At 37.5% G+C, this 72,089-nt stretch overlaps 1 protein-coding gene across 6 annotated transcripts; it reads left to right on the forward strand.

Moving 5' to 3' along the window:
• The first annotated feature begins 12,810 nt into the window (after positions 1-12,810).
• On the forward strand, positions 12,811-37,956 carry Cxxc4 (CXXC finger protein 4). 6 transcript variants are annotated; one of them, XR_013110132.1, is made up of 5 exons: positions 12,811-13,040; positions 13,166-13,241; positions 15,726-17,063; positions 18,342-18,653; positions 33,726-37,950. XR_013110132.1 is itself a non-coding variant. In XM_076933274.1 (4 exons), exons 3-4 carry the CDS (start codon positions 16,014-16,016, stop codon positions 33,768-33,770), a joined length of 1,095 nt encoding a protein of 364 aa, XP_076789389.1. In that variant the 5' UTR covers positions 12,813-13,040; positions 13,166-13,241; positions 15,726-16,013; the 3' UTR covers positions 33,771-37,943. The 6 variants fall into 6 exon arrangements, 1 of the variants encoding a protein (XP_076789389.1); XR_013110128.1 differs by having other exon boundaries at positions 15,726-18,653; positions 33,726-37,956; XR_013110129.1 differs by having other exon boundaries at positions 15,754-18,653; positions 33,726-37,956.
• Positions 37,957-72,089: the final 34,133 nt, after the last annotated feature.

Here is a 72,089-nt window from a genome sequence, read left to right on the forward strand (position 1 = left end):
AGCAAATTTTACTGGAAATATTAATAAATTCTATGGGGAAAAATAGATCAATTATGTGGGGAAGATCACAGTGGCTGGAATTAGGTGTGACAAGGAGGGGTCAATTCAGTGTTGGTGGGTTATCAAAGCAGTAGATAAAGAACTCCCTTGTTCCACAGTCAAGATACAGGGTGATGAGATGAGCAGTAGGAGCAGTACTCTTTTTTTTTCTTTTCCTTTTTTTATTGGATATTTTATTTATTTACAATACAGATATCATCCCCTTTCCTCATTTCCCCTCCCTAAAATCCCCTATCCCAACCCCCGTCCTCCTTTATGCTTTTATACCATTTTGATTGCATGCATGTATTAAGGTCAGTTCTAGGTTGAGAGTCTAGCAATACAACAGATGCAACTAGTCAAGGAACAACCAATATAATAAAAACAAATAGTCACAGGAAAAGCAAGTCATCAAACCCAATTACATGAACACTCCCTTGATTACTGTTTCTAAGGGCTTAACAGGATGCCCAAAGTATCTGAGCCTACTTCCCTGTCCTAGCCCAAGGTCATTTTCATGTCTGAAGCCTACTTCCTTGTTCTAGCCTAAAATTTAGATTCCTGTCTGAAATTACTTCTTTGTTCTAACCTAATATTTAGGTTCCTGCCTGAGATTACTTCTTTGTTTTAGCCTAAGATTTAGATTTCTACCTGAAAGTACTTTGTTCTAGCCTAATGTCAGATGACTGTGTTATGTGTATTGTGGGATCTAAGAGGTAATATGAACAACTAAGTTAGAAAAACAAAAACAAAAACGAATATGGATTCCTAACCCAGAGTTGTCAAGCAAAGTGGAGTCGTCTGGGAAACTGCTTCCAATAAAACCATTATATTTTGTGAAGAAAAAAAGAACTCCCTTAATATGTTTTAGAAGAGAAAAAATGAGATTTGCAGATTAATTTTATAGAGAGAATAAAGGATTGTATAAGTCAGGATTCTGTGTGAAAATAGAACTGAAAGGAGAAACATATTATAGGCAATCAGCTCACATAGTTTTGGAGGCTAAGGAGTCCTATAATATACTGTGTTCAAGCTGAAGGCTCACAAAACCTGGAGAGCCAAAGTGTAAGTCACAGCCTGAGTCCAAAGTGCCAGGACTGCAGTGATTTATGATAGCAAGTGCTAATTGTTCAAACTGTTATAGAGTTTTACTGCTGTGAACAGACACCATGACCAAGGCAACTCTTATAAGGATAACATTTAATTGGGGCTGGCTTACAGGTTCAGAGGTTCAGTCCAGTATAATCAAGGCAGGAACATGGCAACATCCAGGTACGCATGGTGCAGGAGAAGCTGAGAGTTTTACATCTTCATTTGAAAGCTGCTAGCAGAATACTGACTTCCAGGCAGCTAGGATGAGGGTCTCAAGCCGTGCCCACAATGATGCACCTACTCTAATAAGGCCACAACTCCTAATAGTACCACTCCCTAGCCCAAGCATATACAAACCATCACACAGACCAAGGAGAAAGAAGTATTTTCCCTTTCCCACACTTTCCTTCTCTTCATGTTACATGATGTCCACCAGCACTGATAGGAAAGATCTCTGCATATTCAAATGTTGGGCTTTCCCTTGCAATTACACCAGTCTCATGATATAACTGTTTTGCCTGATAGCTGGATACCCCTTTGTTCAGTTGAGTAGTCATAGAAAATGAACCATCATAGACATAAAAGGGAATGGAGGATGACTCCAAGATTTCTGATCCAAAAAGATGCAATTGTATCCATTAATTAAGCATTCAGTTTGGGGGAGTGTTGAGGGGGAGAAGTGCCTAATATTAGATCCTTAGTGCAGAATTTTAATAAGGTAAATATAGAAGTCCAGAATGGAGAAGAGCTTTCTGGCGGCCACAGCATATGGATGAAATTTAAAGTCACTAGATTGGATAAAATGAGGAAATGGGTGAATAGAGAGACAGCTAAGAAGAAACATATCTAAGTCTAACCCTGAACCAGTTCACCATAAAGAAAAGAATCCCAAGAGAAGTTTTTTCAAAAAGCCTTGGTAAGAAAATGTCAGAAGCCACTTATGGGCAAGAGAAGAAGCAGACTGAAGTTATATTTGAATCCAGCAAAGGACAGGCATTGGAAATCTTCACCTGAGACTAGCTGAAACTGACTCAATGCACAAAGCTGAAAAGAACACATCACTTTTCATAGTTCTTTGGGAAAATCTTACTGCCAAATGAGTGCATTGAGACACAGTGGAGGGAACAAAGAGTTAACTGGAAAGACAAAGCAAATGTGTTTGTGTGGTGATGGTAATGAAATAATTATTTAGAATAATTTGTGATGGGAAGTGGGCCTTAACAGTGAAGTTCTTAATAAAATCTAGAGCTGACTTGGCATACTGAAAATGTGATGGGTTCAAAGATTAACCAGAAACATCCAAATGTTTCTTCTAATAAGAGGAAAAAAGAATGTTGACCACAGATAATAAATGGAGAGTATAATGTGATGCATGAAGCTTGTGCAATTTTTCTTCCTGTGGTTTTTATGAATTAACTCAGTGATGTAGAACCTAGAATAAAGTGCAGGGAGGTGGTTTTATAGGTTTGTAGAGAGAAAAATAAAACAGAAAGGGTGCAAGTATTGTAATGCTGTACCATTAAAAAGGCCTACCTGGATAACTAACAAAGATTCAAGTGAGATGGATATTCATACAGTATGTGTTTTCCAGTTGTAGATATAGGAGTGAAGAAGACCACTGAGCTCTGTGCAATCAGGGTAAAGGATTTTCTCTAACTAGGTTAGCTAGGAGGGAGTCAAGGCATAAAAAGTCAAGTCTATAAAAATAGAGTGTTCAAACTGATTAATAATGAAAAATTGAGCATGCTTACAAGAGGTGTTTTTTTTTTTTTTTTTTTTTTTTTTTTTTTTTTTTTTTTTTTTATAATGGATACATGAGGAAACAAACTTGTGAAATGATGACTAGAAGGGGGATGGTCAATGACTTTTACATTCTATGGTGGAGATTATGGAATAGCTGAAAAACAGAGATGTAGGGAAATGACCTAGAAAGGCAACCTAGAAATGACTGAGTATGGCCACAGAACTTTAAAAGAATGGAAGATGACGGTTGCGTAGGAAGAACTACACACTCAAGAACTGAAAACCCTCAGAACCTAACAAAGAATTGTGGCAGAGCAAGCCAAGAGCTGAAGGTGAGTGTCTGAAAGGTTGAAGAGGAGCTCAGAGTTCTCTAGATGACCTAAGCAATGTAAAGATGATGGTAGTGTGTCATAAAGGCATCATACTAAAGCAAGGGAGGAAAAAGATTACAGAGAATAGGATATTCTGATGTGATGATGAGGAACAAGGGCACAGCTTTTCCATTGACCCCTTAAGAGAGCAATGGAGCATGTAATGTCCAAAAATGAAAAGCACCCCAGTCAGTACAAGAAGGTAAAGAGGACCTCCATCGACCCTGAGGAGAAAAGAACTGATTTTGATAATAGTGGCTATCCATTCTCAGGAGCTAGAGGCACATGGGAGACAGCCATCGGGTGGCATGTATATAAACCCACATGAAAACTAGAATGTGAAAATAAACGAGGTCCTGAGAATTCAGAGTTTCTGGTTGTCATTTAGAAGAATGGCCAAACAGTGTGGTCAATGATACACCAGCGATCCTGGTCATTAGGACAGGAGGTACGTGTGGCAGTTAATATGCAAATGTTAGATTTTGTGGCCTGTTCTTGACATCTTGACTACTAGAGAACAGAAGACAGATGTTATTGATTATAGAACCCTGCATGGAACTACAATTACTTTGAAACTCTTCTTATGGGGGCAAAAGTCTTCAATTATTGGTTTCTAGATGGGTAAGTTGAAATATGAGGCGAGTCTTTAGTTTATAATTTTCATATAAAATAGATAATTTCCTATAAAATAACTTATGAATCAATCATATTTTGGGTATTTAACGAGAAGACATAGATTATGGAGTCACACTCAGAGTAGTAAGAGTGATGGGAATTTACCAAAGTGAACCTGCTGACTTCAAGGCAAGGGTTGAACCCACAGCAGCTTCTATGAGAAAGTGATATCACTATTTCTTCGAGCCACTTATCAATGCAGGAGTATCTTTTTTTGGAGCATTTTCTGATTCCATCTCCCTTTCTAATGACTTTTCTGAATTACCTTCCTCGCACCAAGAAGCCCCTGCGTCCCTGAAATCAACTACAGACATTCACTGTGTTGTCTCTACAGTCTCCTTTGTCTTTCAGAGAATCTAAAATGTCCTTAAGGAACAGGATGTCCCCTCTCTCCAAATGATCTTCTCCAAATTCAATCAGCAGGATTCTTCCAGAGCAAACCAAGCATGGCTGACTGCAGAGATCCTGAACATCTTTAAACACCCCTTTCTCATTTAACTTTAAGGTTATATGCAATGGAATTCTGTTCTTCTGGTATCTCATTCATTGTCACTATTTTGCTTCTTGAAGGCTCTCATCCCTGTAGCCATAGCCAACACTACAAACTTTGTATGCTTGTGTTCGCTCATCTTTTGATTACAGTTTCCTTTGCAGGATACTTCTTTCCCCCTCCACTTCTGTTTCCCCTCCACTTCCTTCTACTTCAAGAAGAGGTTCATCAGGTCATCCTCAGAAAGTTATGGTTGGATGTTTCTAGCGTGTTTTCTTGTCATATTTGAATCATATAAATACTTCCAACTCTTTCCTTTACAAAATAAGAGAGATAATTGTTGTTATTGTTGTTGTTGTTGTTGGTGGTGGTGGTGGTGGTGGTGTGTGTGTGTGTGTGTGTGTTTGTGTGTGTGTGTGTATGTATGTATGTTGCTGGGTACCCTCTATTAAGCTAAGAGCAACTTCTCAGCACTTGACATTATTTCATGTACCTAGCAAATGTTCAAGAAATATTTATTCGATAAAAATGTGCTAAAAAATAATCCTGGATGGAGAGGAAAAGAAAATGATTATTAGCTGAGTAAAGAGACAACATTAAATTAAAAATTCCACTGACATAGGGTTTTTAACTTATTACATCTTTCCAGTATATGGTAAAATTTTATTGAATAAAAAAGATTGAAGTAGAATAATTACACTTACATTTAACACTCAATCTCAGGAGACATACAGGTGTTATACATGTGGTGAGATTTCTTACAATTCCAATCCAAGTGCACTTTTGGAAAAATAACAACAGTAAAAACAATGGCTATTTTCTCACAGTTGAGCTTTAAAAAATCTGAATAGACAAATGTTTTCCAAAGTACAATATTATCCAAAAGCCATTTTCCTCTATCCTCTTATTGAACTACTTAATTTTAAAAATCCTCATGTTGCTGAACTCTATTCAGCTTTTAAAAATCAATCACTTTCATGCTGACTATTTTTAAGTGAATCTGACACTTTGCAGGATCCCATAAATAAACAAAACGTGCACAGCTTTGTTTATGTCGGGAACCTTCTGTTAAGTGTTGCTTCTATTTATTTACTTTTAAATTATGCCAGATTTTTGCAAATTTGAGTCAGTTTGGGGATCAACTTGAACATTTAAAACTGGCTATTTACTTTGCTTATGATATTTTGCAATTACGTCAGGGCACGAGACTTGAGGGCTGGCAGAAGGCATTATGGGAAAATGTTCAAAATGGACTAAAACATTGAACTAGATAGCTATGCTGTGCTGCTAAGATTTCATGATTTCTCTTAACCTAATTTCATTTAATTTTTCTATTTGTTTTGCTTTTTCTTCACACTCAGAGAACTTTAGCTCATACCCCTTATATTTCAGACACTCAGCTAGTTAATCCATGATTTGTATTGCACAGTATAAAAGGTCTTGTGATCATGAACGTGAGATAGGACTCAATAAAAGTTAGTAGAGGGTTAGTAGAGAAATCAAAACTTCTCAGAAAGCCATGAAGTTCAAAAATAAGCCTTATTTATAATAATTAATAAGTGATATTTTCTCAAGATGACTAATTTTCTCAAATAAAGAACTGACTCCTAATATTAATACAAAATAACTTCCTCTTATACAAAATTTGACATGATTACTGAGGCTCAGGTCTGGGTAACTTCCTAAGTTAGTAGAAATCAAGTGATAATTGAGCTACACAAGGCAGAAAACAATGATGTTTGTCTAACCAGTAATAATGTGTCTCCTACGGTCTCCTTTGACCTTCATAGAAATACAAGTTCTATCCTCCACACTGCCCTGTCCTTCTTTGGGGATCTCATCTTTAGTACCCAAAATGACATGTGTTTAGAAGACAATGTTATTCTCTTGACTTTGAGAGTGGTTGGCTTGCTTATGTGTGCCCATGTGATCTAATTTTAACAAAGAAGAATCAGCAGTAATGGTGCTGGGCAAGTTTTTCACACTATTTAGACACATTGCAAAGCCTTTCTCTTTTCCTGAATATGATGCCTGAACCTAGTACCAGTGGTGACTGTGAGAAAGACATTCTGTTAGAGAAGCCAAGGTTATGGGGTGACTCAGTAAGACACAGGACGAATCATATCATTCATGACTTTGGAAAGCCATGGCTATTCCTTGCCTGAATCCAGTTCTACTCGGAACTCATAATTTCACCCAGTTAGAGTAACTGTCTTTGCCATGAATTCAGCATCATTTTGATAGTCTTCTGTCTGAAGTTGAAGAATAAATTTACTAAAATACTTTCTCCAAGAAGCATAATGGACAGTAAGACATATAGATATAGTTCTTGTTGGGCACTATCCAACTTTTGGACTCTTGAAACTTGATATAACAAATGGTGGGTAAATCAATCTTTGCTGACACAGGAGACCAGAGTTTCTTGCTTTTTCTTAACATAGCATAGGAATTCTTTAAAAACAGAAACATTCCAAAAGGAAAGCCATCTTTCATCAAGAAACTCAAATGAGGCAAGTTATAAACAGGCACAAACAACTCTACCCCAAGCAAAGACACCATTACAAAACTTTAGCAAGAGACTGGGCTGTGACCAGTGGGTTCTTTTTCAAAAAATAATCATTCCAGTGCAAAACTATATTGCTACAACCACTCAATCTCTGTTCCTGTTTTATATATTATTTTTCATGCTTCAAATTACAGATAGACCCTACCTTAGCAGCAATGAATTAATACATTGAGGAAATTTTGTTTTCTACATTGAGAATTTTATACCATTTACCTTCTATTTGAAATTGGAATTCACAGTGGAAAGTGTTTTAGGCAAAATGGGCAAAGATTTACTAGTGTGTAATTTTAATCTTACCATAGATATATTATTACAGGATGTAATTCCAAAGATGAGATGCTATTTTTTAATACCAGTAAGTGTGTGTATGATTGCTTTTACACTCATAAGTTACTTAGGATACTAGCCAAGTCATTTTCAGTCTCTACCAGTGTTCTGTGGAAATTAGACCCTCAAGAACATGGCAAGTCTAGCAGAACAAGGAAGGATCTGGATGTCAGCCACCAATGCTCTACCCGGTCAGGCATTGCTATGCAGTGAACAGGCAGTACAAATGGACACAGACCTTGAGTTACAGATTCTAGTGCTTATATGGACAGGTATTGGATAGTACAGCATCCCCAAAATACTGGTAAACCTGAGGCTCCATCACCAGAAGTGGCACCAGCTCCACCACCAGAATGAAGTAAACAAATCTCCTGACGTTTGAAAGAAAACTAATATTTCACTCATTTTATTTAACTCCTTGGACCCAAATAAAAGATGTATTAGGAACTACATTCAAATTGTCAACTGGCAATTTAAGATTCTGATTAGATGAATGTTATGTCTCCTTGCCAGATAGGACTCTGATTTCCAAGACTTTCTGATTGAGGAATGTTTTCATCCAGGGTAAATTCCAAGAAGAAAAGGCCACAATATGGAAGGGAAAGCTTTAAAAGAGAGCAAATGCGATGTTCATTCTGAAGAAACAAAGAAAAGCAGTGTAAATTTAACAACTCCGAGAGGCGGGAGGTTGTATTTTCAGGTAGTCTGCTTCTATAGTACTGTTCCACTAAATAGCTTTAACACTTTGCTAACATTAATTAAACCTCACAAACCCTGTGAGATAGGTAATTACTATAATTAAAGTGATATTTCAGACCGGTAAAATGAGACTTAAAATACCCAAGGTCAGAATAAGAGTGTAAGGCCTAGTTTCGCAGCTCAGTTATACATTCTTATGTCAGATAACTATCCTAGAAAGGGACTTGTTTGTTTTATGTCATTTTCTCTCTGCATGCTTAGATTAAGATATAATGATGAGTAAATTTGACTATTGAGACATTAAACTGCAAGTTGTTTAAAGAAACTTGAAGATGAAATGAAACTATCTGATAGAATGATCCATATTTCATAATACTATATATACAATTTCAAATTCACTCCAATTAATTGCATTTATTTTTAAAAACCTGCATGAAAACTCTGGTTTAGCTAAATGCAAGAATAAATGAAGAGATCAGTGCACACAAACCACTCTCCATACTACACAACAACATATAAGGGCGCCATTACTTTAGAAAGAGAACTGAGCAGACAGAAAAAAGTTTTCTTGTTGTTATAACTACAGAATAGCAAAGGTCAGCACAGGTGGGGGTGGGGATCCTATCTGGATTGAATTTTAACAATTCCGTGATATTATCTAGAATTCTTCCCCTCGAAGAAGGAAAATGGAAGTGTGCTTTTTTTAAGATGGTTAATTGAAAACAAACACTGGAACATTCGTTTTTAGAAAAGCATAGAGGATGGATTTATTAGAAATAAAGTATTAATACTAAAATATATACAAACTTGAATTTTTGCAATAATTTTTATGAAAAGTTATTGGATTTAAGCAATAATTTTCAGCCTTGACTGTGGTTATCTAAACCGTAGAAGAATCTACCTAGTCATTAGAAAAGCATGGTAAGACAATGAAGAGGCAGCTTATAACTCAAGACTCCTGTGTTAGCAGCAAAAATGTACCCGTTTAGAATATGAAGTTCAATGTGGTGCCGCTGCTGCCTCCATATTAATTGGAAGTGAAAGACAATGACAAGTATGTAGACTTTTGATTCTTAAGATCTAGTTTAATCAGATCACAAGTGTGGATTCATAGCAGCAAGTAAACTTTGAAAGGTTTCCTTAACACGAACTATTAAGGAATGCAAAATGTTATTTCCCTCTTGTATGATCACTAGAGGCACAGGTCTCTAGGATAAGGAGCAGGATTTGGATCATAGTTGTTAATTTTTCTGTCTGATAATGGCAAGTTGAACTATGCTGTATCTGAGGAAGTGTGTTTGCATGGAGCTCCTGGAGGGATAAATAGAAGCTGGCCTCAACTTAAAATTTATCTCTAAGCCATTTTAATTCGGGGTTATGACATTTCCTTCAACTGCTTTCTTTGTTGTTTAGTAAACCTTTATTTGAACAACTTAGCTCTGTCTAACTCGTCCTTAGACATTTAAGGAAGCATCAATTGTTCCTAGATGCTAAAGTTCTCGTTAAGTCACTAAGAAACTGTCTTACAGAGGTAATTCCAAAGGGTAGTAATTAGTAAAATAGCCCTCAGGAGAAAAAGGAACCTCGAGGTGAGATTCAGAGCTATGTAGGATGCACTGCGCGGTGTCTGGCAGGTTATTCTTTAACTGTTACTGTGGGTGGAGGCTTCTAGATGTTCATCATGTGTTTGTCTCTTCTTAGTAATAGACTTGCAATCAGTAGGTGACCACCGGAAATCTTTGCAGCCATTTGTGGCAAGTTCTTGCCAAGTACACGGTGGCTGGGTTACTGTGTTTGACTTGAAGACCAATCAATCTTGCTTCCTCTGTGCTCTTCTCCCAGTTGAACACTGCAGAAATAGTTGATCCTGAAGTCCCAGGTGAGAAGGAAATAGGATCCGTGAATCCCTCAGAGCTGAGCAAGCCTCTGACCTGGAATGAGCATCCTTAGGATGACCAATGTATTTCTATGGTCCCCACTGTAGGAATACTGGGATAATGACAGTGATATTGATAACACAGAAGCATGCTAAAGCTACAAACTTGCAGCTATTTTGAAGTTGTGGCAAGCATCTTGAAGAGCAATCCTTAAGTTTTAGTATTTCACAGAATTATGGATCTTGAGAATTAACTTGAAAATTAACAATGGCAAACAGTTTTCAAAAACTCTGGCATTCTATCTTAGAAACAACAATATAGGGCAAAGACCAGGCTGGAAATGGACAAGAAAAGAAAATTTTCTTTATTGCATTTGTAGAAAGCTACAGTTAATTCTATAGTGGAGAGAAGATGGATGCCATATTTAAGAAGTAAGGAAGACAGTGTACAATTTGCCCTGTATGTTCAGTTGGTGTCACATTAGCCGAGGGTCCACAATCATAATTAAATCTAAGATTTTAATGTCTAGAGAGCATCTACCAATCAATTAACTATTGATCAAAAAACTCAGACCGAAGTTATAATCATAAGGCACTGGAGAGGCACTGGATTTTGTAAAATCTGCTAAATTGGTAATATTGACTAAAATTTCTTGACTTTCTCTAGAATTCCTTTTCCTTCAAAAAAAAAAAAAGAAAGAAAGAAAGAAAGAAAAAAAGAAAGAAAGAAAGAGAAATATGAGAATAAAATAAGATACTGTGAACTAAGAACACAGTGCCTGGTACAGATAGTTCATCAATAGTAGTTATCAATAGTAACTTCGAACATTAAATCAATGTTATAAATATTTGTAAACTTGGAAGCCAGGTGTGATGGCACACACTTATAATCTTAATATTCATCAGGCAAAGTTAAGTTCAAGGCTACTCTGAAATACATAGCAAGACCCTGTTTCAACAAAACAAACACTATTTTTATATCCATATACTTAAAAAGATGTTTAGGAATCTTTGTAGAATGCATTTACACGTTAAGAATGATTGTAGTCTGCTGGTAGATTTCTAGTGATGCTCAGGTCAAACACAAAAAGAAAACAAACATTGAATGGAAAGTTTCTCTCCTTGAATATGCAAGGCATTCCCAGGGATGTAGAGATGACTCATTAATTATCCAATTAGTTTGTCTGAAAAGACATAACTATTTTTAAACAAACTTAGCCTATGTCTACAAAAAGGACAAATATATCTGCAACTACTTCAACCACTGCAACCTCTGGAGAGACCACCTTGAGTGTGCACAGTAGAATTTTTACCATCGGATCCACTATCCATAACCTACACATGACCGAATCTTGACAATGTCAAGGTAAACCCTTTGAAAAATTCAAATATAAAATAGTTTAAGCTGTCTTTTAGTAATATGTTCTCAGAAGGCAAATAACTCACATTTTTCTTCCATCTCTGAAACTACACCACTCTATTACTCCACAATGTGGGTTTTGTTTCAGTGTGTAACTTTATTCTACTTTAAAACAAGCTTAGTCTGATTTTGATTTTGTTTGCTCTTAGAAAACTCATTCAGAGTCAGATGCTACAGTACACATCTGGAACCCCAGCACCCTGGAGACTGAGCCAGGATGACTGCCTATGAGGGACCCAGGCTAGCTTGGGCTGTATAGTAAATTCCAGAAATTCCTGAGCTACAATGTGAGACCTCTTCTTAAAATCCCACTCAAGTAGGTCTGGGGAAGGAGAAAGAATCATATTTAAAAGGACTTAAACATTTACACCCTGTCTCTTGCCTGTTTCTGCCAGCATGCAGTTTAATAGGTGGACAGCATGTGTCTAGTCTGGTTTCTTTGAGGCAGTAAGGAAGAGGTTAATTCATAGTTGGATTTTTATGAGTTTTATTTATATGCGATGTGTGCTAAATCCTTATCTTTCAGTTTTAAGTATTTTCCCCAGGTGATGGGAAGTAAAATGTCCATCACATTAAAATTAGTTAAACGAGATCATTTAGATATAAAAGTAAAGTTTGGAATTAAAATTAGGGAGGTGGGATAGATATTTGACTTCTCTGAACTACCAGATGAAAGAGTAAAGGGGGAGGGAGAAGCCTTGTCGGGCAGGAAGACCCGGACACAGTGGGAATGGAAGGCGGTGTGGGAGAAGAGAGAAAGGCAGCCACAGACTGAGACCGGTCAGGCATCACATCAAATTTTTTACATTCTGGCCTAACATTTCAAGGATTCGAACCACCAGAACATCGGTCCCTTTCCCCCTTACTTTAAAACGCTAATGATTCTCTTCGACAGAGTCTCTCCTGGCCCCACCAGGAAGATCATTTAGAAGCACGCGACCGAGATGTGAAACTGAGAGCCTTCCCTGCACCACACAGGACCTCCCCTCTGTGTCTGGCACGGCTCTTCCCTGCTCAGCCAGGGAACCCAGACAAGTTTATTTACACACCCCCCCGCCCAGCGTGCACAAACACACCCGCAGAGAGCGAGGGCGCGAGGGGCGGGAACGCCCTCTCTTCCATCCCTTCCAAACAATTATCTGCCAGAGGAAAAAAAAAAAAAAAAAAAGCAAATCCTCCGCCGCGCCGGGGGCTGGCGGGGCGACTGGCGAGCCGGGAAACGTGGCCGCGCCGGCGAGCTGGGGATTTGTGAAAAGGAGCGCTGGCCCGCGTGCGCCTCTTGTTCCCCGTGTAATTTGCAGCCAATCATCGGGAGGTGTCCGCGCCCTGCGTCCTGCTCACCTCGGCGCCGCGGCCCGCCCCCGCCCCCGGCTCCGCACCGCCTCCCTCGCCTTTCTCCGCGCTCCCCTCCCCCAGCCACCGCACACACGCACACACACAAACAGAGCGAGGGGGGAGGGTGAGAAAGAGAGAGAGAGAGAGAGAGAGCGAGAGAGAGAGAGAGAGAGAGAGAGAGACTCCCCGGCTCCCTCCCTCCCTCCCTCGCACACAGCGACTGGAGACGGACCGGGAGCAACGCGCTGGGAAGAGCAGAGACCACCGACAACAGCCCCGCGCTCTCCCACACACGCTCACACTCGGCGCTTTCCTCTCCACCCCCACCTCCTCCTCCTTCCACCCCCTCCACTAACACCATCTCCTCCTCCTCCTCTCTGCAACAAGAAAAAAAAAGCCATTTACAGGTATTTTTTTTCATCCGCATATTTATTTACCCCACCCCCCCCATTCCCAACAGTTTGTTTACAAGTATTAAAGTTGTAATTGGGAGCTGCCAAGACACATCTGGATTTGTGTTTCTTTGTGTTAGGGGGTGATGTGCAACTAATTAAAGGCAGACTGGCAGCGTCTGCAAATTCTAAGGCTCCCCAAATAAAAAGAGACTGGTAAGTGATTGTTCTTTCTCTTCCTCTGGCTTCCCCCCCCCCCCTCTCTTTCTCTCTTAAATGTTTGCTGTCCGGTGGGATTGTAAAAGTAGATTAATGCTGGACTCCAGCAATAAAAACCGTGACTGTATTAATTAATTAATTAATCTGCACCGGCCCCTCCTCCTGAATGTTAAATATGACCTTTGATCTCCATGTCTCTGGTAGATCAGACATACAGTATTAGGCATGTACAGTCACATTGTTCAGAGGCAAAGCAGGATCATGAAGTATGGATGTTTAATTTAGCTTTGGTATTAGAACTAGAGTTATTGGTGTGTGTTTTATTTTGTTGCTAAATAAAAGCCAAACAATAGCTGTGGCTTAGGTACCTTTTTTCATGCTCCAGGGATGCATTGATTAAACAATAATGACCTGGATGCTGGGCACAATCATTTTCTACAGTTTCTGGTGGCATTGAACCTAGAGGTGGGAGGGGGGGAGGTGGTAGCAATTGGAGAAGCAAGGACAGCTTGTTTGGAAACACCATGCTACGACTCTGAAAAGGGGATATTAAATCCTTTCTTTATTTGGAACAAGGTCAAAAGACTAAAATGTTAGTGTTCCCTCCACTCAGTGGGATGATGCCTATTGCATGGTTGGCGTAACTAGTTTCTAGTGACTAGCAGTTATTATGATCTTGCATCTTCAATGTGATTCCCAGAAACTGAAGCTGTATGTGTATTCTTACTGTGTTTTTTTCCCTAAACCCTGGTAAAGATCAGGACTATTTAGCCAGGAGGATTTGGGGACACCTTTGTATTGTCATCAGGCCTCAGAAGGGAGCAGCTTTTCCTAATGGAAACCACAGAGGTGGCTCCTGAGTGATTAGGGACTTGCTGGGATTGAAGGATGCCTGCTAGCCTCTCATCCAGCTGGAGGGAGGTTCCTTATCTTGATGTACTTTGCCTAATAGGGATTTGTTTACATGAACCCCCCCTTTTTTAGGGTGCCTCATCGTAGATCTTGAAGTTTTTGAATTTGGAGTTTGGACCTAATGGTTCATTAATCTAATTATGAGCATAATTACTATAATTGATATGCATTTGAAACTCTGAAATTTTGAGACGGAAACTACTAGGCCCTCAGTTTTAATTCCCTGAACTCCACCTTCCACACCAGTGTCTAGGCTTTAGAAGATGCCAGAGAAAGGTACTCTGGCCAAAAATAAAAAAATAAAAAAAAATAGGGAAACAAAGAAACTGTTTTTGTAAGGTGAATATACATTTTACATCTTTGTTTTAAATCTTAAAAGGCTGTGGTGTACCTCTCATCCTTATTAAACAAGCAAAATCCCTCTTCCTAAAGCTTAATGATAGCCTGTAAGCAAAGAGAGAGATGCAAATACCCAGTTACCATTAAACTTTCCTCTTTAAAAAATGGCAAAAAGAAAAAAAAATCTTAATGGTTCTTTGGATAAACAGCACCCGAAGGGATCTTCCCTCTCTTTATGCAGAAATCAGTGCAGGTGAAGGATTTTTTTTTTTTTTTTAAAGTCCCTTGCTTTCTTCTTTTCTTGGGAAGACACAGCAATCTCCATTAGAAATGATTGGGTATATTCTTATAGGAGCAGCAGACACTTAGTTCTGAGCCTGTGACGTTGCTTGTATTTGAGATCTATCTATATATTTATATCTATCATCTATCTTTCTATACCCACCTACCTATATTCAATCTTTCTTTCTCTCCTCCCTTTTTAAAACAAGTAATACACCACCTTCTTGACCCTGCCACCAAATGGCTTGTACAATTGAGACCTGTCCTTGGTCCATTGAATTAAGACCCTAACAGAGCCAGCTGTGCTGGGATTCAAACTAATGACAGCAGACACAGAAGGACACTGTGGCAGCTGGTAGTTTCCCCCCACACCCCCACCCCCGCCTCTTTGGTTCAGATTGTATGTGGGCAGTCTTGTAGCTCTCAGTTGTATTGTGTTTGCTTACAGTTTATGCTCGGATGTATTGTAGACTTTCTCAGTACTTCATTTGCTAATTTCCGGTTCGTTTTCCTCATAGGGCCATAGCTGTTTCTACTTTACAGCATTTGCATGCCTAGGCAGCACTTGTTCACACATTTCATAATGTTTAAATGCCCTCTGCTTATAGGTAGTATCGCCCTCCCACCCCTGATTTGCATGTCTTTAGCACTCCAATTGCCCTTTTCCCTCGGCATTTGTCACCCCCCATCTTTCCTCTTTCCCTGGGTACTCTAGCTATTAATACATTTTTTTCTCAGGAGGGTTACAAGAATAGGGGGGGAGGAGCTGTGTGGTGTGCTGCCGGGAGGGAGCAGGACTTAGGAGTATGGGGGGGGGACGAGGGGGGTCACGTCTTGATGATTGTTATGCAAACGACCCGACTAGAAAACGTGGGAGCTTTCTGTGGTGTCTGCGGTGGGGTAGCGAGGGCGGCTGTTTATTTATTTTAATTTTTTCTCCTCCTGCAGCTCGTTGAAACGACTTTCTTTATTTTAGTTGTAACAGTTGGAGGATAATGCAAAGGAAGACTCTGCTGCCTGGGAATTCACCGTCTGTGGACATGCGCCCCAGAGAGGACTAGAGAAGCCCTCACCTTGCTCTCCCCACCCGGATCTCACTTTCCTGCACGGCCCGGCCCGTACCTCGACCCCACCATCACCCGCTTCCCTCCCCCCCACCTCTCCCCCTTTCCCACCCAGGTGTCGGACCAGGCGGTCCCCACTTCCACCCTGCACCCCTTCTTCCCCCCCTGCACCATGAACACCAATGTCTGCGTGGAGCCCGGGCCGAGCCCGGAGGCCCCGGGCTTGCCCAAGGAAAGCCACCTGCCCGAGGGGGCCCTGAACAGCCTTGTGGATTACAACTCGGAGATGGAGCGTTACCGCTCCTTTGCCACCTCCTTCTACAAGACCAACGGGGGCGCCTTCCCGCAGGCAGCCAAGATCGCGCGCATCACCACCCCCATCTTTCCCAGCAGCGCCGCCGCCGCCGCGGCCGCCGCGCGCATCGGCATGTCCCCGTGGAACTGCGACAACGCGGCCACCGCCGCCGCCACCGCGATGCTCTGGGGTAGCGGGGGCGGCGGCGGAGGCGGTGGGGGCGGGGGTGGGGGCGGCGGGGCCGGCAGGAAATCCTCCTCAGCCGCCGCCTCCTCCTCCGCCTCCTCCTCGGCGATCCTCCCCGCCGCCGGCGGTGGCGGTGGCGGTGGCGGCGGTGGCAGCGGCGGAGGCGGCGGCGGCGGCGGCAGGACCAGCATGCACCACCGGAACGACTCCCAGCGGTTGGGGAAGGCTGGCTGTCCGCCAGAGCCGTCGTTGCAAATGGCAAATACTAATTTCCTCTCCACCTTATCCCCCGAACACTGCAGACCTTTGGCGGGGGAATGCATGAACAAGCTCAAATGCGGCGCTGCTGAAGCAGAGATAATGAATCTCCCCGAGCGGGTGGGGACTTTTTCCGCTATCCCGGCTTTAGGGGGCATCTCATTACCTCCAGGGGTCATCGTCATGACAGCCCTTCACTCCCCCGCAGCAGCCTCAGCAGCCGTCACAGACAGTGCGTTTCAAATTGCCAATCTGGCAGACTGCCCGCAGAATCATTCCTCCTCCTCCTCGTCCTCCTCGGGGGGAGCTAGCGGAGCCAACCCGGCCAAGAAGAAGAGGAAAAGGTGTGGGGTCTGCGTGCCCTGCAAGAGGCTCATCAACTGTGGCGTCTGCAGCAGTTGCAGGAACCGCAAAACGGGACACCAGATCTGCAAATTTAGAAAATGTGAAGAGCTAAAGAAAAAACCTGGCACTTCGCTAGAGGTCAGAGGAGATGATTTCTTGTTTCCCAGTCTTGCCCCCTCCCTCCTCACTCCCCTGCCCTCTCCCCCACAGGGTTTCTTGTCTGGCTTCAAGACGCAGCATCCCCTTTTCTGAAGCTTCTTGCAGGTTGAAGCATACTGACATAGGTGGTTTGCAGAGGACATGGCCTCTATATCACCCTCCCAGCTGCACTTCACTCGGAACCGCCCTTGGGCTAGAGAGTGCCCCTCCTTTTTCTATCTCTGGAAAAAAAAAAAATGCAATTGGTCTAAGAATCCGAAGTTTTGCATCTGAGTATGCTTAATTTTCCCTTGCTGTTTTAAACTGCTTCATCAGGAAACCCCTAAAACAAAAAACTCTGCCCAAAATATTGAACATTTATCATTCATATATACATATATATAGGCCCAGACATAACACTACACATGTGGTACACAACTCACAGTAAATGCATACATATATGTATATACCATCTTTGTGTGTGTGTGTGTGTGTGTGTGTGTGTGTGTGTGTGTGTGGTTTGAAATGCCTGGATTCAAAGGGGGATTTTAATTCTAGAATAATTTTCTCCTAAGCCTAACAGAATGTTTTTGTTTCCTGTTTTATTTTTTGCCTTCCTGATAATTTTTTGAGCCAGCAGAGAGAGTATAGGGAGCTGATAGTCACCAGCCATTTTTGAGATGTGACTTTGAGTAAAATGGTAATTATTTACTAGTATTGCTAATGGGGAGCTTAATTTTAAAATAATTTATGTAGTTCCAGGAAAACCCGGTTAGTTTTGTTGTTGTTTTAGATTTTACATTTCCCTTAGGTTCAGTATCTGACAAAGTGACCATTTTGTGGCTGCAAAATTACTCTAAACATAGGAAGGTTTTGGTTGGTGCCATATATGGTAAATGATATTTTACTTTTCCTGTTGGTCTTTAAAACAGACATTATTCACTAAAGTAATGGTAACATTAGGCTTTTAATTGCATTTCAAATTAAGATTGATGTATGTGATGAACAGTTTATATGATAGCCTAGTCAAAACACAGGAGGAAAAATGAGAAATTACAGGTATATTGTTTTGGTGACATAAGGAAAGGAACTATGGGCAGGTAATCCCAGTCTATGATGAATCTAGAGAGGAAGGCTAGCTGGATAGCTACTTGTGTGGATGTGAGACAGGGCAGTGGGTGTAGTGTTAGGAAAGGTTCTGGGGACTAGACTGTATGTGGAGTGACTGTCACAATCTGTCCTCAGGAATACTTACTTGCACATTCTTTTAAAAATCAGGAACATGACCTAGGGATGCCTTCTTTGAATCACTGAAAATTGGAGATTTAAAGAATAAACATTAAAGTTAAAGATCTTGCTTCTGTTTTGACTACGAAGAAGATGGACCATCTTGGTACAAACCAAGGCCAAGGGACTGGGATTTCCAACGTTAGACTACATATAGACTACAGTTCCATCACAACATTGCATGTATTCCTCCTTATAAAGAAACCAGGTCTTCTTGGGAACTTTAATTGTATCACAGGGTACTTCATTGTTCTTCCTGTGGGCATCTCTGGCCAAGCAAAGATAACAGCAGCTACAGTGCAGGTTTGTGTATTCTCTCAGATGACAAAAAAAAAAAGAAAAGAAAAAAGAAAAGAAAAAGAACTTTTGAACTCTGTTGGGCTTTAACTATAACTTCTCTCAGTCTGGAAGACCATGGGAAATTAAAATTTAGCTTATGATGTGGTGGTTTCCTATGAATGTCTAGTGGATAGGACAGTGTGGCTTCTATTTTCTCTTTGAAAAGTAATCTGTACAGTATAGTTTTGTCTTTGTATATAGTATCAACTTGGTATTGTTATACCTCAGCTTTTGCTACAGTCTCTGGTACCCACCTGTACACCATTGTAGGGAATGTAGTGCAGAGGAGAACTGGATAGTTTTCATCTATTTAGTCAGTAACCACTCCAGAGGAGTTTGCTATGAGTTATAATAGGCTTTCAGCCATGTTTCTATGCTGGTGAGTTCATTTAAACTGGCTTCATATATTTCTCTCTCTCTCTCTCTCTCTCTCTCTCTCTTAATGGTTTCCCACAAACTTTTCAAATTTTTTTGTTCGTAGTTCCAAGCATCATAGAATTATTTTTGTCTCTGAAAATGAGCACGCTCGGAACGTTGTGGCCCCGCAGAAGGTGGGGAGAGGGTGAGAGAGTCCACATTTCGCACTTTGGGTGTTTTTCTGAGTGAGGGTTTCTTCTACATACCAGGGCATGGGTTACGTTCAGGGCCATAACAACTCATGAAATACTACTGGGCAGAACAAAAGAAAAAAAAAGCTTTCTAAATTGCCTGAGTGTCTATCCAGGTCCTGAATAAAGTCATTGCAGTGTGATAACCTCAAACCCACATGGCGCCTCAAGCGCTCTTGTAGGAAACTTCCAGGGTTGGTGTATCAGGTGGCAGATCTTAAACGACTGAACCAAAGCTGAAAAGTGCCCCTGCTGATCTGGTTTCCCATCTCTGATTTGGTCCATTAGTATGTCAGGAGATGTTTTTGAGAGTGAGTGAACTCTTCTCTGAGGTCCAGAAGTTGGATTTCAGTCATAAACTGAGGAGCTCATCCTTGTAGCTTTAACTTGTAGACACAGAAGTCGTTTCCATCTGCAAACCACTGAGAACTCATCTTCCTTAGCACTCCAAACCTATGTGCCTGCCTTCCCTTTGACCCGTCCTTATCTCAGAGAAGACCAGAGGCATAGTCTTTTAGGCTGTGCAAACCGAGGTTAAGAAAGATGCACATAGATATGCGGGGATTTTGCCCACATTCTCTTAAGCCCCTTTCCTAGCTTTTCTTTAAATGTGGCCTTCCCCTGCTTAGTCTCATTTTAAGTGCGACTTATGTTTATAAAAGGCACTCCTTGTTGACATTCAGTATGGCAATACCCATGGAATAGTGTGCGCTCTCTGTTCTCTGTGCTGTGATTTGCATATGTCACTGTCCCTTCATCAATCACTATATTAACAAATAGCCACTAGTTGTTAAAAGGCAGTTGATCCAAATGTGTTGTGATCCTGTGGGACAAAACTTACTTTAAAAATGTATGTCCTTAATTAACACTTAGTTCCTAGATGTATTTAAAATATGACCATGTAGGAGATTATTATGTTATTAAGTTAATACTTGTGTCTCTCGCAGAGGTAATCCTTCAGATTGTATATACACCACCGTTATCTTTTTCCCCATACAAAGATTTAACTTTTTAAAATATCACAATCTAATGTAACTCAAGGGAAAAAGTCCCAGGGGCAAGCCCAGCCTCTTAGTCCCTGAACATTGTTCAGGTGACATGATTGATCTCTGTGGGACAGCATTAGAGACCACACAGATCTGGTTTCTCTCCCATTAGTTGATTTATGGAATTACATTAGTGAAGCTGTGCCTCTGGGAGGTTGCCCTGCCCCCACTCCTGCTCTCTTCCCTGCCACAACTTTATAGAGAAGAGATGGGAAAACTGGAAGGAAAAAAAAAAAACAGTTAAAAGGGTGCTTATGATTTTCATTCTTTTCTCTCACTTAAAAAATAGGAAGCGTGCCGATGTACCAGCCCCCATAATGTTTCTAGAAGCTAGCTTGAGATTCTAAAAGATTTGATGAGAAATATTCTGATATTATCGAATGAAACTAGATAATTTGATTTAGAAAAGTGTTTTAGAAGTGGAGAGAGATAGTGCATATAATTTTTAAGTTCTAAGGACCCCAACCAATGGCAGGTGTGAAATTCTGGATAAAGCACTATGTCTGTAATTTGTGCAGAATGACAGCTACCTGCTGAGAAAATTAATTTGCACATCTAAAGTAGATGCATACCTATCCAATTCATAGCTGTAGAAAGTTAGTAAATAACTGAACACTTCGTAAGGTTTTGAAGTTTAGTGGGTTGTTAAGAAAAGTATATATGCATAAATAAAATATAATAAATCTTTTACATTTTAAGTTAAAACTTTTTCAGTTTGTCATTTCATGTCGTAATTTCAAAATGAGTTTTCAGTTTAACAATTAAAACATGCTGATAGGAATTTTTTTTTAGTTTATTTATTTATTCAATTCACAACCTAATATCAGCCCTTCTTCTGATCAAATAAAGTATCAAATAAACTGTTACTTTTTTGTTATATTAGAATGTAACAACCTGATAATCAAGGGGGAAGACCCAGAGGCTATAAACGATAAGGAAAAGAGCTCAGAAAAGTTTAGTTTTGGTCAGAGATATAAGGCAGTTTCCTCACAAAGACACTGGACTACCCAATCAGCTGCTGTGCCCATTGCTAGATTCAGTTTAAAGGAGTTAATGTTGGTTTTATGTACACCAGAGTTCAAGTTGTACATAATAAATCACTACAACTTCATCTGTTAGATAAAAATATAGTTGCTTATGAAAGTAAGATATTTTTTGCTTCCTAAATGAAACTTATATTCTCATCCATATAAACAGCATGGAAAAATCTAAGCAGTATTTTATGTGGCAATTAGAAGTAGTGAAATAAAATTGAAAACGAATTATAGACTATACCACATGGGATATTTCTTTGAAACTTAGATATCATCAAACAAAAGACAAACCAAAGACAAGAAAAAAATTCAGAAAGACAATTTTAAAAAATTAAATAACATTGAACTTTAGGCTTCGGTTTAATGGGATAAAGGTATTTGGAGAAGAAGATGTTTATTTAGAAGGTCCTAAAAGATTCTTGCCTTGAAGTTTTAATGATTTGATTACTGAATTATTCTTCTGTGTACCATCTATTTTTCTTTTGAATGGGTTTCACAGAGTCAGAATTAAAGACTGATGTAGAACCGTTCCGTTTGGCAAAATGATCTGTAAGACTGGATTTAACATTTCTACCCAGAAGATAGAGAGGGCTGCCATGTTTTTTCCAAGTACTTCTACCATATTGGAAACTGGATATAGTAACTGCTGTGAACCCTGAAACCTTCTTGGGATATTCATTTTGGATATGAAATTAAACATTTACTTATTTTAATAATTCCTAGGACTAGGCTCAAATGTGTTTTTAAGAAGTCGCAACTCCTCTGAAGATCTATTACTCAACCAGAATTAGCTAGGTGATCTGAATATGTAGTTGACCTTTACCAGAAAACAATTTACTTCAATTTTGCATTGAATTGAATTAATAATATAGTGTCATATTCAGTGAATTCCACATAAGCCAGGTGTGTTTCAATTTCTTAAATTATACAAAATACTAAAAAAATTCCTGATTAAGCCATCCAGGGATATCTAGGTAAAGTAATAGGTTGAAGTTAGGATGTATTAAAATATTAAAATTTTCTCCTATTAATAAGTTAATTTATGTAAGCAGAAGTGAGCTCAGAATACTGTGTACAGGGTGGTGATTGGAGGTGTGTTTTTTCAGACACTGGGGAGGATATTAGATGGTTTGAATGGAAGAAGCAGAGCAGTCTGGAAACTGAGTTTTTGTAAACTCAGGAATTTTGTATAGGCTATAAGTGCTGTGGGTATGTGTCTGCATAATTTTGTTTCTTTAGCTCCATTTCAGTGTTTTTGCCTACCTTATACTTATTATTTGGCATTGCTCTGATGTCCTTGGGAGTTCCATGATACCCGTAGAGGGGTGCGAGAGTGATTTTATCCAAGTCATATCTTGTTCTATCCTTTGCAGAGACACCTGCCCCAAAACTGAATTATTCTGCTGGGTAACTGAAAACCCTCCCTCCCTCCAGCAGTGTGTTTTCTGTTTTCTATTGAGTTATGCTGTATCATACTTCACATGTGACAGATATTTAATAATGTCGAGTACTTAGCTCTGCAGGGGTTGGAGGGATCCTAGCAGGCTTGTTAGCTCTAAGTTAAAGCATTATATGGAGGTTTTTTTTTTTTGTTTTTTTTTTTTTTCCTTTGTGTAATTTACAGCCTGTGTCTTAGTCTCCTTTAGGAGCTTGAGAATACATAAGTAGGTATAAGATCAAGCTTGCTGGCTCGCCTTTCCATTTTTCTTAGTATCTATCACAACTGGTTTAATTCAGTTTCTTACTAATGGCAAAACTTTTCATGTAAGTCATATTCATTTTGTATCTATTTTATGTAAAATCAGATATAAAGTATATTCAGGAAATATGATACTAGTTTCCTGGCCTGCCTGCCTGCTTTCCTTCCTTCCTTCTTTCTTTCTTTCCTTTTTTTCTTTCTTCTGTTTTAGTTAAAAAATGCATCGGGGCCATGTCATCACATAGAGAACCTATGAAAAAGGAGATTTTGTCTCAAGCGATATTTAAGACACCAGACAATTCATTGACAGTCTCTACGTGACTTTGTTAAAGAGACTCAATGTGAGGAAAGAGTTAAATGCTTTCCATAAATAACAGTTAGAGAAAGCATTTAGTGCTGGAAAACTGAAATGTATATATTAGCAAACATTACTTAGGTAGAAGATACAGGCATCCATTGAGTATAGATGTGAGACAGGTAAAAATTTGAGCAAAAGGTGAGAGGACCTTAAAGAAATGGAATTCTAACCACAGAAGTAGTTTATCTTTTTAAGTTAAAAAAAAAAAAAAAAGCAACACTAGGATGCTAAACACTCTACAGAAGGACATTAGTCACTATGGAATGTGGATGTTATGGATCCCTTCATCCTTCCAGAAGTTTGAAAGTTTACAGAGGGGAAAACAGGACAAAAGGAAGAAACAGGTGTTCAAGATCTGACTTAACACATCCGGCTTGAGAGTGAGGACTGCGTCTTTCAGTTTAGTGCTGAGTAAATTCTCTGGGGAGGTCTGTGTCCCAGTTGATGTTATTTTGACATATGCCTTCGAAACACTTGGTAGCACAGCTCCAGAGTACAGCTAAAATACTTCCGGGATAAATACTTCCGGGATTAGTAGAGAACAAGATCCCATTTGAGTCTTATCTACATTTAATTTATATCTTAGAGGTCAGTCTAAAAAGTTGCCGAAAGTGTTGAACAGGGAGAAAACTCTCCTGAAAGTGCTATTCCTTGCTCAGCATAGCAGACCATAACTGGATGATTGATAGAAGCATCCGAGGGATAGAGATCAAGTCGGATGAGGAGAGACGATGGCAGATGACTATAGAGCAGGAAGAGTGATGGGCAGTTCTGTGGATTTCAGCAAATTTGGCAAATTCTGAAAAAGACTTATTTTCTCTAAAACTTCCTAAAGTAGAAGGTGATGAGATAACTTTCTTTAAGAAAGAAAACCACTGAAAAGGAATTGTGTGGAACTGGTGGTAATTATCGATGGTGCAACAGTGGTCAAAAAGTTATTGTGCCGGGAAATGCCTGTGCTGTGGAAATGTTTCCGTAGGCTAAGTGATGATTTTAATGGAGTTGAAATAAGGTAAAGGATCAAATAGAAGTTACAGATTGGTGAAAGGTCAGCTGTAAAACTTATTAAATCTTAAATCTACATTTTTACTTTTAGTTCCCAGAAAACAAAAAAGAGAGTGCTGCCTTGTTGCCATACTCAAAGAAATATGTTTTCTATTTGCTGCAAGGCTGCGTTGTGTAGAGTTGGGGATAATTTTGAGTGTGGTGTCTCTCTGGGTTTCTCTCCTGGCATCTCTTCACACCACTATGGATTTGAGTGAGGTGGGGTTCAGTTGAGATTGAAGCTGAGTTTTTCAGACCGCAGATGACAGGTTCTTGGAGTGGTACAGGGCTAGTATATCAGAGGTCCATGAAAGCAGAGTGTTGGCTTCTCCAGAGGACACAAGAAAGTGGAATAAAGTAGAACAGGGCAGAAAATATATGGATGTACCCCAGGCAAGTGGTGCAGGCCACGTGATGGTTTCAGCTGCACTAGGCGAGTACATCAAATGTGTTGTTAGATACTTTCAAATAAAATTCGGAAAGTGCTAGCAATAGCAGTACCTCTATTGAACACGTCTTTCGTGAATAAGGAAATTATATTTGGACGTTTTTTAGTAAGACAAGGAGTAAAATTTACATGTCCTATAAGCAACATGCCTGGATTCTAAGATAGGCTTCTGCCTGTGTTGCGCATTTATAGAGCTGATGAGAGTGTGGCAAAGCACTTGATAAACTAGATTCAGCTAAGCACACCTTTAGGCACAAGCTGCTACTTTCTAACTCTTGAATGCAACTTGAGTAGACACATGGACATGCACACATATAGCTACAGTGTGCCCAGGTTTAAGGAAGCACTTTTCTTTCTTTCCAACTGCCCTCTGTCAATACTTTTATGATTCTCTAACTCAAGGTCTTAGTCCTTTATCCAAGGCTCTTAGTTACTTCTTCTTATGTTCAGTTGCCATCTAAGAAATGAAATAATTATAAATTTGAGAGTTGAACATTTAGACAACTCAAGAAGCAATTGTACACTCGTGGACATGGTCACCTCAGTCTTGTCCTCCATACCTGGATGAGGGACACAGTGACTGCAATGCTACCGGGTGTGGTGCTTCATGTCATATTAAGATTTTTTTTTTTTTTTTGCTGTATTTTGAGATATATGTTATAGGCTCTGAATAAGGGAAAGGGAACATTAGAAGAAACAAAGGATGTACAGAGCAGGGGAGGAGCACACACAGGCTACAGGATGCAGACTGGGAAAGCATTGAACTCTAGGTCGCTCTTGAGTCTGCTCAAATCAGAAATGAATAGCAATTGTTAATGTCTTAGTCTGTGAGAAGATGTCTCAGATGGATCTGGGATCAGGCCCACTAGAAACCAGTCCGACTTCTTTTTCTTCACTCAACACAATGGAAAAATTAGTTCTGGGGAGATTAGCTGAGCTTAGCTTTTTCTTGCCCTTGCTCAATTCTCTCCAGCCTTCCCACTCTACTTTCTTTCCTTTATTTTTTCCTGTTTCAATTTGCTCTTTAAAGATATAAAAGTCAGCTATTCAGTTAGAAACATAGGAAGGCCAAGGTGAGAAGATGAATCCTCAAAATTAACTAATGATGGTGTTTAGGTGACTAAAGACATTTATTTATAAACAACCAAGTATTCAGAGATGTGAGTATAGTTTTAAGGTAGTTATAAGTAAAGCTTCTGGAAAAATACCGAATTACGCATATGGAAAAGATTCCAGAACAACTGTGAAAAGATTGCTTACTATGTATTATAAGCTCATCCCATGGCTCAAGTAATAGGATTGTTGATTTCTTTTAAGAGACAATGTTTGCACAAATATGTAGACAAACTCACGACCATTACCTGAGGGTGAATTTGAACCTATAGACTGGAGTATTTATTGTGGGAACGTGGTGATCCTTTGATGTCAAGGTAGTAGATTCCTTCATACATGTATCATCTTTGTATAAGTGAACCCAAATATACTCTCAGTGACTGAGAGCATATGTAAAAAAAAAAAAAAAAACAAGTTTAATTAAATTAATCATTGCTTTTAGACTTTTTATTTGAAAAATACCTAAGGAAGTCAAAGAGGTCAAAGAATAATTGTGAACAATCCTTGTACTGGTGATTCTCAGTTGAAAGCAACGAGGGGAAGAGACAAGGCAAAGGGAAAGGAGAAAATATTAGGAGCTACACCCGCAAGGCCTTGTGCTGTTCCTTGAAGCAGGAGTCTAGCTAAATGAAGCATGCTGTGATTATATCTAATTGGTGGAACTACCTAGAATAATGTTCTCTGAATTTCTCTGATCAATTTAGGAGCATAAAACCGTCAGGGGATCCTTGGCTGGGTCTCTCTCAGTGGCTGAGTGTTATCCAAGGAGATGTTGGGCAACTCGAAAGTCAGTGACCTCGATCAAAACATTACCTGACTTACACCTTATATAATACCAAAAAAAAAAAAAAAAAAAAAAATACTTCTCCAGGCTCCGTGTCTATAGGAATGAGAACTACCATAAGTAAGACTGGCTGTGGATCGTAATTGTCACTGTTGGGTTTTATTTTAATTGGAAGCTATTGGAATCTAGCTTTGATAACTTAAACATCTTAAGCACTGTAAGTAATCTACCGTTTTCTCATGCTTGTGCAAACATCTCTTCTTGTTTTCAGTAAAAGAGTGGCGAACTTGATAAAAATTCATGGTTGGAACAAAAGTTTATCCCAAGTTTCAAAATTATGAAACAACTTCATCATTTTTTTTAGTAACTATTTTCACCTAGAGGCAATATTGCAGACAGGAATTAGCAGGGCAGCATCAGGGAGAGATTGAATTATTAAACTTTTGAGAGAGAGAGAACGAGACAGGAGAGAGAGAGAGAGAGAGAGAGAGAGAGAGAGAGAGAGAGAGAGAGAGAAAATATATTCAGATCCTAAAGCCAGATATATTTACATGTACCTATACTTGCTTGCAATACAAGCTTGCAGATATATAAGTAACATTCTGCACATTTAGATTATGGACAGTGTAGCATAGATTTCATTAACCTAATTTTTACATATTTATTTCTGTGGGACATAGCTTTATGTAGCCCAGGTTGTCTCACTGTAGCTTGAGATCACCTTGCTCCTCTTGGCTGCACTTCCAAAGAGTGCAATCACAGGTGCTCACCACCATAAGTAAATTTTAGTTTTAATCTCAATGTTACTCTTATATTCCTGCTTACACATAAGATTAAAATTACTGTTTGGAATCATTTTTGTAAAATATTCTTGAAAACTGAAGGTCACTGATAAAAATTACCTATTTCTCTGTAGCTTGTTGCTATAGAAACAGTATTTTTCTGTCCAAGAACACTTTAATCACTAAAACAGCCATATACAATAAGCCTATTTATCTGTTGAGCTGTTGTGGTTTCAAGTATTTTTTTTTTAACCAAATGTAACTACATGTAGCATGTATCAAGATTCAAGTCTAAAGAAGTTGTTTGCATTAGATACCAGGGACAGAACATTCATGTCCTTTGGGTTCATGGTGTCCATGTGTCGTTTTTCTTCCCTCTCTCCTCAAGTACATGTCTCAGCTCTATTCCCACGTGCAATTTAATTCCCTTGTAGTGTGGTTTCTAAACGTGTTCTGTTTGCAGTTAGCTAGGTTTGCCTTCTGCATCTTACCATCTTGGTGAAGATAGTGAGGATGGTGCCAGAGGAGCAGGTAGGAAGGCGAAGGAAGAGGGTCATTCCCAAGGTAGAGAGAATAACAGGGGCTACTATAGAGAGAGTAACAGAGCCTGAAGATGTCCTGCCTAGCCCTCCACCATCGATCAGAGGACTCTGAGTGTCAGTTTATAATGTCAGATGTCAGTTTAGAAGCCAGGAAGGGGGAATGCACCTTCCAGTCACTGGTTCTGTATTTAGCACGTGTTCTCCTTTAGATATTACCAGTCAGTGGTAATACTATACTTGTTTTTACTTACATCTAAATATTGACCAAAATAAGGCTTTCTTATGTCAAATAGTTATGTGCTAAAGGAATCAATTATGGGAAGAATGCTTCTGATATGTTATGCATTTTACATATATGTATAGTGCATGCAATATAATGTCCTACATCTCCAAGTATATTTTGAAATTAACTAGGAAGATACCACAGGTTTATTGAAAAGCCTGAAGAAGAAAAAGAGATGTAATTTAAAATTAGAATGCTGGGGCAAGTGACAAACATCTGTAATCCCAGCACTCTGCAAGCTGAGGAAGTTTTAGGCCCCAATGAGATATGGTGAGACCCTACTTAAAAATACCAAACAAAAAGAAAAGAAAATGTTAGAAAGTAAAATCATACTCCTATTCATATATTTAGTAGGAGTTATTTTTTTTACTATAAGGTTATTTTTATTTATTAACAGTACATTCCAAGGCATCACATTAATCATTGGTCATAAATTTATGGTTTTCTCATACTTGATAATGTTCTACCTTTATCTTTAGTGACGTAGTAGTAGACTATGCTTTTTACAGTATAACATTTAAAAACAAAGTGTAAAAAAACTTTAGCAAAATCTGTTTCCCTTTCCTGGATATCGCTTTAAACCATAATTAACTATTTAAAGATTTTTATTTATGTATAAACATATGTAAGGTATATGTGCATGGTACTGTGCATGCAATCTAATGTCTCACATCTCCAAGGAGATTTTGAAATTCACTAGGAAGATAGAACATGTTTAATGATGTCTTAATATTATTTTACAAATAACATTAGAAAAAAAGCAATTTTTCATTATCAGGAATCGTTTTGATTTTGTTTACTCAAAACATCAAATCCTAAAGTTGAGAGGTTTTCTTAAAACTATAAAAAGCCACTGTCAAATGCTAGCAGACAACAGTGAGGGTCTGTTGCCTTTTGTATTATTCATTTATGCAATTTTTATTGGAGGGTCTCAGAGATTCATGAAAGTCTTTAAATTGTAGTACCAGTATGTAGATTTAAATAGAGCGAAGATTTCAAAACTCAAGGCATAAGGTGTCCCTGAGTCCTAATTAGTGGCTTTCACAGAAAGTGACATCCCAGAAAGTCCCCAAGGAGGTTTCATTGGCTCTGTGCAACCGGAAATGGCATGAATTTTGGCTGGAAAACACTTTTTTTCCATCACTATATGAAAATCAGAAACTGGTTTGATGATGCAGCTTCTCTTCATTGTCAATAAGAACATGGCACTTTATTTTTTAATCAATGTAAGAATACCATTATTCTCAAATTCTAACTCTTCCAAATCATTGTGTTAGACCTACCCATTTCACAGGGAAAATGTGAAGGCCCTGGGTGAATTATGGAAACCTTTGTTTTTGAAAGTAATGCAAACCAATATTAGCAAAGTATTTATCATTCTCAGGCAAAAATTCTACTGCCATCTTTGTTAACTCAATTTACAGTTTTATGCATTCGATTCATTTTTGGCATTTCAATATCACGATTTATCTTTAATTTGGTCTTTGAAACCTCAGGTGTAACTTCAAGATACTGTTTTGCTGTGTGGCAATGCTGCCACATTCACATTTCTCTGCTGTATCTATTGGCCTAAGTGACCACACTCTACATTCCCATTTCCAGTTTTAGATGCTCTGCTTCCTGTACCCAGGAGGCAAGTTTTCCTTAAGCTGCATATGCTTCCAACAGCAGTGTGCAGATGAATGTTTGACCCTAAGACGCCACCATAACAACGCTCACTCGAGAGGGGTGCCAAAAGTGAAAAACCTTTTTGGATTCTCAGAGCCGAGCTTGAGACTTCTGCCTTACTCGAGGCTGTTTTGTTTGTTATTCCTTATTGAGTTAGCAAAAATTGATACCGTAATCCATTTCGCCAGAGACAATATTTACTGTAAGTTTTCGGGTAAATGTAAAATGCCATTCTGTCCTTGAAGGGCATTCTTGCTTTGAAGCATTACTCAGGGGATAAACACATACCCTTCTTTCAACACTGAAGGTCATTTTCTATCTGGCCTTTGTCCAATGAAATTTTTTTTTGTAGCATGCTTGATAGCAATGTGAGGAAGAGGGACAGTGGCCTGTGGTTGGGACCTGCCGATTTCTCCACAGGCCTCATGGGAGCCAGGCTGCCTTAACAAGATCACCTCAATAGTCTTCATTACCTCCATCCCATTTCCTTCCAAGGGAATCTGGTCTTCCTGTCACTCAGGATAACTATCTCCTGTGAGCTTCACTGAGATCCAGGAAGTCACAGTAATCTTATCAAGAGTGCGATTCCCCAGCTGAGACTTGGAATTTATCTAACTTGGAGGTATCTGCTGAGGGAATCTAATCCCCTGTGTGGAATATGCTGAGCCTCCAAACAATTTACAGTGGTCCCCTTACAAAGATGACCTCCTTAGTTGACAAAGTTAGAAGATATGTGTCCGAATTTGTACAGACTAATTAGAAACCTGTGATTTAACCCAGTGCTTCTATGGAAACAGTTGCTTCTAGATGCTTGGTTGCAAATAACTCAGCCTCACCCTCAAGTAAACTTCGGGCAAGCCTAATGAAGATTGGGTAGAACATTAGGTTTGTGTAGCCTCTAGGACTCTATAAAGAATTTTTTCTAAAGAATTTCTAAAAAAAATTTTTTTTGCTCTCTTTTTAATCCTTAAATGAAATTGAGAGGGAAATTGTAAGTTTCTAGTAAATATTTGATAATTTGAACTAATTGTTACACCGGTGGCTTTTCTAATTATTCTTATGTGGTTCAGGTGATTTCTTAACTAACCTTTTTATTTATTTCTTTTTTCAACTTTATGACTTGAAAGATCTTAATGCAAAGAAAAACCATTTTAAAAAAACTTCTCTGCTTATCTTCTCTATTCCCCTGCCTGAGGATACTTTCTGACCTCAGCACAGTGTACAGTTACATCACAAAAGAACTTCATGGGTGCTATTTTATGGCAGGGCTAGTCACTACAGAAAGCTCTGCTTTGCTTCCTTCATGTCTCCTGTGCGATGGAGCCTTAAGCTTAGCAAACTTTGAGAAAGGAACCATCTTTTCCTTATAATAGTGACCTTTGATTCTAGGTAGCATTTACAAATCTTGCTTTCACTACATACTGCAAATAACATGGAATAGCAGAATGGGAATCAGGAAGAACAAAGTTAGAAAATAGATTCAAAAGCATATCTAAGGCATAAGGGGTTCATCTCATTTAAGAAACGTACTCTGTATTTTTTCTGTTTACCTTCATAAACATATCTGTGTATCAAGATACATGGCTGCATAAGTATATATTTATAAACTTGTTTCCAGTTGGCATCGGAGAGGAAGTTGGCATCTTTGTCATACATACACACATAAATGTGCATATGTATGGATATATATGCACATGTTTATTTTTCATATGTGAATTTGAGCATAGATATATAATTGCATGGATATACTTGGATCTAATGTATCTTGTTAAAAATGACTACATTTATATAAATAAACTTACTTATATAAAATTTATTCTTAGTTGGCATCAGAAAGCAAGGTGGCATCTGGTAGAACATTTCAGTTTTCATTTCCTGTTTTTGCATGTGTGTGTGTGCGCATGCTCACAGCATGCATGAGTGTGTGCATGCACGTGTGTGCACATAGATGTATGTGTGTATGTGTGTATGTGTGTATGTTCGTGTGTGTGCATGTGTGCCACATGAGTGCCTGTTTGTAAATATGAATATTTGAATGGGTGTGTTCCTCATTGCTTTATATAGTTCTTTCAGTAATGATCAAGCAAATGTAACTAGAATTATAGTTATTACATTTATTAGTCAAAAGTTAAATTTAGAAAGTAGTTAAGAACTTTTTCACAAACGAAACCAAATGGTGGAGGCCCAGTATTCACAGTGAGAGAGAAAGAACAAAAGTGATTAACTCATCAGTAAGAGGAGTCAAAACCTAGCAAAACAGGTCCTAGTTTACTGAGAATGGTAGACCTTTTTGTGCTTTGTGAAGGTACAATTTAATTTTTAATATATGCATGCAAATTTGAATTATATAACTTATAGTAAATTAATTTGTCTTAATATTTGATGTTTATGGTTGTTTTTGAGGGCAGTTTTTAAAAGTAATTGTTAGTGCCAATAGTGCCAATGAAATCTACCTTCCAAAACAGTTATTTTATTCACTTACATTTCTTTTTTTTAACAATAAAGGTGATATAGACTTAAGGTCTAGGTCCAAGACAAAGAAAGGCACTTGAAATATAGTAACACACACACAAGAGTATGTGAACAGCATTCTCAAAAGAGAGAAGTCCAAAGTCTGACTTCAGATAATATAGTAGGTTAATGCAGAACTTTATTTTCGATTAACATTATTATGAAAAGAGAATGGCAACTAAATTACTTACGTATGAGAAAGTAAATCAAAGTTAACTTTAATCATTAGAGGATTTTGTAATATAATTTGTAGCATAATTTTTTCATGTGCATTCTAATAGGAAATTCAAGTGCTATGAACATACTCTTAAGAAATATATATTAATATAGAACATATATAATAAAGCTTACTGTATTTTAATATATATCTTAAGAGTATGTACACACACATACACACAAAGTGACTGGCTGGTTGGCAAAATTAATTTAGCATATCAGTTTGCCACCATAAAGAATCACTTCACTCAGCTCTGACATTAACCTTACACAGGTTGCATAAGTATGTATGTACTGCAACTTTGTATATAAAACATCAGGTTATTGTCAGGTGACATGTTTGTTAGCGTAATAGACAGAATAATTCAGTCATAGTCACTTTGGCTGCCTAAAAGACATATATGTATCATATTGAAGATGGCACGCATAGCTGGTTATGATCTTTTACAATTTAAAATAGATAAGTGAAGATAATGAAAGATCTATTTCCTATGTCATGATGTGACTCATCTATACTTAGATGCAAAGATGATCAACTTAAAGTGACATGGTTTTCTATGAGGCAGCCACAGAATTTACATACAGGAACCAGTTGCTCTTCCTGTTGGTTAATGCCTTGAACGTTCTTTCATTGCTACACATATCCCATGATGTACTTCATGTATTTTAAAAATACAATGTGTTTTAGTCATTAGGATCAGTCAATTAGTATTAAACTGAATAATATAATTTTCATATTTTAAGATTAACATCTCTTATTTTATTACATGTTACTATATATGTCCTTATGTTCTGTATGGTTGACTAAAATTATTGCTGAAGTGTAAAGGAGAAAACTCTAATTTTGTATTGACATAGAAAGAAAGCTTAACCTGTTTTTTTGCTCTTTTGTTTTTATAGAGAACACCTGTTCCCAGCGCTGAAGCATTCCGATGGTTCTTTTAAAGCTGTAGTGTATCTTATTTTCAAGGCATTTGGGAATGAAGGGCAAACTAATGTCTTGTTTTAAGAAACCTCTTAGTCCACCATTGAAGAAATTATCCAGAAATTATTTTCATTTTATGTATAGGGATTTCTTCAAAAAAAAAAAAACAAAAAAACCAAAAACAAAAACAAAAAAAAAAACAAGAGGAAAGGAAAACAACATCAACCAAAAGACACATAAAAATGACAGGGAAGCGTGGGGAATTGGCCAGTTAATTTACTTTCAATACACTGATTCTTCCTTTGATGTATTTAGCTATACTAGTGAAGTTGTTGTCTATTTTGAAAGTGGCTGTAAAAAAAATAATAATAAGTTTGGGTAACCCCCGACTGTAAAATCATGTATCTTTGCAAAGTACAATATCTATACTTCATTTTCAAATATATGTGTTTCAGTACTGTAAACTGTACAGATAGCAGCTTGTATTTTGTGTGTTTAGACACAAGGAGACAATCATGTCTGAGCATCTATGGAGATTAACAATTTGTACACAAACAATATGGTTCTTTCTGCAAGTTAAAAATCTGGAGCAATAAATTGTAGCTTTAAATATTTTCGCCAGTTGTTTTTAGAAGCAGAAACAACACCAGTGGTTTTCATGCATCTTTCTGTAGAGTCTTGTTGGCTGGTTTTACAGGACTAAAAGATAATGCCACATCCAGCAATTACCTTCAATTGTGTTGACATAAGAGGGAAAGCTACTATGAAGGTTTCAATTAATCTTTTGAGCACTCTATTAGAGTAGTGGATATGCACTTGCATTGCTTACAAACGAGCTGTACAGAGGGTATACCCCCCAGATATTTAGTGTAGTTGACTTGTTTGGGTTGCACTGTAAGGGGAGTACACTGAATAGTTGGAAAATGCAGAATCAGTTGTATCATTTTTTTTTAATTGAAAAAGTGTGTTTTTAGTCTAATGTTATCAAATCATAGAAAGAGAAACTCATGCTTGACACCATTTTTTTTTACCCCTAGCCATACACAGGTTCTTCAAGCCTTTTTATTCTTTGATTTTTTTTTTTCACTTTGGGGAAGAGTGGGAAAAACCAAAATCAGAAGAGTATTCAAAATGTTTTAATTCCATGTATGACATTGAATGGGCAGGTTTAAAACAATACTCAAATACATTAAAGCCTACTTTAAGGCATGGCTGGGCTTATTTTCAAGTTCAAAATAATCAAGCACATTCATTAAAAGGGAAGCTTTTATTTTTGTTTCTTTATCTTCCTTTCCTCAGTCTCTCAGTTGGACCAGTATTCTTCCCCAGTCTCTCAGTGGAACACCCACTGTTTCCCTTCCCTTTCTTACCACTGGAAGCTTTCTTTTCATGAAGCAAAGCCACAGTGTGAGGAATTTCATAAAAACAAGACAGCCCATCCCCGCCCCCCAGGATGCATTATAGAACCAGGGTTGCTTTACCCTGTAAGATTTGGTTTTCCTAGTACAGTCATGTTTCTCAAATGATGCCTATCTCAGTAAGACAAACACTTTCATTGATTTATTTTAAAATCTAGCCTAAAAGAATCAGTTCCAGGAATAAAACATAGTTTGGGAAAGACACATAGAATAACAAAGTTGCCATGTTACTTACCCCTTTATTCTTTATGCCTGTCAGACAGGTTAACAGAATGAGTAACAAGGAAAACAAGAGAGAATAATAAGCCAGGGAGGACTTTAGAGTCCTCAAAGGCTGGCAGGGGAATATTTTTTAAATCTCATTTTAGATTTTAATGGGAAGAGGGATGACAGTTTTTTTTCTAAAGGCAGGTTAAGTACACCACCATTGGTCACCTGGATGAGAGCAGAGTAGGTTTGTATGATCCCATTCTGACTAACGTGCCTAGCTAGCATACCAGTGCTTAGTCTGCAGAATGGTCAAGCAGCCTTTGTGAGGAAAATGCATTATGTATTACACCCACCTATTGTAAAGAGAGGGATGAAATCATCAAAAGGTAAAATGTGCTGTATATTACTTTTGAGATAGCTTTCTACTCTATATGTATTCTTTACAGTGTTTTAGCTAAAATTTCTGTTTCTGCTATAGGACCAATGAAAGGTGTATGAGTTCTTTATTGTCCCACTGTTTCTCTCTCTCTCTCTCTCTCTCTCTCTCTCTCTCTCTCTCTCTCTCTCTCTCATCTCTGTCTCTCTCTCTCTCTACAATTTTTATTTTACTTTATTCTTATTTTGGACAATTTGTTAGTGAACTATGAGTACATGAAAATTTATTTTCACACTTGAATGGGATGCTTCTCTTGCTTTTGTAAAGAGAAAAAGATTATAAATGAAACAAACTTCTTTTCAGACTGTATTAGGCACACAATAAGGACCTCGTAGCAATGTATGGAAAGTCAAAAACTCAAGGTGGTATTGCATGTCTTGATGTATTTTTCTGTTTGTTTGGTTTTTTGTTTTTTTGTTTTTTTGTTTTAAGACAATGAATCTGTGTATTGTAAATGTGTTGTTTCCCATGGCAATTCATTTATTTTTAATGAAAGGAATCTGTTACTATGATGAACAGTGTGGCCTTTTTTTCTTTAATATTTTCTTACATTTTTATTATTGACACTAATTTCTTTTATGCCACACACTTCTTCTATTTCCCCTTAAACTCAGTTTACAAAGTGTAGGGTACAAATAGAGTTCTTACTGGTGATGGTGAAGAAATTACCCTTCTAGATTCCCTCTAGTTTTTTTTTCTCTCAAGTATCTATGTACCAACAACTTGTAGCCTTAGGGCAGTGAAGGTGTGTGTGTGTGCATTTTCTTTATTCTAAAAATATAAGTGAAACATAGCGTTTAGCAGCTGCTCACTGTGTGTATCATTTTCCATACCAAGGAAATTTAGAATTTAGCAATCAAAATGTAGGTTGTATATATACAACTTTAAAATGACATACCAGATGTTGTTTAAGCTGCTGGGGAGGTCCACATACACAAGGGTCCAGTCTTCAGAGGATGCGATTCCCTGGCAACATTTGAGGGGAGTACAAGAGAACATGTGGGGCTATTGGCACATAGTGTATTCAGCAGATGCTTCCTTTAGCTATTCCTCAGAATACTATAATGCAGACCTCTGTCTTTATTGACTTTCAGACCAAAGTGACTTTCTTTTGGACTCCTCTGGTCCTCATATAAGCAGAGGCACACTCACAAAGTAGTACTGACTCCATCCAGGTTACATAAATAGTAAACATCTTCCTCCAATGTATGGCTATGTAAAATGTCTCCTGGTTGCTTAACCCCAAACCTTCAATTTCATACTAAGTAATCACAGGGAGTGAGAGACAGCGGGCTTGTTATGAATTAATAGTAAGTAATCATGAAAGGAATGGAATGTTCCATCCTTTGTTAGAACTCCTGGCATGGATGTTGTTCAATTAGTGCTAAAGCATATGAAGTCTTTAGTATCAGTAATCAAAGAATGAAAAGAGAGACACAGTTAAATGAAGGCACAAGTCAGGGTCAAATATGTTGAGCAGAAAGCTGTAGTGGGTCTTTGATCATGGTGAGATTCGCAGCGATATCAAACAGTTGGTTCTCATGTAACAGCTAAGTATTTCAGATTTTGTTTTTATTAAATTTGGCATTTCACACTGAGATCTGTATTCCTAGAGAGTAGAACACAGCTACCGTGTTCAGAGGGATTCCGTGCCACAATTGACAAATAGATATTTCAGGACATGGGCCACCAAGTGTACTCCGTCCCCAGTGTCCTCCCGTTCTGAACTGTGCAGTTATCGGTTACATTTTTCTAATAGATATTTGTGTAAAGGTGAATGTAAGCTTGTGCAGTTATTTTAAAAAGCAGTTTTGGAAAACAGTGTATTTATTAAAGAAAAAAATCGCTTATGGGGCATGTACAAAACTGTAAAAAAAATTAAAAATCACTTCAATTTTCCCAGTAAAGTTGTTTTTGTGAAATTTCTGTGTTGTTAAATAAAGGACTTTAGTATTCAAAATATCTCCATTTTTCCATGACAAAATTTTATTTGTGGGATTTAAATTAATAAACTCAGTTCTGAAAATCTAATATTGTTTATGATGTAAAGGTTTTTTATCTTACATAAAATATGCTATTATTGTATTTTTGTCCATCCATATTTATCATCTATATCTATCGATCTGTCTATCTCTCTATCTCTATCTATCTGTTATCTATCCATCTATCATCTTTATATATAATTTATATAAAGAAGAAAAATATGATACTTAGGATATATTTTTCTTTTAAAGACTTTAAAAGACTTTCTAAGTTGAAGACAAACAAGTGAGCCTGAGCTTTCTCTCCTCATCGTCCATAGAAAACAACTTCTTTGTGCCATGAGTGAAAATCTTTAGAGATGATTCTTAAGACATTGTTCATGAAGAACTGTGACACATGGAACTGTGTCTCTGGCTACTCCCCTTGTTTTGATTTGATATATGCATTATGTTAGTTTTTCTTATCATGAAATGCTTCAGCCCACCATGCTGCTCACCACTTGTGTGCTGAGCTCCAGTCTCACTGCTGCTCAGTACAAAGGATTGCTTTTATTAGTTGCCTTTGAAACCACACGCACCAAATATCCCAGCTAGAGAGTATTGTATTAAAACCTTGAAATCCTTGATAGAGAAACACACAAAACTTGATACTATTCAAAGACTTCATGTTTATAGACTATAATACCACATGAGAAGATGGTTCATACATTTATTGTACATTGATGTGTGCACTGTTAAAGTTTAACATTATAAATGGAAAATATTTGGAACATGGCAACAGGATGACCTTATATAGGACAAGAAAGAGGACTTCAATAATTGTAATTACGAGAGACATCCAAATATGCAACAGTTTCTCTGGTAAGTCACTATGCCTTTTTGTTATATTTGGCTTCAAGCAACAAAAGTATGCTAGATACATTCAATTGGAATTTGGCAAATAGCACTTTAACCTGGTAAGAATATGAATGGGGTTCATCTGCAATGATGAGATGATTCTTCAAGAGTTTGAGTAACTCAAACTTCTGGAGAGAAAGAGACTGCCTTTTTAAACGTTTCTAATTGTGAGCCAGATAATTTCTATGGTTTCTATACATACAGAACGAGTTTTCCAAGTGTGTTAGTAAAAGTTTTTGTTTATGGTCTTATGTAGTAGAACTTGTTTTTCGACTCTCCTTCTTATAGTGTGTGTGTGTGTTTGTGTGTGTGGAGAAAAATATTCAGATCAAGCACAGTGTATACAATTTAAGTATCTATTTTCATGTGTGGGTAGCATAGTTAAACAACTTATTTATTTGACAATTGTGCTTTCAATTTTCTGTTCTGATATCTTGGCTTTAGATTTCCTTTTGTGTCCTTCACAACTCAGATATTTTTATATTATAGTATTTATTTAGCCAGTTCTCAAGTTCATGTTTCTTAATTTGGATGTATTGTGAGGTATTAACCAAATTAAATGTTCAGTCAAATCTTCCCTCCCAGGGTCGTGGTGAACATCCCTGTTGTGTGATACGATCGTATCTTACAGGTGTTCCAGTTTGCAAATTAGATGCACTTTACTATCTTTTTTTCAAGAATACTGCTGCTTAAAACTAGTTTTAAGTCTACCTTTAAGTACAAAGTATTTTTAATACACAGTTGAATTACATGACTGTTTTAAGGATTTCTGGTAGGAGAATCTGGTGCCTGGTTTCATTCACTATCTTCTGATTGCAGACTTTCTGAAAAGTGATCCTGTGCCAAAAGGAATGTTGCACATTGAGGGGAGGATATTAAAAAAGAATTAAAATTAAATTGTTCTAATTAAACTTTGATACCATCATAAAATATGCTTATCTGGAAATTTTTATTGTATACTTTAAGAACTTTTCTTCGTTTTCATTTAAATATTCATTCACATAGAGAATGGATATGTGTGTGTATGCATGTGTGTGTACCCAAGTGTGTTTAGAATTAAGTCTTTCTATGCACCTATGTGCATTATAGTCACCAGTTTAGATTGTGCCCCAGAATAGCTAAGTATTAGCATGAGCTATTAGAAATGTGCAGTGAAAAATACACCTTTGTTACTGTGTGGTTGAATTCAGTGCAGAGCTGCAGCATCTTATAAGTGCTTAATGTATCCTTTGGTAATCAGAGAATTGGGGGAAATTATGTAGCATCTTTTGACTTTGCAAGCCCTCTTTAATTAAGGTCCTATTTTGATTTATTGTGTCTTACTTTCAATTCTAAAGAGCTGCATTAAAGTTGTACATATGGTTTGCTCCCCAGGTGCATTACTTCACATAAGTTGAATACTTGATTTATTGATATTCTAATTAAGATATTTATATACATGAAATTTAAGTGCACATCTAAATACTTATAAATGACTTGATTTGTAGCTTTGGTCCCATGAAGAATGAACACTGAGTGGTGGTGGGGAATTCCAGGGTGGGGAGGTGGGAGTGGGGGGTAGGTAGGGGCACATCCTCATAGAAGCATGAGGAGGGGGTATGGGATAGGGGGTTCCTGGGTGGGTGGTGGGGAATGGGATAAGGGGAAAATCTGAAATGTAAATATAATATCCAATAAAAATAAATATAAAAAACCCCTCAAACCCAAATCTAGCTTAAACATTCATAAAATTTATGCAATTTCCAACAGTATGAGATAAGAGACACCCATTTCCTGATGTAACTAATACATAATTCATTTTCTGGTATTCTAATCAGGATGCCTGGTATCTAATAAATATTAAGACAAAAATAAGAGAATATTATTGTTACAGCCTAGGTAAAATATTAAGGCCTAGATGGAATGATAAAACCTAGGTATAATGTTAAGTCCTAGGTAATAGTTACCTGGCTAGCCTGCCATTATAAGAAATTTTTCATATGTTTCTCCTGTTAATAGAAAACGTTCTAATGCCAAGATTGATTACATATTCCGTTATGTTCTGTGCCAATTACAAAAGAAGGGAATAGAACAGTTTTGTTCTATAGGAGGTTCCTGGGTGGTGGGGGGAAGGGAATTTAGGGGATAAAATCTGAAGTGTAAATATAATATCCAACAAAAATAAATTAAAAAATAAATGAAAAGGTAACCAGGCAGAAAGGGAAGACTCTAGACATTAAGAGCAGTGTGAACATACTGTCCTGTGCTGAAAGGAAAAACGCCTTGTAAGTATAAGGACCATGAGAAGGTCTAAGTGACTGGAGCTTAGAAAAAAGGGAGCAGTGAGACAGGGTCAGAGTAATCATGAGATTGCAGGGTCAGGTCACAGAGGACCTTGTAGATCACATCTGGGGATTTGCTGAAAATAGTAAAGGAAAGCCACTGATAATAAGAGAGGAATCCCAAGAACTATACACAAGCTTTACAGTGTAAATGACCAAAGTGGTAGGAAGTGACAGCAACTTAAAACTATTGCAATGCACATGGAATCAGAATAGTGCTAGTGAAAACTGTAGAATCAGCCTAACTCAATTTATAATGAAAATTAGTAAAGACAAAGTCTGTAGACATGTGAAGAGTTAATATGTAAAGAGAAGACTTAGTAATGACTTCCTGGATTTTAATATAAATGACTGAAGAAGTGAAGTCAATGTTTGCTGACATGAATGAAAGTTATACTTTGGTTTTAGATGTACCAAGTTTGACACATGGGAGGATTCTTGACAGGCCAAGTGTGAGTGGTCTAGGAGAGACAGCTTAAGGGCAGGTCTGGGACTCTCCTATAATAATTGTATCTTTGCTTTCATTCTCATCAGTTTTTAAATTGAGGACCCATATCCCAGCTTGACAAAGCTAGAGAGTAAATAGAAATCTAAGAACAACCAGTAAAAGGCTCCAGATACCCTCTCTTCTCCAGGATTTATTCTTTTGATCTTTTGTTACCCCATTCAAATTTCCATCACAAACTGTGTATAGTTATTAATGTTTATCTACACACAATTCTAATTGATTATGTATGCTATTCTTTTCTCTAATACATAGGTACAATGATTTAAAAGTTTACTGTGATAACTGATGTTTGAAAAATTAAGCACATTGTACTAAATTTGACTTCACAGTTCATATTTCTGTGCATGTATGTCTTATTGGTAGTCCCTTATAAGTGAACAATATCCTTATTATGTATCTAGGGACTCAACTGCTGGAATAGATACTGAATGTGATATTGAAAATTAAAATTCATCTGTGTTAACTTCCAGTCACAAAAATAGGGGGTAAGATGTTCAGATTGGCCCAAATGACCCTTTGCAAGGGAAAAAGTTGACTCGTGATGATAAAAATACTGCAATATAAATTATTCATTAATTTCCATTTTTGTTTCTAATCTGTCATTCTTTACAGAGTTAATTATATGCATCTTCACTAGGAGTTAAAATTCTCTTCATGGAGGATGATGGAAAGATAAGCATTTGTATTTTGTATCTGAAGACAAAAAGAATACTTAAGAACCTCACTTCTTTAATCTTTGATTTTGAATCTACCATTTAACAGAAGTTTTCATAGGGTTCAGAAACATATTTCTGAGGACTAAATTGTGATTTGCTCCAAATCAGAAGAATCAGAGGACCATTGTTTTAGTCCTTTGTAATCCCAAGGACATCTACTGAACAAGAAAACAGCCATAACAAACATAGAAATACTTCATTCCATGATTGCTCCATGAAAGCTGAGACTCGTGTGAAACTGTTAAGGATTTTAAAGAAAATGTATGGTTGGGAAGGGCTCTCACACAGCTGAAGATTACCTATAGGTTCTATCATTTAGAAAAACTATCACATAAAAGTTCACAGAAAAATGCAAAGGTTAGTTTATAAGCTGAATTATTTAGTATATTTCCACAATATGACAAAATTGTGATACCGAGAAGACACAGTACATATAACACCAAGTTCTTTAAAGAATATATTTAAAAGAAGCTGGCATAAAATTTATAAATGTGCTTTTAAGTCATGGCTGATGATAGACTTTTGCTTGTTTTTTTTTTTTAATAGCTTGAGCAGATCTGCCATGTCTATTCAGACTGCACTGTGTACAGAAGGAAGAATGACCGTTAATTCTTATCAGTGATCATCATATGCATTGCCAATATTGTATATTTGTAGCCTCCAAATCGTAGACTATGTATACCTTCTTTGTGTTCTTATTTGAAACAACTTTGATAGTCTTATGTCTTTAAAAGACTGGAACTACATTAAATTGAGGTATCGTCTGTGGTCATCATGTACATTGAGTAGCTTTAAGTTAGAATTTGCTAGTTGTCTTTACAGTGACTACCCAAAATAAACCCTAAGTTATCGTTTTGTATTGGAGACAAACTTTTATTTCGTTTATGACATGCACTCTATATGTCTTACTTTATAAATATTAACACAGGGAGTATTCTGGAATGTTATTCCAGTCATGCTACCACAAGGTTCCTTGAACAGTCATTCTTCATAGTTTGACACATGGCTGGCGACTATTTCGTATGATTACTTTAAAAAGCAAAAGTAACACATGACTTGTAGGTAGGTCTAATTTAGTAGAATACTTACAAATTTGTCCAGAGACTTTTGAGGAAATGGGTTTTAGTAGGGCAACCTTCAATTTGGAAGGGCATTTTCCTAGACATGAAATAAGCAGAACACATTATCTATGTAGATGCTTACAGGAAAATGGTAATTTACAAGAGTCGTACACTGAAAGTGAAAAAAAAAAAGAATAATGTACTGTAAAATTGATATACGTATATCTCCACAGCCTTGTCTCCTACTTTGCTAATGTCTGTACTTCAGCTCTAGAATCCACAGATATGATGGTTAGATAACTATTCTTAACTCCTTAAAGATTAAATAGTTCCTGTATAAACAGAACAGTTCAGAATAGTTCTGTAGTTATGGCACAAAGGAGATGGAAAGTGCATCATAGACAAGAGGTTAAACAAAGATGGGGAGTTATTTCTAAGATGGAAAGGTTGAAGAAAGGCTAAATCAAGAGGCACACTCTTCCTGCTCTTGGTATCCCTTCAGTGTTCTCAGCTTGATTTTGACCTTCACATGTTCATACTGTGTCCTCTAGCATTTCTGAGATTTTCTGTCTTGAGGAATTCCTGAATATTGATCGTTTTTATTTCTCTCAATTTTGATAGCAATCCAGCAATTCATTTTGTTTTGGTGGATCTAATTGGCTCACTAGGATCATATGCCAAGCATTTAAACAGCTCTGATGGGGCAAAAGGAGGTCATGCTTAATCAGGGTGTGTGATCAAGGTGGTGGTGTGCATTTTCATCATATTGGCAATGAATGAAGAGTTACCCAGAGAGAATTAGGATAGAATGATAAGAAAAGCAGGACTGGATAAGAAGTAAAGGAAATCAGTGAAGAATATGGAAGAGAGGGAAAATAACTGAGGAAGGATTAACAGTAGAGAACAAAAAGGAGGGAGGATACAGACATTTAGGGGCAAGGAAGGGAAGCTGCTGGTGAGCATCTCCAGGAAGGTTTATTGAAGGGTTAATGAATAAGGCAGCAGCAGCAGCAAGAAGCAGAGAAACTGAGATCTTAGTTGGAATCCTAATAGAGTCATTAATTTCTGTATAATTGATAACTCGATTTGGTTAACTCAGAAGATTCATTTTTATTAATTAGTCATGTATATGCATAAACACACACAACAGGCAGACACGTGCAATGCCTTTTACCCATGACGAGGGCTCTGCTAACAGTTTCTGAGATGAAGATTATTACTTGCAATCAATTTGATAAGCTTTCCAGAAATATTCTATCTGTTGTAGTCAGCCCATTTCCTTACAGAAGTCTGTGCTAACATCGATTATAAAGAATGCAAGCAGGGGATTTATGCAGGAAATGAGTTGTTTTCAGAAAAGTAGCAGAACACCAAAGTCACAAAATACAAATCAGGTCTTAGTCACTAACTCTAGCATGGTTTTTATAGAGTTTTGCATTTCATTATATTTGCTGTTCCATCATTAAACCACTGAGTTAGATGAAGCTGATGGTTTTCTTGTTTCAGCATCCCTACATTTTGAACTTGATTCTTATTCCAGAAACACAATCATATGTAAGAGAAAGTTCTTAGTTCAGAAACAAAATCAGTCCCTTTTCTACTTTATACTGTCATTTGATTATAATAAAAGCATGCTTCACAATACGAAATGTGTCACACTGAACTTGCTGGAAGAGAAAGTTGGAAAAATTGACAAAGATGAAAGCACCACCTAGCCCCATGCAGTGTGTTTGCAAAGCACCAAAATGGTATCACTGTCAGCTTCACAGGTGACAAAAATACAAAGCCCAGACAAATGGCCACATTCTTGAACTTCTCAGGGTACACCTCATAAAAACTACCAATTCACAAACTCAGAAAGATGAGATGTGAGCTCCAACTTACCAAGAGGAAATGGAGCTCAACATGAGCTATCACTGAAAAGATGGGCAGCATCCAGTTCCTGTTTACTGATGTCAACAGAGATAAGTATTGCATGAGACATCAGGTAGAAGCTCCAGAAATGAAGCACATAGTGCAGATAAAGTGTGCCTGCCTTGGCCACCTTGGTCAGTTTGATACATCTGAGAAAAGACAGACTTGTGGCCATAAAAAAGGCAGAAATCACATGAACTGACACCAGTAGGGATAAATTCAAATCCAGTATATAAAGAGGTCCTTTGGGATAATAGTACACGTTTGAAATGAATAGGCAAGGTCAACTTACATGTAAGATGGAAGACCGTTTGTAAGTATTTGAAAGACAGTACAAACTTAGAAGGCATGTTTCAGAAGCTCTTTAGAAAATAAGATGCCAATTTCTTTGACAATTCAAGTACCTTTGAACTTAAGTTAGTCATTCTGGAGTGTGAGGTTTGTTTGAATGACAGCTGTCAATTAAGCTATAAAGACACAGGACATTTGATTTCATGGTGCTTTATAATATGAGCAGATTTGTGTTTGTTCAGGCTTCCCAGACAAGGCTGTAGTTTCTTTGAAGTCTATGTCAGCATCACTTCACTGTCTTCTGTTCTTCACAAATTAGCCTAAATAGATATGCTCATTACATGACAAACTACAATCCTCAACCAATCAAGGCTATCGCCCTTGTTGGTGACGTGATCCATTTTTGGAATAACATTCTGTAATACCATTTTGACTACTCAGCATCAAGAGAGGTTCTCATTTCCCAGTGATTACTTAAAGAGAGTAAGACAAGAAAATATCCTGGTTTGGCTCAGCATGGTAGTTATACTTGTCCCCGAATCACTGTCTCAAGGTAATGGACCACCATTGTTAATCAGGCAATTGAAAGAGGAGAGTGAGTGTCCAGAGGCAAGTGGAATCTCTTTTGGAAAATGGGAATTCACTGTGTAGCTCATGATGGTTAGAACTTGCCATCTTCCTATTTCATCCTCTAGGTGCCATGACATCGGAGTCACTAATGATTGTATTGTTCCATAACATTTACCATAATCTCTTGTAAAATCAGTATGTAAATGCTTCTTTAGGAGAAGGAAGCCAACTTCAGGAATCATTCCATGTTCTGGTCATTTCTAAAAGTCCAAATCCCTACAGACAACTAACTTATGTCATATATATATGTATGTATATATACATATATATGTGTGTGTATATATATACATATATATATATATATATGTATATATATACATATATATATATATATGTATATATATACACACATACATATACACACAGTCCTTGGAATAAGCCTCAACTATTATCTATTTTAGATGCTCTTCATATAAACAAATTTAGTTTATTTTTTAAAATAACATGATTGATAAAATATATATTTTTCATTTTATAAGCAAACCCAGGTTTCTAGAAGAAAATTCTTTTAGAAAAAAACATCTAAAGCAAACAAACTTGCTTTCCAATGTTGAAAGAAGCCTTCCTACTGAGATTCCTCTCTCACCTGGAATTCAGCATTAGAAATGTCTTTTCCTTTGGTGGCAAAGGGGATTCTGTAATTATTCCCTAGTGCTATTTCATCTGGCACCAATAGATTGATGGTTTCAAAACATTTGTTTACAAATGCACTAACCACTTCAAACAGGCTACACTGTCTTGTCTTAAGCACTGCTGACACAGCTAAGTGGCAGTAACCCTGACTAAGCTTCAAGAAAACATGAAAAAAAAAGAGAATGGTCTTCATTACACATCATTGTTTACTGGAGTCTTTCAGTATAACTGTCTTGTATATTAACAAAAGGATGAATATGTCAACACCTCAGATTTTGAAGTTACATACAACTTTTGAAACTCTTTGATTCCTAATAGTTTACCCCTATTCTCTATGCAAAATTATTCTAATGTCAAACTATTTGTTTATGTTCAAACTTACATCTTCCAGTTTCGCTCTGGGTTAGGATATGTTTTCTCTTTCTAGCCTTCAGGGTATACTATCATTTCCAGGCCTTGGTTTTGATCTTATTCCATGTATTTATTCCTATAAAATCTTAGGAGTCCACTTAGGAACAAAGATTATTATGAGACTCAAAATGCAAAAACCAAAATCTTGTCATGAGGAACAATGGAAGGTGGGGGAGACTTTGGAGCACCATGATAGCTGACACAATGTGGTAAAGAGTGTGTGCAGGATGGAAGATTTGGTTGGAAGAGTATTGTGTTGCACTGTGGTTTCATGAGGGAACCGTCCAAGCTGATTTTTAAGGGCAGCAAACGTGCCTGCTCCTTGAGGACTCTCGTCGGAGTGTTAAATTGGATGAAAATTAGGACTGGACAAAATGCTCTCAAGTAGGTAAATTTTTCCCTATTTATTCTTACTTTCCAGCCCCTTTGAGTAAACACTTTGTTAAATAGCTCCAGGGTTACTTCCTGGACTCTGTCTTGTAGATGGCAGCTAACTTTTGAAAGTCCGTTGGAAAATAATTTCTTCTCTCTTTTTATCAAATCCAACAACTTGTCAGCTAGATAATGTTGGAATTGAATTTGGTTTTGGTGCCTGAAGTCAAGAAGATGTGTATACTACAGTTAATGTTGCCTTGAAGACCTGGGTCCTCTGCACCATTCTCTAGTGTTAGCTTGTGGTAAGCCTCCTTTCCAAATTCTGAGGGATTAGAGGATTGCACAAAAAATATGAGCCCCCAGAGCACTCATCTGTATTTTCCCATCCATATTTAAAGATTCTGGGTTTTCTAAATCTGGCCTTTAGGTTTAGGACAAGTCTAGCTTTGGTGGATGTTTTGAAATCTCTGGAGATTTGAGTTTATCAGATCGTTGGTCCACTATTAAATTAAGCTGCTCTTACATTTGGACACAGTTGGGGCAAGTTTGTTAATGGGTCTCAGTTTCTCCACCTTAGCAGATGGTTGGTGTGGGTTGCTGTGAATGCAGTTTATCTTAACCAGACAACTCCTCCGCCTTTCAAATCCATGAACCATGAGACCTGCAAAACAGATCATCACCTGTCATCACACTGTGAGAATGTTATCAGTTGGGACTGGTGCCATGGGCTCTGACTGTCTCTCAGTGCAGAGTGAGTGGCTTATGAGCCGACCAAACCTACATCTAAGATTTTTTGCCCCCTCAACTCACTGTCATCTCATACCACTCAAGTTACTTGAGTCCCCAGAGAAGCAGATGCCAAGGATGGGTTAGAGATGTAGGTGATTTGGTGGAGAAAGAAAGAAGGAAGTGAGAGCTGCTTGATATGATAAATTGACAGTTGTGCTAAACAAGAAAAGAGACCACAGAATGGAATAGAAAGAGCCTAAGACAGTAGAGTTTACTAGAGATTTGGGACAGTGGGGAGTTTTGCTGAGTCAAGATTTACATTGGAAGAGTGGTGTATGATTGAGCCACGCTTAGTCACTGAGTGGGATTATTCAATGGGAATGGATGCAGAGGGTAAGGATGGAAGGACCGTAATTGGGAACTCAGTAAAACATAACAGGATACATAAGCTTGGATACAGTTGTTATTTCCTGAATACATTAATGACATAATAATTAGGAACATAGATGGATCAAGGACTATGAAATCATACAGCATGGTCACAGATACATATCTGTTGATCATTGTTAACTATGGACCTTTTGATGAGTTTTGACTTTATGAACTTTTCATTTGTTTAAGTTGATTATCAATTCCACCTGCCAAATAGCCCTTCAATTGGATTAAAAGAGGTCCTTCACATTAGTGCTGTTGTTACTATAATCATGTCTACAGGTTAGCCATTCAAAAACCCATAGCACACTCTAGTTTCTCCTCAGATGGTATAAATCTTTCACTTAAAAAATAGCTTTCTTCCTGCTTCTGTAATTGATCTTGTTTTTCTATCTATCCATGATTCTAACTTGTACCAGAAGCAACATCTTCAGTAACTCTGGGTATCCCTCAACACCATTCTTATGAGGTCTGCCTATGATACGATTCAAATAGCAACTCAGCCATTTTCAGCTGAATGACATGACTCAGCTCACATAACTTCTCTGTGACTTAGAGTTAATATCTATAAAATAGGGCTGCCTTCATGGTAAGTCTCTCATAATTAGAAACTTACTCAAATAAGATTTGATAAGAATGATACTGCTTGGTCCTACTAAGTATTTCAGCAAGGCTGCTCTTCCCTCGTTCTTCCTGTCCTTATCCTTAAGTTGCCTGGCTCTCATCTTGGTTTTGGTGTCTCCGCCATATGTACGGGTTTAAATATTCCTTCCTCAGAGAGGGTGCAGTGGAATGCAGAGATCTTTCGAGAAACACACTAGCCTCTAAACTCCAGCTTCCTCCTATATCATTAGCCATTTTCCGTTGTCTGTGGAATTTTTATGTAGCCTGAGAAGGGAGCTCTGGCTCTGTATTCCTTGTTTATAACATAAACTTTGATCTTAGCCAGTGTTGAATGCTTGGGGCCGTAGGTTATTTTTTAACTGAAAAGCCCTGCCTTTTTCCATTTATAAAGGCTTTAGTTTTTCTTTGCACAGAGTAAAATCTTATCTTGTCTTCTAATGTGAGATGAGATGAAGCAGGAAAACAGTAAGGGAAATGCTTTATAGGAGGAAATTCTTAGCTAATATCCCAAAATATTAGCCCTCGACATTCTGTGTTTGCACTCTTTCCTGCCCTTGGATTTCTTTTCATCACCAATCAGAGTCCTATATAGTCAGACATCCCCTTCTCTTGGAAGTACTTTGTAATTAACTTCAACCCAAAGTGCATTCCTTTAAGGTAACTACAGTGGTCCTTATCACATTCGTTCTTAAAAGCTTGGTTTATGTTCTGTTTCTTCTCCTTTAGATTATCTGTTCCCAGTGGACTAGGAAAAAATGTTTTCAGTACCGTCCCTTGACACAGGACCTACTCAAAGAACTATTAATGAATCCAATCATAGGAAGTTGAAAAAAAAAGAAAATTACTGAATTTGTTTGGATCTCTGCTTATGTTTTCGTGGTCCTTAACCTATTACTGTGCATTGCTGATGTTACTGTGTTATAGACACAATATATCACTCGACTGTAATTTAAAACATACCAGATACACTGCCTCATCCATTTCATCAGGCTTGGGAGACAGGTTTGAGTGAAGGACCACTATCAAGGCTAGAGGTTGTTAAAATAGTGGGATGTAACAAGCATGTGTCTGTGGTAGCTTTCTGGAAAGGAGTAGAGAAAGAATCCTGGAGTACCGATGTCTATTATTAACCTGAAAGTGCAGAACAGACACCATTTGCTTATCACAGAAGCCTTGATGGAGATTGAGCGTAAGGTGAGTGAGTCCTTGGCATTTGGCAGAGGATGAACAGGGAAAGAACAAGTAGAATATCAGCCTTGGCAGCACAGGCAAGAGTTTGGCAGTATAAGGCGATAAATTATATATATTATATGTTAAAAATAGTTTATACAAAATATATCTAAATATTATAATTTAGATTCTCCAGCCAGTCAGTTTACTTTGTGTTTCTCCCAGTAACTTGATCTCCATTCATAATTACATATTCCATCTGTACTTGCCTAGCACTTCATTCATAAAGTTCTGTTCAATAATTTTTTAGTTTACATAGATTAAAGGTAGCCTTTTTCCCTTTCTCTTTCCCTTTCCCTCCTGCCTTCCTTTGTTTTTCTCATTCCTTGATGCTTTGTTTCATTTCTTTTTTTTTTTTTACTATTCATAATCACATAGTAGGGAAGTGTAGAAAGGTATGTTTTTCTAGAAAAAAGGTAAGATTATTGCTCTCTATCTATCTATCTACCTATCATCTATCATAATTATTTATCATCTGTCTATATCTATTGTCATGCTTGTTTTCCATCCCTAAAATGCTATACATGTTTGACTTCCCACTTACACCTTTTCCTTAGAAACCAGTCAGGGTTGTGGTGAACAGTGTTGGGGAGAGGAAAGTACACTATGGCATTTTATGCAGGGATTTAGGAGAGCAGAATGGCTCTGATTTTAATTTTATAGATGTTCTGGACAGAGGACAAAGACATTTCACTTATGGATAGAAAGAGCTCACTTATTTGACCTCAGGTGTCTTTGCGTTACTAGCTTGTGTTGTAAAGAATAGAAAAGAATCACCTTGGGTGGGATGCATGTTTTGCTTGGGCCACTGCAGCCTTTCAGACTTCTGGTTTGCTGCTCTAGAGCATGTTCAGTCATTTGGTTTCCTGGTAACTCAATGGTACCTCACAAACTTTTTTGCTACACCAAGTGTAGAGAAAATAAAAATAAAGAATAGACAAATCAGACCTTTTAATGTTGAGGCAAATCCATTACTTTATGCAATAATAGACTTTGGCATTGCTCCCTTTTTCATTTGTGAGTGAGGCAGTGGGGGAGGGGCATATGATGAGAATGTGAAAGGCAGTTTGGATTGTTTTGTCTCCAACTCACTAATACAATATTTAAAATCCATTATTTTTTCCAATCAGGGACATCAATTAAATTTACAAAGTTTTTTTTTTTTTTTTATTCAGCTAAAATGATCAATCACTGAGGTTTGAATTCCTTGTGCTTGACTGAAGATACTTTTATCATGGTCAAACTAAGTCTCGAGCAAAATAAGTAAATACTTGGACATTTTTAGGTGTCACTTAATATGAGTTTAAGACTTTAAAACAACTTTTTATAAATAATTAAACAACAAGATTTGGATATGCTAAATATGGTCCTTCTTAATTTTTTTTCTAAAAGTCGAATGAGTCAAGACTGTATCTTGAAAATATGAGACCTGACTATTATGTTTTTAAAATATATTTGTTTATGGAGTTAGCAGAGGCTGAAACTAGTCCTTCACTGTGACTTCCTATACATTCCTGTTTCCTTTGCCTTTTTCACAAAGACACTCCTTAGTAACACTCCTTCTTAGTAAATTCTTGGTACAGTCACTTAACACTCAGATCCTGCTTCTGGGAGAGCCAACCTCCAGCATGAACTGAGACTCCGTTTGGAGGTCACTTTCCATGCATTACCTAATTGTAAAGAAGTTGAGAGAAAAACATGCTAGCATTGGTACTTGGTTTTCTTTCACAACCCAGATAAATGCTTTGCTTCATAGCCACATAGAGCTCCACTCATCTCAGAAGCAGCCAGCCTAAAGACCTCCTAACAGCTCTTCAGGCAACACACCACCAACATGGGCAACTCAGTGAAAAGAGCATCAGAAATAGAACAGCTACTGGTTGACTTACAAAGTATGTTTTCACACATACATGTTCTTAGTCTGCCTTTGGAAAATTAGCCCCATTGTAAGCATTTTTAAAAGTGAAAACTCTCAAATACACAGTTACTGTTTGTGCTATTATTTTGATGAAAGAGCTGGTCACCCATCTCTTCTTGTCGACTGTGGTGGTGGTAATGCCACTCATCCTGGGTTCTTTGCAATGTGGGAGTGCTAAAAGAGACAGTAACTATTGTAAATTTGTAATAAATATAAATACTAGTTGCTATATTGAGATAAAAATAGGTATCCTTTAATTTAATTTCAATACTTTTAACATTTCATACATAGACACACACTTATATCTGGTATACAAATCATTACAAATATAATGATTATTTTTTCTTCTGTAACTTCAAGCCCCTATATTTGGCTTTCATAGTTTTATTTTATTTTTGAATTACATGATATTGTTTAATCAAGTATATATTTTGTCTTCGTATTTTCATATTTTATAATACAATAAACAGTAGACCTTATAGAAAAGAAAATATTAATTTAAAATAGCTGAAATAACTGGATATGTTGTGATATTACAGATTACTTACAAATATATAACTAATTTACAAAATAATGACCTATATTTATTTATTGCTATAATTATCAGACTGTGACTTTATATAGCAAGCTAGCATACACATGGCTTCTTAATGAGCTCAGAATTGTCACCCTTAGCCACTTAAAAGTCAATCCCAATATATCATCAATAATTAAATATGATAGGATCTTGAGTTTGTAAAATAGCTTATAATCTATAAGTATCAATATTTCATGTTTTCTTCTTAGGTCATGGAAATCACATGAACAGTAAGCTCTTTCTAACAGTAAGAAATTACAGTGTAGGACATGGGTACATGCATGTAGTATTAACTTGAATTAACCATCTAAGGTTTCAAGTGATTCTAGTGATGGGGGGGGGACTTTCATGGAGGGGCAGCATTGTCCTGAAGCTAAAATTGGCACCTGCTTACACAACTGCACTATAGCAGAAATTGATATAAATTTCTGTCTGACACCAAAGTTCACATTCCTGGCTCTGTGTCACATGATTTTACATGTCTTTTCTTTGGTTGCATCTATGAAGTCACAAATTCCTCCCTTATACAATACCTGGCTGTAATATTTTGAGCCACTCATGATTAGGAGCTTAATCAACTATTTGATTTATCTGAAGCTACTTCTGTACGCACAAAATGTTAAAATGATAATCAGTTTAGCAAAGAATTAATTTGTACATGTATGGTTAATGAAAGGCATTTCTAACTAACTGTTTGGAATGCATTAGTCTTGATCCGCCTGGGATGGATCGCAAGCTGCTCCTCCTCATCTTCCTGTTTTCTTTCCTTGTTTTTCTTTAGAGCCTACATCATCCTTGCACGTTCTGATTGATGAGCAAGCTGCCATTTATTTCCAGGAGAGTCTTTCCACTCGGGCAGACATGCTGTTCCACGGCTCGCTCAGTTCTGAGTTTTGTGGGAGACTTACAGATTCCCTCTGCAGATATCTCATTTTCCTGCTGATACCACTGCCCCCTTGTTTACTGTGCTTATTATCTCACTTAAGTCCTCTGTTTTCTCATTCCTTCTTAGTCATTCTGCCTTCCTTCCACAGAAACTCCCTTCCCCCTCTGTGCTGGGGTTTCTTAGGATCCTCACTCTTGTTGTGTCTACTTGTTTATTTGCATTTATATGCAGAGCCTACGAGTTTTCTTTGCATCCACCCTCGGTTGTCTTCACCATTTTGTCAAAGAGGACCGCCTCCTGGGTAACACCACCAGCAACACATTTCTCCCCTGGGAAACATGACAAAACCCTTTTTTCCCAGTGTTTCCTGCACTTTCCCTTTAAAGCGTGTCTCTGCTGAAGCAGCTAAGTGGCTGCACAACATAATCCTGTATAAAGCTAGAAGAAATGCTATTTCAGAGCACTTGTATTTAACTCTTCACTGTCCGTGTGTGTGTGTGTGTGTGTGTGTGTGTGTGTGTGTGTGTGTGTGTGCAGATTTTTAGTGGCCTACAAATAATCCCTCAGTGAATTTTCATTCAACAACTGTCATGCAAGCACTTAGTATCTGTGAGAGCCTTTAGATTTGCACTATATATATTTTCTTTGTTATTTTGCTGTGCTTCGGGCCCCTGTTCCCCTCTTCCAGGTCATCTGTAATGGAATGTGCATTTCCTCCCACGTACTGGGTTGGGTTGGGAATATGGAAGAAAGACATTGGTAAGGAGGTGGGTATTTGTTGTTGTTTTTTTCCATATGTAATTTGTTTTGGACTCTCAGCATCTCTATAGACAGGAACATGCTTCTCATTCAGTACTGGTACTCTCCTTGAGTCTGGAATGATGTCCTTTCCTCTGTGTTATTTTCCAAATTCAGACTAATCCTTTATTTACCTCTCAAAATCCAGTTTGCGTGCCTTGATGAGTCTATTCAATTATTAATCCATGTATTTAGCATCATTGGGGAATTGGATGCTGGGAGGTTGCTTTACCACTGGGATAACCCCTTCCATTTATTTATTTATTTATCTATCTATCTATCTATCTATCTATCTATCTATCTATCTATTTATTTATTTTTGGTCAGTTTTAAAACAAGGTCTTGTTAAGTTACCCATGCTACATTTGAATCCCAAGCAGGCCTTGAACTTGCGGACCTGCTGCCTCAACCTTTTGAAAAAATAAGTGTCATTATTAAAGGCTCTTCAGATCACAAAGTGATTGTAGCATCAGTTTCCACTAACTGATGTGGATATTGAGCAATTCGAAATAATTGTTAGTTGTAAGGCCCAGAGACTTAGAGTTAAAGCTATCATCAAAAGACAGGAAGAAACTGGGAGTTACAAGACCTGTTGTAGAATCAGGTGTAAAGCTCATAGAAGCCCCAATAAAAATGCAATAGGTTTTACGGAGGCTGTCTTCTTATGGACTGACCAAAGAAAGTATGGCACTGTAGATGTGCAGAAGAGCCATCCTGAAGAGGCATTATTTCATGCATAGGCAGGTTGTAAATTCTCCACAACTAGAGCTTACAGTGAGAGAATAATGTCCTAGTTTTCATTAACTTGATACAAAGTGGGTCAACTGGGTGGAGGAACCTTAGTTGAAAAAAATACCTCCATCAGATTGGTCTGTAGGAAAGTTTGTCAGGTATTTTCTTGATTAATTGACATGAAACTATCCACCCTACTGTATAGTCAGTGCCATCCTTGGATAGGTAGGTCTGGAATGTATGACAAGGGTCAATGAACATGAGCTTGGAAAGCAAACCAGTGAGCAGTAAGCAGTGTTCTTCAATGACCTTTGCTTCAACTTGTGCCTCCCGGTTTCTGCCTTGAACTTCTCCCATGACTTTTCTTCATGATAGACTGTAGACCTTAAGCCAAATAAATTCTTTACTCTAAATACCTTTGATTATGCTGTTTATCATAGCATTAGAAAGAAACCTATGACAATTTGTATGCACTTAGAGAAATCTAAAGATCTCAGTGGTTCATTTTACATGTCAATGTGACCACAGAAGATTATACTCTGAGGAGTGGACAAATTAGTTGTGTCTTTAGACATATCACTTTGCTGACAGTGATCCCATTGAAAGGAGAAGATACAATATACAGATAGCAAAGAGATAAAAAGAAGATAAGAAGCTGATTGCAACAATAGTGACTTGTGAAGGTAGGACTGGTAAAAACTTGCCAGGATGCTGGGATTGGTAGTGAAGGGGGATAAAAAAAAAGCCTTTGAGTTCTCCAGGTCGCTGCCTTTGTGATTTTGTCATAAGTAAAGAATAGGTTCTGAGGTAAAACAGGAAAGGAAGAGAGTTACCTCACTCACTTGGGGTTGAGTTTATTTACCAAATGCAAGGAGAACTCTCAGAAGCAAGCTCTAGACCAATGACATGAGTTAGAGCACCACTACAAAGCAGGTGTCACTGGTGCCATGGAAATGGTTCGGGATGCTTAGTAGTTGTCAATGACAGGGACAGTAGAGCAAAATCTAAGGTGTGATTTTAAAACAGTTATTTGGAATAAAGGATATGGTAGGCTTTTCAATAATCTCTGACAGGGGTCTTATCAGCTTTTTACCATATCCCAAGGTTAGAGACATCTTATGTTTTCAATCTTACAAATGAAGACACTCTAGTCTATAGAAGTAAACTTACATTGGGCACCACCAACCAGTAAAAATGAGAATAATATCCAAAACCTTTGATTCTTTCCCTATCACATAGTTTCCTCACTGTCCTTATTTTAGCAAACATGAATACAGGACAATGTTAAAATACAGGAAAATATAGACAAAGGACTCTTGGGACCCGTAAGAAATGAATCAAGTGATAGAAATGCGTGTCTACTTTCAGTAATGTGTCAGTGCATAGAACATTTTATTTTGAGGAATACTACCTTATTTTACATCTTTGAACACTGGGTTGCAGTTCTACTTTTTTTTTTTTTTAGCTTTTACTTTATAATATTTCTTAAGATCTAGATATGTTTTTGTTTATTTTAATTTTCTTTATTTTTATGTTTATTTATTTTTAGTATATATACATATATATCCAAACACACTCATATATATACAAAAATATGTGCATATATGGGATACCATCATAGGATATTTTGATAAACTTGATTTATTCTTTATTCTCTATTGTTCTAATATTTTCTTGCTACTGTTAAATTTTCTCCCATATGTAGCCCATTATCAATGACTTAAAAAAAAAACCATGATCCAAGACTTCCACTCCTTCTTGGAGAATCACTACATTTTTCACTTTTAGTTTAGTATTACATTAGGTACACGTGACGAAGTCAATTTGAAAATAAGAGACGGCCTTTATATCAGGATGGTCTTCACACACACTCAGGGCAGTTATCTGAATCACAAACTAAGACTGTCTTCTGGAAATGCCCTGTGAAGGAACATGCAAAGATAAGAGTCATTAGATTAATGTTATTGCTATGCATTATTCAACATGACCCATAAACTAGAATATTCTTCTTAGATATATGATGCCCCATATAATAACTCATGCTGACTTTTATAAAAAAAACACTATACAGATTCATGACATTAAAAATAAGAGAGTTTATTAATAAAGCCCTATACAGACTCTACAACCAGTTGATGAGTACTTGCCAATCCCTAATGCTCACTTTAATGAAACAGGGGGAATGAAAGTGGACTTGCCACAGAACAGGTATCTCGATCAGAAGAGAAGAGAAACCAATCAAGGAGAAGATTTCCCTCATTAAATTAGAAACAGGCTTGACAGATTTTCCCAATAACTTACATCTTCTAAATGAATGAGACAGGAAAGCCATGCTCTGCATTGGAGCAAGGGCAATAAGGGCAATAAGTGATTGACAGAGGAGAGCAAAACAAAGCAAGCACAAGTTTACGAGAACAGGAGTGTGCTTTCGTGTTAGCTGCACTCCTCGTGGGTTGGGGTGAGAAGTCCTATGAAGTGTATGATCTTTATAAAAATACTTTATCTTTCAATGTGGCAGAGAAGTTTTTTCCAATGATGTTTATCACTACTTTTGTAAACTCATGTAAGTGGAAATTTAGGCTTGAGTGGAAACAAGCTGTTTCCAACACATGGTGATTGTGATGAAGTACTGGGTTCTCAGCTAGAGAGACAGAATGGGTAGGAGAAACAGAGGAGACCACTGGATTATACTGATGAATTCAGAAAATGGACAACATAAGACCCTCCCTGAATGAATTACAAAACTATTGTAATTTTAAGGCAACAGACTAAGATAATCACCAGGGAAAAATGGAAGCACAGGTAGTCTCAGTATTAATAGTTACCTGAGAATATTATGGTGAACTCTATGGAAGCACATAAAAGAGATATTTCTCTCTGTTTTTTAGATAGCTGGTAAAACTGATTAACGTGTCTATTTGATCAGTATTCCTACAATTATCTGCTAAACAAATTGACTTTGTTCCTTGCATATAAATGCAAGAGCATCGCACATTTAGATCCAAATTGATTTGTGTATAGTAAATCTACCACATAAAGAGGTGGCTAGACATGTAAAGTGTCTTTCAAATTGCTCTCATTTTCAATGGATCCTGTTATTTTACCCATATAACCTTATTAATATGGCTTTATTAATACATTTTTAGGCAACATTGCCCTATATTTTATTTGCTATCTTGGGGAAACAAACTCTTAGAAGACCAGTGCTAGATGTCTGCAAAATATTCTAAGCTGGGAATATTTCTGCAGGCTCTGGTAAATTTTATAAAAATGAATTTATGGTGTTTTATATCCCCAAACTGAATGGTGACTGTTTTCAATCAGGTGTCATTTTAATGTTTGATTTTATTATTTCATTATTCATGCATTTTATGAGGAAAACAATATTTTATAGATATTTTGATTGAGAAATATGTTAGAATGACTGAATTCTTCCCAAGTTTTCAATATTTTGTGTTTGGGTTATTGGTTGGTTAGATATATAGATGTGTGTGTGTGAATGGTATTCTAGAGTTCCTTGTTCAGTTTTCTTTTTCATCGTTGTTTTCCCAATCAGAATTTCAGATAGCTACAACTTTGAATGAATTAGATATTGCATCCTCTCTGGGAAGATGCATCCCTGAGGGTACAAGCTATCACATGATCAAGGAAACTGGGAAGATAAAGGCCCTGCTTCTCGTGATACATGGAGCCCAACAGCAGTGCTCAGATTCCATCTGGGGAAGAACAGACTTTTTAAAGCTGTGTGTTCTCTTTCCTATATGTCTTTTTGTAATACACAACACACTAAGCTGTTTATCATTGCCCTGCTCAAGTAATGATGAAGGTTGAAGCATTTGGTTGTTTATAGCTTTAACTCAGAAAAGTTAACACTAAGCTGTTTATCATTGCCCTGCTCAAGTAATGATGAAGGTTGAAGCATTTGGTTGTTTATAGCTTTAACTCAGAAAAGTTAAAAACTTGAATAAGGTCAAATAAATAGTAACTGAGAGAGATGCACGTAAGTGGCTCAATTAGATCATCTCTACACTAGGGCTGGAAGTATTTTCACAGTTTGTCCCCTTTCAGTGTAGTTCATCAGACTGGGTTGAGTCTGTCACAGATATTACAGGATTTAATGACATGCGTTCACTCAGCATTCATAGTAAGTTAATACTTTTTCACATTTTAATAATTCCATGACCTACAATATTTTCATATAATTGCTAGATATAAAACTTACCAGAGAAATGGAATATATTTAGTAATCAGCAGTTAGTGCCCTCTCCCCCCATTCTTTTTCTCTCTCTCATTAAAATAATAGGTAAAATTACACACATTTCTCATGTATGATATAATGATGTGATATATATCACTATATCTATCTATCTATCTATCGATCGATCGATCGATCAATATACCTATATATCTATGTATTTATATAACTAATCTATCTATCTATATGTCTATATCTATATATATAATCTCTCTATATACATATGTATAGAGAGAGAAAGAGAGAACCTAGCCTACATATGTGCCACCTTGCATAATTATAATTTTTATAGTAAAACCACTTTGTAGCCCTTCTCTCACATGCTTCAGGCAGATGAATTGACTCAATAGATAGAGGCTCTTGGACAGGGTTCTGATGAATTGAATACAATCTTTAAATTCCAAAAGTAAGCCAGAGAGAACCTGTTCTGAAGAGTTGGCCTCTGACATTCAAATACCCAGGATGGTGCATATACCAACATACATACTCATATGCACACACAATAATTACAATGAATAATAAATAAATCTAGATGTAATACATAATTAATAAACAATAAAAATTAAAACTACATTTTAGTTATTATGCTACACTCGCCAAGTTGTAAATGGAGCTCACAAGTAAACTCATGTCTCCTAACTGAAATGTTGAATCCTGTCACCAGCAACGTTCCATTCTCATGGATCTAGTCAAAAATCCTAAATTCTGCTTGTTGATCGTGGATCCTCTCACTCACTTCTATAAAGTCAAATGATTCCACATATAAGTGACACTATGCTGTCCTTGCCTGTATATTATTTTCTTCCTTTACGATGAATTCCACCAGCTTCATTTATCTTAGATATGACAGGAATACCTGTGTTTATGAATGAATTGTGCTCGTGCACCACACTTTCTTTACCAGTTCATTCACAATGAAAACTTTAGTTGATGTCACATGTTGACTAACGTGCATAATGTTGTAGGATACAAGGGATACATATATCTTCTCTATGTATCAATTTTATTTCCTTTGATTAGAAACTCAGTAGAAAGGCTGATTAATCATATGATAGTTTTAGTATTTTAAAAATATACCCCTTGATCACTTGTATGCTTATTTTGAGAAATATCTATTTTTTTATTTGGTTTGTTTGAGTACATTACATGCTTTCTTGCTATAGAATTGAGTTTCTTATGTATTTTTATATTAATTCTGTATCAAATTTGTGAAAATAGAAATTCAGATATGTTGAATAATCTCTTTTAGGATTTACAAAACAACAGTCAATATTAGTGTAAGCCTTTCTAATAACTTTATTTGTTTCCCATGTGATAGTATCATTGGGTGTAAAGCATTTGGAGATGAGAATATTTTAGCATAATCTGTGTACAATCACAGTCTGAAAGCTCAGTGAGGAAGGGTCATATCCAGTAAGGATGAAAACAATTACTCCAAGTGCTGAAGACGATAGATCTAGAACAAAGGCCAGTGATGAGTTGACAACTATTCTACGATTTCCTTCATGGCTGGCTGTTGATATAGTGGCATCACCTAGTGTGACAAAGAAGCCAGGCACAGAGCTTTGTCACTGCAGGATGATAAGTGAACTGTCTTCCTCACATTTCATGTTTGTTAGTGACACTACATACGGTGTAGGAAGCCTGGCACAGAAAACTCCAAGTTGAGTGTGAGGCTAGGCTCAGTTAGACAAGTAGGTTTTGACAGATTTTTCTGTGCAGTGACGGAACCATGTGACATGATAGATATTTTGTGCTTAGAAAGAAGAGCAGGACACTGACTAATGTACAAAAGAAACTCCTTGGAAGGAGTGTTCTGAAGAGAAGACTATGATCATGAAACACAGTATCTTCTGCTATAAGGCAGACCTCTGGCTGACCACTCATTCCATAAAATGCACAGAACAACAGAGAGTATAGATTTGAGGATAGATTTGAGGGAGTACACTTGAAAGTTTTATTGTTTCATATGACTCTACTGTTTTAAAAGGTTTTAATCAATCCATGGACAAAAATCAATAATAATGCTAGTTGAATACAAATATATCTTTAAAAGAAGTAAATTCCTTATTCAGAAATGACTATGGTGATTAATAGATAAAATTTACACATTTAAAAATAAGTGAAGGTTCAGGACAGAATTCCAACATCTGAGATTCTCACTGTGAACTCGTCCCTGATAAGCTGCTGAACGCACAACCCGATTAGGTGACAAGAATTGTCAGTGATAGGCTTGTTAGTGCCTCTGTGTGTGTGTGTGTGTGTGTGTGTGTGTGTGTGTGTGTGTGTGAGAGAGAGAGAGAGAGAGAGAGAGAGAGAGAGAGAGAGAGAGAGAGAGAGAGAGAGAGACTTCTATGGAAGGTGGTTTGGGAGATGTAAAGGAGTCCATTAAGGCTTTCAGAAGTGAGGTTTAGGTGAGCCTGAAATTTGACAGATGTATGTAAAAGAAATGAACACAGTAAATAGGAGCAGGTTATACATAACCTGTTTTACTGAAATGTTAGTGTTCACTACACCCTAAGTATGGTAAGTACTGGGTAACTGGGGTAAAGATTTTGAGTGACCTAAAGGCAAAGTACTTGCTACTAAGCTAACATAATTGTTAATGCATTGCCAATATTCTTGGTGCAGCTCCATTCCACGTAATGATGCAGTGAGCCAGCCTGTCCTTGTCTTATATCTCCATCCTTATTTTGCCTGTCCTGGGGATTTATCCTAGGGCTTGGGAGACTAAGCAAGTGTTTTAATACAGAGCATCTTACTCACCCTTTTCCTGTTTCTTAATCTTTATACAGCAGGTCGATAGAAAAGACATCAAGGGAAAGATACAGCCCTTTCTAAGCTTCTCTATCACAGAAATGGTGCATCTCTCCTGCTCCAAATAGACCTGTTTGGGAAGCATTAGAAGGTGTGGCATATTTGGAAGAAGTGTATCACTGAGATTGTGCTTTGAGGTTTCAAAAGCCCATGCCAGGATCAGTGTCTTTCTGTCTCTCTATTTGAATGCTACCTATGGACCAGATGTAAGCTCTCAGTTACTCTCCAGCACTATGTGCGTCTGCCTTCTGCCATGCTGCCCACCATGATGGCCATTAATTCATCCTCTGAAACTGTAAGCAAGCCCTCAATTAAGTGCTTTTTTTTAAACAGTTGCCTTGGTCATGGTGTCTCTTCAGAGTGACAGAACACAACAAAGAAACCTCGTCAATATTGTTACATGCATTTTCATATAGCATGTGGTGCTAGGAATGGTAGTCTAGTTATGTGAGCAGTTGAATATTAAGGGGTTTTTGTTAAACCCATAGCTTTCTCATCTACACTAACATAGAATTTTAACGATAGAATTTAAAAGGATAAAGTTGAGGGGTCAGAGCAGCACCAGCTTATAAAGGACATTTTATTCCAAGTTAGACTTCTCCCATAGGATAGTTGTGGGCTGATTTGTCAATATTATATTTAAAGTGTCCTAGACAACTTAGCCTGTCTGTAAGAAATAGATAGAATAGAGGCTATCAAGGTGTCTCAGTGGGAAAAGTTGCTTGCTGGACAAGTTAATGTAAATTCATTCCTCAAAACTCACATACAAGAGGAAGAAAAGAACCGACTCCTTAAATTTGTCCCCTGACATCTACATGCATGCCATGGCACATGCATGTTCACATAAACATACAGAACACACAATAAAAGAATAAATAGTCTTTTCTAATAGAATGTCTAGACAAGAGCTATAGATGTGGCTCAGTTGGTAGAGGGCTTGCCTGGTATGCACAAAGTTCTGAGTTTAATAAAACTAGGCATCTTGGTTCATGGTTGTAATCCAAGCACGGAAGGCAAACATACAAAGTGCAGGTAGAGGCAGGAGGATCACAAGTTTAAGATCATTTTTAGTTACACTGTAAGTTTGAACTATATGGCATCCCATCTCAAAAATTAAAATCAGCCAATCTAATAAAAAGAACACAAGGAAGAGAGAGAAAGAAGATCTCCCATGGATATCACCCTGCCTTGACATATTAAATTGTAGTAAGGCTCTGTGCATCTTCTTCTATTACTGTTAGACAAGGTCATTCAGTTAGGGGAAAAGGATCAAGAGGCAGGCAACAGACTCAGAGACAGCTGTTCCCCTGTTAGGGCTCCACATGAGGATAACACTGCTGTACATCTATCTGTTACATATGTGTAGGGGGACTAGGGCCATCCCATGCATGCTCTCTGCTTGGCGGTTCAGTGTCCGTGAGCCCTTGTGTGTCCAGGTAAGTTGATTTCTGAAGGTTTTCTAGTGGTGTCCTACTACAATTCAGTATGTCGAGGGGAGTTGATATCCATGGAAGGTCCCTTCTTTCTCTGAAGAGAAAGGGGAGACATGATGGGGAGGTGAGGTAAGAGGGAGAGACTGGGAGGTGAGGAGGGAGTGAAAGTTCTGATCTGAATGTAAAGTAAATAAATAAATAATTTATTTGCCACAAAATGTTAATCTAAGTCCTGCAGGGATTGGGTTGGACCTGCACATTCATTATAAAATCTTTTCAGATTTTATGTTCCAATAATATAGCTGTAACCTTAGAAATGAATCTCAGAGATATCTGTTACATCTTTTCGGAGGACAGCCTAGGATTCTTCTTACAGTAAGTTTTGTATTTGTATGAAACAACTGTAAATACACTTACTTATATTCACTTCTGTGTAATAGTAGTCTTAAAAATCTGCTATTAAGTTATTTCTTAAAAAGTTTTACATTGATTATTAGTTTGTTTATGTGTATGATATTTGTGGTGGGTGCTACACACATATCACAGAACAACCTAGGAGTTCAGAGGACAACTTTATGGGGTTCATTCTCTTCTACCTTTAGATGGGTTCTGCAGATCTAACTCAGACTGCCAAGAGTACGTAGCAAGCACATTATTTTTTTTGAATCCAGGCCTTAAGTAATTTCTTAACGTAAAGTTTAATAAAGGAACCCAAAAGACCGTCTCAAAAATAAAGTTTTGTACCAAATAGATATGTGTCTTCCAAGGTTATGCTTATCACAATGAAGCCAGCAGTGACCTAGTAAACCTGTGACCATATGTAGCCAATTTGCATAATGCTTGCTTGCTGCAGCTAATCTTAAGGCTTTTTTCTTTTATCTCCTTTTCTTTTTCTTTCTTTCTTTCTTTCTTTTTTAATGTTCTGATTGGTGATCTAGACAGTAAACATCATTCCTAGAGAATTAATCAGTTGCTGCTTGATTCCATTGCATTTACGTGAAGACTCAGGAACAGAAAAGAGACAAGGAAACAGGCTGCAGTCCTGGCTTTTGTGCTCAGAAGGTGTACACCAGGTATGCCTGAGCATCTGGTATACTGCCTGCTTCTTAGTGACTGGCTCCCAGGCCTTGCACTGGGTTACTTGTCTTCCTTCGGCTTACACAGCATTTGTGGAGTTAATGAGCTAGTGTGTATAAAGGTCTCTGAGCCAAAATGGAAAAGGGATTATCTAGCTACACTGTGATATGACAGAGGGACCAAGCATGATGAATGAGAGTTTGTTAGAAGGCTCCTGGCTAGATTCATCTTGCTACTCTAACCGCCATCAAATTCATTATTTTTATGGAAGAAAAGTGGTAGGAGAGATAGGCTGTTCCACACTTAGTGTATTGATTGGTTTCCTCCAGATATTGTAGGGGAAGACTGGAAAAATGATTAAATTAGATAATTTTTTTCTTCTGTTTTTGAGGGGAGTGATGCCATCTTTGGTCCAAGTGGAAGGTGGCATTTTAGGCTCATTGTCACTGATCTTTTGTGGGCTCCACAAAAAATGGGCGACATTCCTGTTGCAAAACTTTACAGCAACTTTCTGTTTGGTGACAGTGGTGGTGGCTGGACCACTGCCAGAAATTCTGTATTCTGTTTCTATGAGCCTCCTACACTTTTGTTTGGCCTTGATAATCACAGTATTTAGTCATTTGTTGAAGTTTTTATTGCTATGGCATTAAAAAGAACTAGTTGCATCTTTTAGCAATAGTGGAGAACATACTTGTGACTTGGAGACAGACAGGAATGGTTTGATTGTGCCTGTTATACATATTAAGCAAATAAGAAATAGATCTCAAAAATATGGATTAACCAGGAAGAAGTAAAAGGATCTTCCTTCCTTCCTTCCTTCCTTCCTTCCTTCCTTCCTTCCTTCCTTCCCTTCCTTCCTTCCCTTCCCTCCTCCTCCTCCTCCTCCTCCTCCTCCTCCTCCTCCTCCTCCTCCTCCTCCTTCTTTCTTCCTTCTTCCTTCTTCCTCTCTCTCTCTCTCTCTCTCTCTCTCTCTCTCTCTCTCCTGCACACTTTCTCTGTGATCCTTTGGAGATTAGCTTAGAAATTTTTACTGAGCATGCTCTGTAGAAACAAAGCGTGCATGAATGTGTTTTTGCCCAACTGTTTCTAGGTTCTCCTGAGTACACTTATTGGTGGAGTGCATTGTATGAATGAATTGGGAATATGTGTAAATTCTCTCTGAGACAACACATAATTCATCAAACTAGGTGAATATTTATTATTCATGATGTTGCAAAATGTAGCAGACTAAGGATCTGCATTCCCCTCCTGTCATCACATGAATGACATCCAGCTGATGGAACTAAATGCTGAAAAAACATTAAATGATAAGTGAAAATACTAATGACCACATCCAAAAGACTCAGTGGATGGGTCATGAGTATCTATGATTCTGTTGTAAGTGGCACAGAACTCAGTGCTCAGGGCACTGTGCTGGTCATGGTAATCACAGAAAACTTGAGTTGAGTAAGTAGAAGCTTTGACTGACTTTTCATGCTTGCCTCTGGATAAGGGAAAGCTAGATGGCAACCAGTCAGTGGATGTTATAATATTTTCAAACATTTGTAACTTACCATTTTAATTTTATTAACTCAATAAATATTTAATACACTTTAAAGTTTATTGTAATTACTTGCACAGGTTTATCACATTTTAAGGATATTATTTCTATTACTTGTAGAGTTGATTTGAAATCGGATTTTAACAAAGAGTGTTTTCAAATTCAGCCTGTTGTTTTAAGTGTAAATACATGCACATGTATTTCTATGCATGCACAGAAACACATGCATACTCCCACAGTCTGCACACACATGCACACATAGCCTGTAGACTACAATAAAGGGAAATGTAGTATATAGAGCTGCAGATATTTGAAGAAGCTTCTGGAGTAGAACGAAGGAAATTATTTGATAAACAGGATGACTTGATTAAAGGTAAAAGGTCAGAAAAATGTGAATATCACACAGAGAGTAATGAATTGAAGTCAAAGTCGTGTAGGCATAAATCCTGGAGGATGCGGTTGGAATATTAGTTACATTTCAGTTAGAAAGCATTGAATTCTAGGCTGGCTGGGCACTTTTTGCTTTAGCTTATAGAGAAATACTGAGATTGTTTGGACAGAGGATTACTATGGTAAAGCCACAGAACATCTTAAATGTTGATAAATACAGTTTGTCAGTGATGCACTATGGGACTTTACATTTTAAGATATTTACTACATATTTTGATAAACAGAATATTGTCTGGGGATATGTAAGTCTGTTATAATGTTGTATTAGAATAAGATTTATTTTATTAAAATATTTATTGCTATGGGCCTTCTGATTTGTGTAATAATTTGGGAGTAATTCTCAAATACACCATTTTTATTAGAATGAAGAAGCTTAAATGCTCTTCAAAACTCTATGATGTGAAAAGATGCTTCATCAGGAAAAGTCTCTAACATTCAACTGGAATTCTATGGAACCCAAATGCAAATGTCAGCAGAATCCTTGAAGCCCAACGCTTTTGTTGTTAGGACACCTTTATTTATTTTCCATAACTGTAGAATAATTTGCATCACATATCATAATATATTTTTACTCATAATTTAAGTGATTGATATTGTCCCATAATCTACAATATTATTTCTTGTTAAAATTTCATTTGAAAAACAAATTGTTTTGCTGCCCATGCTAACTAGACTTTAGCATGCAGTTCTAGACAGAACAACAGATCCTTTCTCAGGTAGGTTGATGTGTTGTTCTGCAGTTCATTCAGCACTTGGTGTTTGGAAAGCTATTGTGCTGTATGTTTACCTTGTCTGTCTCCCAGATCCCTTTCCAACCTCACTGTTCTTCCATATATCCAGTAGGCTTAAAACCTGCAAACTCCTTTTCTTGACTTGTTGTCATCTGATTTCTTGCGGGTTTTAACCAATGGAACACACAGTAAAATTCTGGGAGACAAAGGGATGAAAAGAGGCTTGTTCCTGCCTGGTCCAGGCTTCAGGACCTGCTTCTCTCAGAAGGGGATCCTGGCTCCCTCCCAGGTGCACTCTCAATGCAATCACTGCTCTGCTGTGGCTGTCCTTGGCTTCCTCGCCTCTCAGCAGCACTGTCTCCAGCAGACCTACTAAGGCTCTAAACTTCATCCCAGGGCAGAGGCGACTTGATGAGTACTAACTGGGTCATTCTCTTTTCTGTACTATGTCACTGACTACTCTGCTTTTCTGTCAGCTGTAGGGCTCTTCCAAGATCTCAATGCTCAGTTTCTCTTGTTAAATCACTTCTAAAAACACCTTGAGTGGCTTTTTTCCCCATTTGGACATTGAACTCAGTAACTAATGTGTGACAGCATACTTCTGTCACCATCATAGTCAATATGCTGAACACCTGGTCTTCAGGATACTAGTAAATGCTTTATTATGTGTCATTCACTGCTTAAATGTAAACTCTATGTGGTCATTAAGCTGTACTCTTTGGTTTATTATTACACTGAGGGAAACTTTAGGATGATCAATAAAATATTCCCATGGATCCATGCAAACACAGGGGCTAAAGGTGTGCTTAAGAGCTGTGATGGATTTATCATTCATAGGGGAAGCAACCTTTTTATTGCATACTCTTTTCTCTGTACTTTTTTTTTTTTTTACTTTTTATCTATTTAAAGACTGCATTCTTGTTGGCTGAAATGTTGATTGAAGACATGAGATGCACAAACAGAAAGATAGAAAGGGAATATCTTAAGTGTTCTATGACAGATCTCATATATATATATATATATATGAAAACAGAAAAGTGTAAGCTCATTAATAAACTTTCCAGTAGAGGAGGTAAAGACATTAAACTGAAACATTGTTTTTCTTTTCATAAACATCTAATGCCTACAATCATTTTAACTTCATATTTTGTTATTTTTACATGTTCTACTTGTTTAGGCTTAGACACCAATAGACTAAAATAAATTACTTATAATTTATTCTTAAGACTAGACAGAGGGATTAACTTTTAAAAGCATCCACTGCTCTTGCATGGGACCCAAATTAAGTTCCCAGCACTGAAATGGGGTGGCTTAAAACTCCAGCTCCCTGAGGATCAAACACCTCTGGCTTCTAAGAGTATCTGCACGTACATTCACACACACACACACACACACACACACACACACACACACACACACATTCATTCTTTACTACTGGCAAGATGGCTCTGTAGATAAAATTGCTTGCTGTCAATCCTGATAAGCTGAATTTGATCCCTGGGATCCTCATTATAGAAGGAGAGACATGAGTCTTCCATTCACCCCCATAATGTACATATATACATGCACAGTGCATATTTTTAATTGAAAATGTTATTTTACCTTGATTTTGTCATCTACAAAATTTAATAATATTTACTCTTTGTCAGTTAGTAAAAGCAGATACTTGGCAAAACTGAATAGGCTTTCTTCCCTCCATTTCTAAGCGTTACATTCATTAAGCACTTATAAAAATCTATCAAAATTCCCTCTCCTAGTACTGGTTTAGAGATAAAGCGTCACCACATCCCACTTGACTGGGAGACACAGAAAATGTACAGAATTGTTTGCTTTCATAACTCCCTAATTGGAGAATTGAGACAGGGAGTAATTCAGAAAGGAAGGACTGTAAGGAAATTGAACTACTGAGGATTGCTCAGGCTAGACCATGGCTGCCTGTACCCAGTCAAACTGATTTTTTTTTATCCCCCTGCATGATAGTGAAGAGGAGAGGGAGCACTTAATGGTATATAACTTTAAAGGTTTATGGTTTTTATTCATGGGGTCTGTTGACAGTCTGAATGAAGGGAGGCAATACAATTCTATTTCCTTCACAAAGAAACCACAAAGCAGTTGGTTTTCTGGTGCTTTTAGCATGACTTTTTCTTCAAATGGTTCTGCAGTGCAGTTTTTGCTCACATAGAAGTGCATCCCTAAAACAAAGCAAATGTACACGAGATGCTGAGAGAAAACAGGTTCTTATGTGCTGTCTAGACTTGTGCTGAATGACAGTTGTTAAATCTCTGTCAGGTTAATTCGAGAGAGAGAGAGAGAGAGAGAGAGAGAGAGAGAATTAAATATATATTTGATTACATAAAACAAATAATTAGAAAAATTCGTTTATAAAAATACATACTTTTAAACAATTAATATTATAGATTGAGGTACTTTAAAAAGAAAAATTTTTAATGGCCTTATGCGTTTTTCTGATTTCTCTTGGCTATTTCCAACTTAGAGTCCTACTTTAGTGACTGGATGCTAAATCCTCTCACACAATTCAGAGAAGACCAGACAAGGAGCCAGGGTGTGTGGTTGAAAGCTGTCAGGTAGATTGTATTGTGCTAACTGAAGTGTGAAGAGGAGAAATAGGGAAAGGGGGTTACATTCTATTTCTTTGTCCATTAGTGGGGTGACAAGTTCACAAGCAAACAGATCCCACACCATCTTGTGTTAGAAATCTCTGTGCACACCTTGTGCCAAACTGAGCCCAGTCTCAGTATATGAAAAGTTGAGTGCATGTATGTGTGGATTACAGACAACCTCCGTCTTTTCCATTCATACCAGTATTGATACTTCTACTACCCATAATGAGAAAGCAACACCCCGGCCAGTTCTGGGTGCTGCGTGCCTATGCATTAAATTGGACCAGTAGTGGTTTAAAACAAAGAAACAAAAGGAAGCAAGAGTCTGGTTCCACACTCCTGGTACAGCTCAGACCCAAAGCTCTTTGCACAGGGCCTTGACAATTAGCTGCTGAAAGGAAGATGCTCACTGGTTAAGGGTAGGTAACGTGGAACTGTAATGAACTACTTTCTTATTCATTTTCCTTTCCAAACAGCTCTTCATATGTACATACAAAGAATGACATAGCACAATTGCATAGGATGATGGAATTAGTTTATATAACTATCAAATTCACCCATGCAATAATTCACCCATGCAATGCAATAATGTGAACAAATTATGCAAAGAAGAAATATACAGATGTATTCTCATCTACTATGGTGGAAACGCTTGGCTATCCCTGCATACTGCTCTTCCTCCCCTCTTTTTTTCTTTTACATAAGATGGACAAACAAGCATTTCTTGGTGTGAGAACTCTGAGCCTTCTAAATTTCATTTCTGACCTGATCCCCCTCCCCCAAACACATCATTAGCCTTAAAATGCAAAATCTTTCTCTGAACTCTAAATAGAAGTTAAAAATAGCATCCCATTCCCCAAAGCTTTAAATCCCACCTTGTTTTTAATCAGCTTTCCAGAGTGACTATGCAAGGTTACACAGACCCGACTGACTGATTTATGAATATAATTTTTGTTTTAATTGAAACAGCAACATTTAGGTTCCACCTTAACAGTGCACCTTAAAAGATTATCTCGGTTATTTCACAGGCACCGAGCCGGCACTAATAGTCCAAGGCAGATATTGAAAAGCAGCACAGGGCCAGGCAGATCTATTAGAAATTCCCATCCACGCGCCTCATACATATTGATTTCTGACACCAAGCAGCAGTGAAAGCCCCCGTGGGAATAATATATTTAGCAGGGTTCGCTACGAGGAGGTCACAGAGTGCATACAGATTAGCTTCAGAGGACCAAGGCGCTAGTATTGGAGCCAAATGCTAGATTTTATATCATTTTAATCTGAACTTTTATAATCCTTTTAGTTCTTCTTTCTCTGCATGGCAGAGAGAAGGCTGCTTCACATGTATCATGCATCTTTTCCTTTATTCTTCCTATAAATGTGCAAATGCTGCTGTAATGGGGAGGAATGTTCCTTCAGCACAAGCAGCCCAGCCCCAGACAGATTTGCTTTTATAAACGGTGGTCAATTCAGATGAAGACATCTTTATTTAAAGATTCCTTTCCATGGGGGAGGGAGAATCACAAACCGGGATCTCTAGGGCCAAGGCGTAAGTATAGAACTTGTTCCCTTATTAAAAGACCGGTCGCTCCCCTCCCCCTCTCGCTGACACTGGTGCCTAATTGAGCAGAAGTTTCATTTATACTGTTACAGCTATGAAAACAAAAATCTAAACATTTTTTTAAT

Source organism: Arvicanthis niloticus, chromosome 4, assembly GCF_011762505.2.
Source record: "Arvicanthis niloticus isolate mArvNil1 chromosome 4, mArvNil1.pat.X, whole genome shotgun sequence".
NCBI classification, from domain to species: domain Eukaryota; kingdom Metazoa; phylum Chordata; class Mammalia; order Rodentia; family Muridae; genus Arvicanthis; species Arvicanthis niloticus.

Bases quoted from the DNA above. Each gene is read 5' to 3' on its own strand.
- Cxxc4 (XM_076933274.1), top strand. From the start codon at position 16,014: ATGAACACCAATGTCTGCGTGGAGCCCGGGCCGAGCCCGGAGGCCCCG. The intron at 17,064-33,725 runs GTCAGAGGAGAT...TTGTTTTTATAG, and splicing joins AACCTGGCACTTCGCTAGAG to AGAACACCTGTTCCCAGCGC.